Here is a 72,089-nt window from a genome sequence, read left to right as displayed (position 1 = left end):
GCATTTAAGGAATCGCAATTTTTGCGATTCCTTAACTGCTATGTATGTAGCAATTTCAATTTGCAAATTTTGGTTAAGAAATCGCAAATTACCACCAACTTGTTGTTGATGGTAATTTGCGAATTCTTTTAAAAAAGCACAATTTTTCATTTTTTAAGGTGGCATGTGACGCACACACATGCCCATAGGGCATGTATGTGCGCCATATGCACACACATGTACATTTCAGGGGTGCAGCAGGGGGTCTTTGAGACCCCCCTGCACCCTTGAAATAATTCTCAAATTGCGATTAGCAAATTGCGAATTCGCAATTTGAGAATTACTTCACAATCATTCCTATGGGCCTCCTGGCCCATAGGAATGAATAGGAAATTATTCCTTAATTGCGAATTCGCAAATTGCGAATTCGCAAATAAGGAAGATTAAGAAATCGCTAAAAAATAGCGATTTTTTTGATACATGCCATTTTGCTATTTCTAAATAGCGATTCCTTAAAAATCGCGATTTAGAAATCGCAAATGGCTATCTTGATACATCTACCCCAAAATTCCAATTCTGTCAATAAATAAAATTGTTTAATTAAGAGGTAAATATCCTATATTGCCAACATGATTTTTAATGCTCAACCACCTCACTTCCTATTATACTATAATGCTTCAACAGATAATTCTATACAGAATATAGTGATAAGATGAAGGAACGGTATTGGTTAAACTATAACTAAATGACCTATATTCTAGTTTGTAATTCCTAAGATGCAGTAGCAGGTGAAACCTACAATGTAATATTTACCAGATTTATAAAATTCCATTTAAAATCACCATATAAACGTTCAGTCACGTATACATCAGGGAAAGGCGGAGCCTGTAACAAAAAAAGAAGAAAGGCGAGAGGTAAGGACATCTCTTTGATTCATGAGTAGCCGTTCATTTATAGATTCCCTATTACCAACCCTGAGGAAATGGATATTCCTTTTGTAAGAAATAAGGTCAGGACGATGTGTAGACCAAATACGTTGTATATACGAATTCAGAAACACGATTTAATCACTGCTCACATTGAGATTATGATTGTTGTCACAATCTATAAAAAAATGGAATAGTAGACATTTAACTTTGTTTAGACAAAAATCGGCAATTAAGAGAAATGAATAACACTGCCATAGAATACCTAATTCGAAACGGAATTGCCCTGTTACTAACCTTAAGGAAATGGATGTTCCTTTTATAAGAGGTAGGGTCAAGGCGATGTGTAGACCAAATGTGTTGTATATACGAATTAAAGAATAAGATGTAAACACTGTTCACGTTGAGATTATAATTGTTCTCACAATCTGTAAAAAATATATAGAATAGTAAATATGTAACTTTATTTCGACAAAAGTCGGCAATTAATCAAGGTAAAATAACGCTGCCATTGAATACCTGATTCGAAACGTGATTGCCCTGTGCCTCCGCGCTGATGTTATAGATATGCAACGTTATGCTAGAGCGGAGATACAACAAGTGAAATGGAGAAAATCTCCCATTAGGCTCATGCGTAGAAAGAGAAGAAATACAAAACTTCTAGGCTATACGAGGTTTACATAGGCGGGAGGACAAAAACATGTGTCCAGTTAGGTAGAGATGTCGAACCTACTTAAAGATAAAAAAACGCATAGTAGTCGGTAGCTATCATACTTTAAAATAGCGAGGTTGTCAAAACAACCGAAGCATAATTTAAAAACGGTACATGGAAACAGGAAGAAATGCTTTCCACCTATATCGTTATATTAAACATGCCGGTATACAATTACCTTGAAAGATGTTCCATCAGCATTTAGGCGAAAGCTGGATAGACGACAAGGACCCCCGAATGATGACGAATAGAGAGGCAAAATGATATCAATTGCAGCTGAGGAAAATCCTCATTTAAATATTCACTCCCTGATCTATGCGTAGGCAGAGGCGGGGATAATGGCTGAATATGGCGAAAAAAGTCGCCTGATCGACAATCTTGGCCACTATGAAGCAATTAAAGCGCCCTTCGATATCGGCATATATTTATAAAAATGGGAACTAATCCCTAAACAAGGCGGCGTCAAACGGTACAATATCTGCACTTATTTCTCGGATGTTTATTACTAAAGTAAGAAAAAATGTGGTCACAATTATAATCACAAATACGGACCACTTATCTTAGGTTGCGCAAAATATCTCAGCAATCCTAATATATCAGTCATTATAAACAGTCACGTCACGTGACAAATCCCTGCCAGTCACATGATCATCAATGTCATTTTTACGTGGGCGAAGGCGGCGACAGAAACAAAATATGCAAAATAGGTTTGATAGACGAAAAAGGTCACCCAATCAAGAATTATGGCCACTATAAAGTGGTGAGAACGCCTATGTATATCGGCATGTATTCATAAACCAGGGACTGATCCCTAAGCAAAAAAGGGGACATCATACAGTGCAATATCTGCACGTATTTTTCCAACGTTTATTACTAAAATAATAAAATACGATCACAATCTTAATAAGAAATATGAACCATAAATAATAAGCTGCGAAAGATATCCTCACAATTCAAATTCAGGGTGCCTCACCTTTGGGGCAAAAGAAAGAGGAGAAATCGTAGAGAAAGAATATGACTATCTTAACTTTAATTCTGGAAAAACTGCCTGCATCTATGATCTACCCAAGATGCATAAAGATCTTGTGAATCCTCCATACAGGCCCATTGTTTCGACTATTGGTACTGCAACAGAACCCCTTTCCAAGTACGCAGACTTCCACCTTCGCCCATTTATCCCCAATATAACATCATATGTTAAGGATACTAGCACACTGATCAAAAAAGTAGAGAATATTGATTTCAACCCCAATAGAGACCTTTTGGTCACTTTGGATGTTGAATCCTTATACAGCAATATCCCTCTGATTGAAGCATTAGAAACAGTTGAATGGTTTATTGATCTCCACAATATCCCATGTCCCAAAGCATTTGATCTTGCTTGTCTAAAAATAGTATTAACTGAAAATGTATTTGAATTCGGTCAGCAATTGTATCGCCAAATCAAGGGTGCTAGTATGGGTGCTTCGGTAGCCCCATCGGTTGCAAATATTTATATGTCCTATTTTGAAAAGAAATTTATCTATAATGATATCGTCCCCTTTTTTGAGTCTGTCTCCCATTGGTCTAGATATATCGATGATATAATTTTTTGTCTGGACCGATGGGAGGGAGACCCTAACTGAATTCCTAGCCTGGATTAATGCTGCTGATCTAAATCTGAAATTTACAGCCCACATTAGTGCAGACAGGTAGAGTTTTTAGATATCATGATTTTCCATGATGGCGGCAAACTTAAAGTTGACCTTTTCGTTAAGACTACAGCAAGAAATACGTTACTTCATTTCGCGAGTTTCCATCCCCGTAACCAAAAACAAAGTATCCCCTTCTCCCAGTTTTTAAGAGTAAGGAGGAACTGTACGGACCTCAAAGATTATGACAAACAGTCCATCGACATTAGAAAAAAGTTTTTGGAAAGAGGATACCCCAACTGGTTAGTGAGGGACTCTTATAAAAGGGCACGATTCTTTGACAGGGACCATCTTTTAAGATCTAAACAGAAAAAACAAACCAAACAACTGGTATGTATCACTAGGCACTCCACGCTGGATGCCAAAGTCAAACAAGTGATTAATTCTTCATGGCACATTTTAAATAGTAATTGTGCCAGAGAACAAAAATTGGAGAAACCTCTATTTGCCCACAGAAGGAATAGAAACCTTAAAGATCAAATTGTGCATTCAAGATTTATGGGACATGCGAATCAAGGTGATTTGATACAGAAATCCATACATACCAAACAAGCGATCAAAGGAACATTCAAATGTTCGAGCTGTAAATCCTGTTCGAATATTTTAGAAGGCGAGACCTTTGACCATAATGGATATACTGTATCTGCCACAAGTATGTGGAACTGTAAAACCGCTAATGTCATTTATTTCATTCTGTGTCCGTGCTTGTACGGATATGTTGGCGAGATGTCGCGTTCTATTCAAGTGCGTCTGACAGAGCATCGCTCTGCTATTAAGACAAAAAAACTACTTTCACCTATGGTGAAACACTTCTTAGACTGTAACCATGGCCCTGATGAATTTAAATGGCGCATTTTAGAAAAGATCAATACGCCAGAAAAGAAGGGAGGTGAACTGATCCGTAAAAAACGTGACGTTTTTTGGATTTTTAGCTTGGACACGTTCAGAAATGGAATAAATAACAAAATCCCTTGGGAGAATGCCATTGTATTGTATGAGTCAAGATTTCTAGTCCATTTTCTGGTATTTATGATTCTGCTGTAAATATGTATTGTTCAACGTATTCTTACATGACTATTGGTTATCGCTAGGTGATGTTCAATATAGAGATTCCCATCTGCCTCTGCGAATCAGATTAATCTAAGTCAGTGTCCAATATTATAGAGACCATGTTCTCTGTCCTATATATACATGTTGGTATTAAGCTGGACTAGAGTCCTCATTCGGCTCCGTTGCCTGTATTACTAGGTGCTTCTATTATATAACCTCTCACAATTGTTGATCTATTAGGATTGTGAGGATATCTTTCGCAGCTTATTATTTATGGTTCATATTTCTTATTAAGATTGTGATCGTATTTTGTTATTTTAGTAATAAACTTTGGAAAAATACGTGCAGATATTGCACTGTATGATGCCCCCTTTTTTGCCTAGGGTTCAGTCCCTGGTTTATGAATACATGCCGATATAGATAGGCATTCTCACCGCTTTATAGTGGCCATAATTCTTGATTGGGTGACCTTTTTCGCCAGTCAAAGCTATTTTGCATATTTAGTTTCTATTGCCGCATTCGCCCACGTAAAAATGACATTGATGATCATGTGACTGGCAGGGATTTGTCACGTGACGTGACTGTTTATAATGATTGATTTATTAGGATTGCTGGGATATTTTGCGCAACCTATAATAAGTGGTCCGTACTTGTGATTATGATTGTGACCACATTTTTTCTTACTTTAGTAATAAACATCCGGGAAATACGTGCAGATATTGTACCGTTTGACGCCGCCTTGTTTAGGGATTAGTTTCCATTTTTATAAATATATGCCGATATCGAAGGGCGCTTTAATTGCTTCATAGTGGCCAAGATTGTCGATCAGGCGACTTTTTTCGCCAGTCAAAACTATTTTGAAAATTCAGCCATTATCCCCGCCTCTGCCTGCGCATAGATCACATTGTGGATCACATGATCGGCAGGTAACTGTCATATGACGCCGGGAGTGAATATTTGAATGAGGATTTTCCTCAGCTGCAATTGATATCATTTTGCCTCTCTATTCGTCATCATTCGGGGGTCCTTGTCGTCTATCCAGCTTTCGCCTAAATGCTGTTTGGAACATCTTTCAAGGTAATTGTATACCGGCATGTTTAGTATAACGTTATAGGCGGAAAGCATTTCTTCCTGTTTCCATGTACCGTTTTTAAATTATGTTTCGGTTGTTTTGACAACCTCGCTATTTTAAAGTATGATAGCTACCGACTATTATGCGTTTTTTTATCTTTAAGTAGGTTCGACATCTCTACCTAACTGGACACATGTTTTTGTCCTCCCGCCTATCTAAACCTCGTATAGCCTAGAAGTATTGTATTTCTTCACTTTCTACGCATGAGCCTAATGGGAGATTTTCTCCATTTCACTTGTTGTATCTCCGCTCTAGCATAACGTTGCATATCTATAACATCAGCGCGGAGGCACAGGGCAATCACGTTTCGAATCAGGTATTCAATGGCAACGTTATTTTACCTTGATTAATTGCCGACTTTTGTCGAAATAAAGTTACATATTTACTATTCTATATATTTTTTACAGATTGTGAGATCAATTATAATCTCAACGTCAGCAGTGTTTACATCTTATTCTTTAATTCGTATATACAACGCATTTGGTCTACACATCGCCTTGACCCTACCTCTCATAAAAGGAACATCCATTTCCTTAAGGTTAGTAACAGGGCAATTCCGTTTCGAATTAGGTATTCTATGGCAGTGTTATTCATTTCTCTTAATTGCTGATTTTTGTCTAAACAAAGTTACATGTCCACTATTCCATATTTTTTTATAGATTGTGACATCAATCATAATCTCAACGTGAGCAGTGTTTAAATCGTGTTTCTAAATTCGTATATACAACGTATTTGGTCTACACATCGTCCTGACCTTACTTCTTACAAAAGGAATATCCATTTCCTCAAGGTTGGTAATAGAGAATCTATAAATGAACGGCTACTCATGAATCAAAGAGATGTCCTTACCTCTCTCCTTTCTTCTTTTTTTGTTACAAGCTCTGCCTTTCCCTGATGTATACGTGACTGAACGTTTAGATGGTGATTTTAAATGGAATTTTATAAATCTGGTAAATATTACATTGTAGGTTTCACCTGCTACTGCATCTTAGGAATTACAAACTAGAATATAGGTCATTTAGTTATAGTTTAAACAATACCGTTCCTTCATCTTATCACTATATTCTGTATAGAATTACCTGTTGAAGCATTATAGTATAATAGGAAGTTAGGTGGTTGAGTATTAAAAATCATGTTGGCAATATAGGATATTTACCTCTTAATTAAACAATTTTATTTATTGACAGAATTGGAATTTTGACTTTTGAAATGGATCAAGAACTTTCAACATTTCACCCCTATTTTATCCTCGACCTATGCCCTAGGACGTATCAACTCCTTATATCATATAAAAGAAAGTAAGTGTTTTTATTTTCAAATAAAATTGATATGCAGTCCACAGAAAATATGCGCAATAGAGGTAATTAAAACCTTCTTTCGGGGACAATGTCATTATCCCATATAGGGAGTCTCCTCATTGTACTGCATGTTAAATGAGCACAGAAATTCACATTTTCAAGCTCATGGTTATCTATGAGCTAGACTTGTCGAATAAATAGGCTTTTTGGACTAATTATCTTTAATTAAGATGTATCACTTTACGTTGTAATATGTATTTTAATGTTATTGAAGTTAATTCATTATGAATCATTGTATGATTTGTGATTTTGTTATGTTTTTTAATGGAGAATGTATTGTTGTTTATGATTTAGGTTATCCCGTGGCTTGTCCTGAAGAAGGCGCTGGTCGCCGAAACGCGCATCGAGATTATTCATATTTATGCCACATATAATTATTATCTATATGGTGTTTTTTTTCTTATTTTGTTTATAAATTGTTCTTTTTATCTGTTTTTGTATATGTACTGTATGTCCCTAGTCGGATTCTTTTTTATTCTTTGATTTGATTAAATGATTGTTTTTAATTGGTTTCATGAATATATTGCTGTTGTGTTAATAAAACTGTAATGTGATATCTTTGAGAATGGTCTTTAGCCTTTACATCATTTCTTAAGACAAGCTATTGCGAGTGCCCATGTAGTTATTTACATGTGCGATTTTTCCCAGACCTAGGAATTGCACATTTATTTTTGCTCAGGGGGCCTTTGTTTTATTCACCATTAACTGGTTTTAACAGAAGTGATCCCATGTAGTGCAATAAAATTCATGGGTAAGCCGGTCTGTGATGTTAATCGGGCTTCAGTCAAAGGTTTTGTGCTGGATCTGCTGATCTGTGTGCACATGTTCTCATTGTGAGGCTGTGAAGATTCAATGATCCTTGTCCTGGTTTGTTCCTGATGTGCTACAACTTGGCAGCAGCTCCAGTTAGTCAGCGTGCCGCAGTGAAATTCATGAGTCAGCCGGTCTGTGACGTTAATCGGGCTTCAATCAAAGGTTTTGTGCTGGATCTGATGATCTGTGTACACACGTTCTCATGATGAGGTTGAGAAGATTCAATGATCCTTGTCCTGGTTTGTTCCCAATGTGCTTCATCTTGGCAGCAGCTCCAGGTAGTCGGCATGGCCCACCAGAACTTTTGTGTTGAATTTGAGTAGGCAACAGGGCTTTTTTTTTATTATGCCGGCTTAATGCACAAAATCTATGCCTGAATATCTTCAAAAGGTTCACAGCCACATAAAATTGACAAAATTGTCAAAAACCTTGATTTTCAGCCCGTCGGCTAGACGCCAAATCCACTGGTTAGCCTAATTGTTTCCTCAGCACCAGGATGCCCTTTCTGGGATTAGCATAGTTTAGCAATTATGTATACATTGAACTGTCTGTCAGTCAAAGAAAGCACTCTCTGCGCATTTCCATATACTCAGTAGGTCATGGAGGTGCTTCCCAATGCTGCACACCCAAAGTTGTGCAATGGGACTGGTCATATCGCTGCGATTATACCCATTGATGTGCAGCAGAAATAGAGTATAATGTCATGTTTTCATATTACAGTTTGTATCTGATTTTACATTATGACCTATATCTTCCAACATTGCAATCTGATGTTGGGTCTGTACTTTCGTTTGTTCCTGTTTTTCCAGTTTAATTTGTTACAAATGATTTTGTTTTGAGCGAGTACATATCTTATATAAGTATTTTTTTTATTACAAGTTAGATTTTGGGTGCTTATTTCTGAGTGAGTGGAACCCTCAGTCTAGCGTTGGTCCTCATGCTCGGGTTTTGTGAAAGTACATCAACCATGTGCTTGTACAGGTGATGTTTAGGTAGTCAGGGGACCTTTTAGATCTGGGGGTCTCTAGTTGGCAGAGGTAGGTACCAATGTCCAAATAGAGACCCTTGCTTCTAGTCACGGTAAGGGGGATGCGCTCTTTAGATAACCCTTGCTCACCACCTTGATAGTTTGGCACGAGCAGACAGGCTTATCAAAGGCAATGTCTAAAGTATTTGTACCAACACTCACAGTAACACAGTGAAACACCACAAATAGACTCCATACCAGTTAAAAAAAATAAAGTATCTTTAGCTAAACTTCAGAAGACCAAAACGATAAAAATACAACATACACAGTTTAAGAAAAGGATTTCAAAAGAGTTCTAGGATTTTTGTCAAAATAATGCACATTTGTGTCACTTTTAGCCCAAAGTACCTGTAGTTGCAACAAAAGTTCCATGCGGCAACTGAAGCATCGAAAAAAAAGCAATGCATTACTCCTGAGACCCTGGGGAGGCGATGGGACAGCCCAGCTGCACGCAGTGGACGTGTTGCAATGAATCTGGTCTGTATGGGGAGCGATGCGATACATTTTATGGATTCCGGCGCAAAGTTTCTCCGGTAGGATGAGTCTCGCACAGGCACGGTGCGACGATCTCCAGGACAGAGATGATCTTCGGTGCAGCAGCGATGCGCGGCGCAGCATTGATCCTCTTCTGCCGTGGCCCCTCAATGCGACAGTGCTGGACTCTGCAACGATGTTCGCAGCGACGGGATGCGGGCCGCAAGCAAGCGGTGCGACGGTTTCTCTCAGCGACGACAGGCTCTGTGACGATACTCGCAGCGACAGGAATCTTCCTGCACCGGGGCGATGCGCTCCGCAAGCGAACGATGCATCAGTTCTTGCAGCGGCAACAGCCACTGTGACGATCTTCGAAAGGGCCTTCGAAACGTGGTATTAATAAAACATTTATATGGGACGGTGCTGTGAGGTGTAGAGAACCACAAAACTCCACAAACTTCGAGCCTCAACTCAGTACACAATATACTTCGCTCCCCAGCACAAGTCAAATTTACAGACAGGTTTCCCTATTATGATTGAGAAGAATTCATCATCATGCAAAATACATTTTAAACAATTCCATTTGGTTCTTTTTTTCTCTCTTCTTCATTATATTTCCGAGTTCTTGTCATTTAGTTGTCAACAGCCACAGCCAACACATGTTTCGTTGCTTTTTGGGGGTTGTATTTCCGCGACTTCTTCAAGGCTAAATGCTTCAAATCTGTAACTTTTGAAATGTGGTGATATTTCCAACCTACATTGGGATTCCGGTTCATGCGGCGTGCCCACAATATTAAGTCCAATTCGCAATCTCCTTTCAATTGTAATTCAAGTTTCTTCAGTATGTATCTGTACGGGACACCACGCCGCTCTAGTTCGTTACCAAGGCGATCTTCACAGCAACTGGAATTCTCTTGCACTGTTGACGATGCGCTTCTTTTCTTCTTTTCCAGCTCACCAGACAGCAGGCAACAACCTCCAGAAGGCCCATAAATGGATCAAGCACTCTAGGTAGGTCAGAACTCACACAGCAGAGTTCAGGGGGAAGCTGGGGGTGAAGTCCTTTTGTTCCTGGGACTTCTTAACAGGAGGCCAGCTCTCCTCAGGCCCTTGGAGATCTCTTCAAGCAAGGGGACACAGCAACAGCAAAGCCCTTCCCCTCTCCTTGCCAGCAAACCAACTGCAGGTCAGCCTTACAGCAGGTCAGTCCTTCTTCTTCAGTCTTCCAGCTTTCTCCTTGGCAGAGGTTCCTTCCCTTCTTGATTCCAGGATGATCTAAAGTTGAAGGATTTGGGTATCCCTTTTTATACCCATATTTTCTTTGTTCTCTGTAGGCAGAGAGGCCTTTGCCTTGTACAAACCAGTATGCATGCAAGCACTATGGTGGCAGGCCTGAGACACCATTTTAGGGCTACTCATGTGGGTGGCACAATCAGTGCTGCAGGCCCACTAGTAGCATTTGAATCACCAGCCCTGGCACACTCAGTGCACTTTACTAGGGACCTACTGGTAAAATAAATGTGCCAATCATGGATAACCAATCATAATAGCAATTTATACAGAGAGCATATGCACTTTAGCACTGATCAGCAGTGGTAAAGTGTCCAGAGTCCTATATCCAACAACCACAGGTCAGGAAAAATAGGAGGAAGAAGCAAAACGTTTGGGGATAACCCTGCAAAAAGGGCCATTTCCAACAAGACCTATCTTCATAGTCCAATTAATGATGACTGTCTAATCAAGACTTGTCACCATGTTTGCTTGATGTGATGAATACTAGTGTTCCACAATGTGCTTGATCTTTCCCTCTGTATTTGCAGGTGTAAGGAATCTTGCAACATATGAGCTCCAAAAATCATATGAGTACATCTGAATTCTAAAAATGCTTCCTGATTGACATACATTTACTCCTTCTGGTTGTTTTCACTAAACCTTATTATTAAGAGATATAACACATGGGCACTCATGGAGCAAATGCTCCTAAGACAGGAAGGGTGCCTAGTGGCTGACCAAGAGGGAATACAAAGGAAAAGATCTATGGTCAGAGGACCCGGTCCCCTGGGTTTATCAATTCCACCCAGGGCTCCAAGGAAAGACCTACAAAAAGAGTGCATTATTCTGGCTAGGTTTTGACGTCACATTCTACCTTCAGAATTAAAGAGGGCTCATTGCAGTGGTGGAGGGAGTAGAAGGAATGACACATTTATTTCTAAGTAACAAAGGGCGATGGTGGGTCTACATCTAGTATGTGGCTAATGCTGTAGCCCAAGGTATGGATGTACCTAAATCCTGGAAAGGGGCCGAAATAGTGCCGGTGTTTAAGAAGGGGGACAAGTCGCTTGCAGCCAATTATAGACCAATAAGTCTAATTGACTGCATACAAAAAATCATGGGACGGCTGGTTTTGGGCAAAATCCAGACCTGGATGGATAATGACAATATTTTGAGGAACCTCCAGGCTGGCTTCCGCCCAAAAACAAGCACCATAGACCAGGTCTTCCGGTTTATAATGTTATACTGGCGTACCGTGGTCCTGGAAAAGGGTACTCTGTTTGCCGTCTTCGTTGATTTAAAAGCGGCCTTCGACCTGGTCCCACGAAATACATTATGGGAAGTTCTTGCGGGGCAGGGGATGTCACCTGAATTGTTGGGTCTAATCATCCGCTTACATGAGGGCACGTTCGCCCGGGTTCGGTGGGGTCGCCAGGGGGAAGTTACAGAATCCTTCCATGTAGAGCGGGGAGTGAGGCAGGGGTGCGTCATGGCACCGACCCTGTTCTTGCTCTTCGTGAATGGGGTTGCAGATTTTCTCTCCCTGGTCCCGACCGATGCCCCTGCATTGTGTGGCGAGCGGGTTCCGATCCTCATGTTTGCGGACGATACCCTCATTATTTAAAAAACACCCAGTGGGCTTCAACTAGCGCTGCGGCGCTATGAAGATTTTTGTCTTGACAGGGGCCTGGAAATAAACACGGCAAAAACCAAGTTAATGGTCCTTACGGGCCGTAAACCACATGGGACTTCCAGGCCCTATAGAGGGACGATAAATATGAATGGCTCCCCATTGGAGCATGTAGATGCCTTCACTTATCTGGGGGTCACTCTCCAGAAAGATCTGGGGTGGTCTAGACAAATAGACATTGTAGTCTTAAAACACCAACAGCAGGCAGGCATTCTTTTGAAAAAATTCTCTTCTTCATTGACAAGGCCCATTAGCCCTCTACTAGAAGTATATGGGATGAAGGTCCTAAGTTCGGCCCTTTACTGTGCCGAACTTTGGGGTTTTGAAGATCTAGGGAAATTGACGCTAGCAGAAAATGAATTCCTACGAAAAGCTACTAGCGTTCCCGTAAGTACCCCGCTAACACCCTTAATGTGGGACCTTGGAAAAAAAGCGGTGCAGGACGTCGCCCTTTTGCGGCCCCTACTTTATTGGCGCCGCCTATGGACCACAGAAGAACTAAGCCACTATGCTCAGGGCCTGAGGGAGATAATGAACAAGGACTCCTCTCGAAAAATACAATGGTTAAAGGCCATTCAGTCTCTACTTTTTAAATTGGGAATGAGGGAATTGTGGGAAGATCCGGAAAATGCTTTTTTCCCCTCCAAAACTCTTCTTAAAAAAAAGTACTGGGAGATGGTGATCACAGAAGAGAGGGCAGAGGGTCTCTCCCGGCACCTGACAGGTCGTTTCATGGATATTAAGACCCACCCGACCCTCGAGCCCTATTGGGATATAATTGGGAAACAGCTGGATCGTAAGCTCTATTTTCAGCTGAGAGTGGGTACCCTCCCAGTAAGGTCTTTTACAGCAAATTTGGGCAGGAAAAAATGGTAATGATAGATGCCCAAAGTGTGGGGAGGAACAAGAGTCTATAAGCCATTTCCTCTTCTTCTGCCCCTTGTACACTGCCCCTAGAATGATGTGGATTAAACCTATATGTAAATTGCTTGGGATACACAGGCATAAGGAGGCTCTTAGAATTTTATGTACTGACCCAACCCCTATAATTGCTGTTGCTATGGCTAAGTTCCTAAAATGGGCTGGGTAATTCGTGCAAAACAAATAGCGACAGACATGTGATGATTTAGCCCTAGCTGTGAGTTCCTGTGTAACTTACCCCTGAAAGAATTTTATATTGATCAGATTGATTTTAAATATGTAAGTTGATATTCGTCAATAGTCTATTGTAGTTTAATTCCTTTTTAATATTTATTGTATGAATTTTAATGGATTTATAATGGATTTTACTGTTTTTTCTATGTACACTTTTATGACTTAAATTGTCGAATAAAGTTCATGAATGAATGACTTTACATTCTACATTCTACCTTCAGAATTAAAGAGGGCTCATTGCAGTGGTGGAGGGAGTAGAAGGAATTACACTTCTTTATAAATAATGCCATTGTCTAGGGGAGTAGTGTGCTCCGCTGGCACACACCATTTTCTCTTTCCACTCACACTTATGTAATTAGCTTAGTACCAGTAGTCACGCTCTGTTCCTGCTGAAAGTAACCTGTTAGTCCTTACCTGTGAAGCTCAGTAGTGAAACATGGTGCTGGTTTTATTTTGCACGAGTGAAGAACGGCTAATAGCACTGTCTTTGTCTGTTCCAAAAAGAAAATCCCATGGTCAATGTGAAGGTGGCTTATAATGTGTTCATACCTGGTGTATTTTAAGCATGAAGATTCTCAGCCGACATGTGTTTCACTGTCTTTTCTTGTGCCATGAAGCTTGTTCAAGGCGTTTTTTAAAATAATAATAAGGTGTTTAACAATAGTAAATAGACAATATGAAAGAAAAACGTCAGCGCTGTTGCAATGCCTGATTCCAAGTACAGCCTTTTAGGAGATTTCTCTTGTTGCTATTCTATCTTTGTGACACAGTGGCGTTTCCATAGTATGTCCTCATGGAACACATTTACCATTAGTTACAGTACAGCTCCAGCTACAGACTCTAGACTCCACATATCCTGGTTTTAACTTAAAAGACACATTCCATAATCACTTGGACCTCAATCACAGGTAAATACGAGGTTACATTATTTGCTCAAAGGTATGCTACTGCTAAAGTTTCTGGCACACTTGTGTTAGGTAAACTCATAAAGCTATTTGGAGTTTTGTAGTAGACTTTCAATCTACAATTGTGGTGGATGATGGTTAACCACACTGGCAGGTAAAACACTGCTGCATTTTCCATTTCCTTCCAGTGTGGTGATTTTTCTCTGAGCCCTGCCTACAATTGGAAATATTACCTTGCAGTGGAAACGCTTGGTGAAAATGTTATCAGTGTCTGTGTGTGGTGGTGGAATGTGTGTTAACACTGCCGGAATTATTAATGAATCCCCAGCATGTGTTAGCCATTTAACAACTATAAAACGTACCTTCCTAACAGGCTCGAGGGGAATTCCCAGCATACTATGTACCCAATACGATTATTTTGTGGAAATCTGCCAGCCTTTCAATGACGATCGTTCAGTGGGCAAACTTTTCCATCAAGGACACTGAAGCGTAAGAGCCTTTGCAATACTTGGTGGAAGTTTCCTTGCACCATGGCAAAGACATAATTATTTTAGAAGACTGGCCATCCACGTTGAACGAAACGCTATTCAGAATGGGAAACAACCTTTACAACGCAACTTTTACAACGCACTACCATTACAACGAAACTTTTACAACGCAAAATCCATTACAACGCATACCATTACAACGCATGACACTACAACGCATGACACTACAACGCATACCATTACAACGCATGTCATTACAATGCAGTCATTACAATGCATACCATTACAACGCATACCATCACAACGCATAGTACCCTTACACTATCCAAAACTTACCCTACTGTTGCACCCCCTGGAGTTAGAATAGTAATTTTTACTCCTACACTATCCAACACTTACCCTACTGTTGCACCCCCGGAGTTAGAATAGTAATTTTCACCCCTACACCATCCAATACTTACCATACATGCAATATAATGGTATGCGTTGTAATGGTATGCGTTGTAAAGGTAGTATGCGTTGTAATGGAATGCGTTGTAAATTTAGATTTAAAAAATTCATTGTAATGGCATGCGTTGTAATGGATGTTGCATTGTAAAAAATGCGTTGTAAAGGTATGCGTTGTAAAAGTATGCGTTGTAACGTCATACATCCTTCAGAATGATGATTACCGGTAAGTAATCAGGGCATTACCAGTACATGCCTCATCCTCGACCCAGTCATAACCAATGAGGTATATCAAAGCAGAAACATAAAACAGAAGGACTTTCAAATACTGACTGAAGCAAAGAACCACGCCGGATAGAAGCACACCACAGTGAATTTTAATGCAATAACCAAAGAAATACTCAAACAGGAGCAGGAGTCCCACAGTCTACAAACCCCCACTCCCAAAATTCAAATAGTCAGTTTGAGCACAAAGATATGTTCAGGAGCCCAAGTCCCAGCCCAACAGATCTCCTTCAAGGGCACCCATGAGGCTAAAACCCATCTAGTCAACCTGTTTCGAACATTGGAAGTACACGGCAAGGGAGTACCCTGATATGCCAAAGACATAATTATTTTAGAAGACTGGCCATCCACGTTGAACGAAACGCTATTCAGAATGGGAAACAAACTTTACAACGCAACTTTTACAACGCACTACCATTACAACGAAACTTTTACAACGCAAAATCCATTACAACGCATACCATTACAACGCATGACACTACAACGCATGACACTACAACGCATACCATTACAACGCATGTCATTACAATGCAGTCATTACAATGCATACCATTACAACGCATACCATCACAACGCATAGTACCCTTACACTATCCAAAACTTACCCTACTGTTGCACCCCCTGGAGTTAGAATAGTAATTTTTACTCCTACACTATCCAACACTTACCCTACTATTGCACCCCCCGGAGTTAGAATAGTAATTTTCACCCCTACACCATCCAATACTTACCATACATGCAATATAATGGTATGCGTTGTAATGGTATGCGTTGTAAAGGTAGTATGCGTTGTAATGGAATGCGTTGTAAATTTAGATTTTAAAAATTCATTGTAATGGCATGCGTTGTAATGGATGTTGCATTGTAAAAAATGCGTTGTAAAGGTATGCGTTGTAAAAGTATGCGTTGTAACGTCATACATCCTTCAGAATGATGATTACCGGTAAGTAATCAGGGCATTACCAGTACATGCCTCATCCTCGACCCAGTAATAACCAATGAGGTATACCAAAGCAGAAACATAAAACAGAAGGACTTTCAAATACTGACTGAAGCAAAGAACCACGCCGGATAGAAGCACACCACAGTGAATTTTAATGCAATAACCAAAGAAATACTCAAACAGGAGCAGGAGTCCCACAGTCTACAAACCCCCACTCCCAAAATTCAAATAGTCAGTTTGAGCACAAAGATATGTTCAGGAGCCCAAGTCCCAGCCCAACAGATCTCCTTCAAGGGCACCCCCTTAAAGGTGTCCCATGAGGCTAAAACCCATCTAGTCAACCTGTTTCGAACATTGGAAGTACACGGCAAGGCAGTACCCTGATATGCCAAAGAGATAGTGTCCCTGCAAGATCAAAAGTCAAATAGAAAGTCAGAAGAAGTCAGAAGTCAGAAGAACGGAAAGCAGCAGACCTGTCCACATAAACAGATAAGCCACGCTTCACATCCAGGGTGTGCAACAAATGTTCCTCAGGAGAAGAAGAAGTAGGACAGAGAGAAGGTAACACCAGTTCCTGAGAGGTATGAAACTTAGAATTAACCTTGGGCAGGAACCCAGGATCCAACCTTAACACCACAGCATCCTCCTGGAACCGAAGAAATGAAGGGGAAGATCACGTGGCAGACAGCTCCCCCAACCGTCGTTGCCGACATGACAGCTACCCGGAAAGCCAATTTAAAAGACAAGAACTTCAAATCTGCAGAAGCCAAGGGCTCAAAAGGAGAGGACTAAAGAGCGCGAAGGACCAGAGAAAGATCCCACACCGGAACTGAAAAGCGGACAGCAGGAGAAGTAAGAGAGAAACTTCAAAATACACGGTTAATCAAAGGCCCTGCAGTGGAGGAAAAAGAACCAGAATCCCTGAAGGCCCTGATAGCAGCCCCCTGTCCCTTCAAAGTGGACAGGGCAAAGCCCTTATGAACACCTTCCAAAGGGAATTGAAGGATAGAAGAAACAGGAAGTCCTAAGATATCGCTACAGTATGATAGCCCTTAGAAGTAGGGTGGGTGGGGTTATTAGGCGTTTCCTGTTTTGTTCCATGTCTGTGATTGTATATTATCTCATTGATTTTGACTGGGTTGAGGATGAGGGAAGAAGAGGTAAATTCGTACCAGATGATTACCATTTGATACATTGGTTGCCCCTTAAGTCAAGGTAACTTTCGTTGGACCGCTTACAAAAATGCATTCACCAATGTTGTCCACTCTTACCATTTCTGTTTATACATGGTACGGTATTTTTATCAACCTATATGAGTCTGAGGAAAGAGTGAGCTGCTATGGATACTAGGGAACTTTGTTTTTAATTTATGGAATAAGCTGCAAATAGCACACCCCTGCCTTTGGAGGAAATTAACATTAAATATTATTGTTCTGTTCACGTTGGTTGCGATCAAATGGCAATAAATGTGTACTTATATCTGTGAAATTGGTTTACAGCCGCCTATATTCGTGGAATCCTGAGGGGTTATTTGTCTGATGTGATCAATTTTTAATGATTTGTAAATATTTTATTGACTCTCCAATCAGACGCGCTTTTGACCAGGTGTAACTAACCTTTTTCTTTTTTTTATCAGAACTTCAGAAAGGAGTTGGTTGCTATGCGTGACCAATGTTCATAGTGGTAAGGCCACTCTGAGACGCACTTTAATAGTGAGCCAGTTCATTTTAGTTGGTGTTACGACAATCTACGTGGCCCAGTGACCGATGTGTTTCTGACTACCTGTAATAGAGTGTCCTTAAAAGAACCAACACTCCAGAGTAAGTCATTTGCCAGGCATTACATTGCCTGGCAAATGGGCTGTCTCAAAACGTACTTTATTAACGAATTAACCTGATTCACAATTTTTGTCACTTTGATGAATGAATTTTAATAAGTATTAGTATTTTCAGAGCTGGCTGTTTGCTACATATCAGTACGATGTATTATAAATCCACGTTTTAATTACTGAAGTATGTTATTGAATCTTAGAAGTGGGTATATTTTGCTATGCTCTGTTGTATGGCATGTCTATGGCAGGCTGACGCAATACATAAATAAATAAAGTGTTTTGAAACTAGGAAATAGATTGTGCCACTAGGATCTAAAACTGCTCCGTTTATGTGCACTAATCATGTGGATCTAAAACGAAACAATATAATAAATTAATTCTGCATGTAAAAAAAAGGGTCTGTATAAAGGCATGTCCTATGAGATCCTTGGACACTCACATTTTATTTATCCAAGTCGGACAATTTAAAATCATTTTTAACTGTGTTTTGAAGAACCACAGACCTTACTTGAAAAAAAAACTTCCTATAAAAAAATGGCAGACATTGAAGACATTTATTTTGAATGGCTAATGGACCCTATCTGGCTGAAAGATTGTTATTCACAAACGTATTGGCTTCAGGGTCTCTTAGGCCTTGTGGACACTTCAGTCAGCTTACTGCAATTTAAATAAACCACTGTTGTCATGGAAACTATTTTAACCCCTTGCATGCTGGTGACGAACCCCAGCCGTCACGCTCCGCGGTGCTCGTGTGCGGATGACGGCTGGGGTTCGTCACGGCCCCGCCCTGTTCGTTTGTTTACCGCACAGCGGCGGAAACGGGTCAGCATCGAAGGGGTTAACAATCCTCACAAATTAATATTTGGAACAATCAATTTATAATTTACAGAACCAGATAAGTGTTTTTTTCAGGTACTACACAAGCGTGCTGGTTGGATAGAAATTAAAGTGATTTTCCACTACTTAGCAATAATTGGGGGGAATCTCACTGACCTCTGAATTGGGACATATGTCCATCTGCAGTCTAATCCAGCTGATTGAAGTCAGTGGGATAGAGATGTGCCACTCTTCCAGAAATGGGGTACGGCAGATACATTCTATTAATTCAATGCCTCTTAGTTAGAAACAGTTGATTTTAATTGTAGTTGACCATCTATCGCAGAAGGAGTACAATAGAACCAGAAAAATAAATCCAGAAAAATATGAGGGACAACAAAAGTGACTGAACTGGTCTCCTGTTCGGGACAAAGTGCAAACTTCTTCAATCATTGAAGCCCAACTATGAGTTTATGATCCGACTAGCAGACTTGGATTTTAGAGGAACAGATCGACAGGCTGACTAGGTAGAATATAGGGTGCATTTTCCTTGAGGATCCCATATCTCAAAAACGACTTTTATTGGACAGTTCTTCTGGTTGAATGGACACCAACAGAATATGAGCCACTGATTCAATCAAGGACAAACCGTGATATAGTATATCTGATAACGACATCTAGCTGCAGATTCCTTACCTTTGAATATCCCCAGGCATCAGTCTGGATCCCGAAGATTTTTACCTGCACACCGGAAAGTGATGTCATTCAGCTCTGTGTTGTTATTATTGGCATCTTCTGCGCTTGAAGTGATGTGTACAGTACCTATATAGGCACCACCTCGGCACACTGACATCAGTTCTTTTTTGACTGGCCTTTTTTCAACGTTTTGTCAACCTGTTTTGTAAGATTTCATCTCCTGTGTAAGGATGTCACCCAAGAACCCAGCTGGTTTCAAATCATGTGGGGCCTGTCATAGGCAATTGTCAGTGACAGACCTCTACTTGTTGTGCTTGTGGTTCCGCTTTTGCTGGGACACGACTCCAAGGGATGTGAGGACTGCCTTGCAATGCACCAAAGGTGCAGAGGGAGTGATCCCTCAAGCTCCTCATCATCCAATGTCAATCGAATCGCAACGCTCAAGGTCCCGTTTGCATGGGAGGTCCTGCGACCATTCGCAGAGCCTCTCCCGACGTTTGTTGCTGCAGTCAAAGCCATTTGGAAAGTCAGGCAAGTTCCACAAGAAGTCAAAGAAGTTCAAATGCTCTTTGACTTCCCTGTGTACATCTAAGTGTCTTGTGTCTCGTGTCTAAGCCCCACATTATTTAATGTGTATGTGGCCCCCCTGGCGAATATTGTAAGGGAACATGGGTTCACGGCAATATCCTACGCTGATGACACCCAGTTATTATTCCCATTCGAAAATATGACCTCAGCAGTAAAAAATTATTTCGCTGCTGGAATGAGAGCGATAGCCGGATGGATGACCTCCAATTGCCTACAATGCAATGTGGGTAAGACGGAGGTCATGCCCTTTGGGAATGCCCCACTCCTCTGGTCACCTGAGTGGTGGCCCCCGGAATTAGGTACAGCTCCATGCCCAAATGAAAGCGTAAAAAATCTGGGTGTCAAGCTTGATCAACCTTTGGTGTTTAAAGACCATGCCATACAGGTTACTGGAACCTGTATGAGGGTGATTGGCTTACTTAGAAGGGTTTTCCCTTATTTAGCAGATCATCACAGGAAAACACTTGTGCAGACCCTAGTAATTAGCAGGTTGGATTATTGCAATGGATTATTTATATCTGCTAATGAGGAACAGTTGGGGAGGCTACAAGTAGCCCAAAATACGGCTGCTAGGCTGATACTCAATGCTCCTGCCAGATCTCCTTCACGTCCCTTACTAAACAAGCTACACTGGCTTCCCATTCGCCAGAGAGTAAAATTCAAGATATGTTGTACCATTCATAAATGCTTGTTTGGAACTGGCCCTAGATATTTAACTGAAATCTTCAAACCTTATCAACCAGGTAGAACCCTACGTTCAGAAAACCAAGCTGTGCTCCAGATCCCCAGGATTAAAAGAGAAAGACAGGGAGGTCGAGCCCTTTCATATAAAGGCCCCGCTCTCTGGAATTCATTGCCACTCACTCTTAGATTAAACTCCATTCTTGCCGCATTTAGGAAATGTCTGAAGACGTATCTATTCTCTACTCAGTAATTCTAGCAATGCAACACAGATATTATTGTTCTAGCCCTGCTTTCGGAAACAAAGCGCGGAGATATCTCCCTGGAGATCGAATTCCTGCGCTATACAAGAGCCGAAAATAAATAAATAAAAATAAGTCATCCACGAGATGTGGGTGAGTCGGTACTCCAGTCCCCGTGAGTTGGTGGGGCCTAAACCGGGGTCCGCTCCGCACCTTCCAGATGTTCCCAGAGTCAGATCTACCTTCACCCAGTTGAAGGAATTTTATGAGACCGTGTGTCTCATCTTGGGGCAGTCGGGCCACTCTGGAGTGCCTTTCAGCCCCATGGGTGTAGGAAGGACCCTACTGGGACGACATCAATGGGTACGCCCTCATTACCAGTCATTCTCAAAGCACCCCTTGCTGGATCCAGAGTGGAGTCGCTGGTGAGACTGAGACCTTCCTCGGCGCAAGCTACAGTGCAGACAGCTCTGGCACTGCAGATGCCTCTAGGTGGTGTCATCCCTATCGTCATTCCCAACACGGAGCCTAATGCAGGTCGGCTGAAGCCGCATCCGGCACAGACGGAGGACATCCTTTCTGGAGCGGGGTCAGTTCCTTATTTGATGGATGGGCCTGGTGAGGGAGATGCTTGGGAGAGGTCTATGGACCCTTATGGAAAAGATCCAGATGAGAAGGACAACTGGTATGAGGAACTGGCTGAGGCCAGAGGGTTGGACACCACACCTTATACTGGCCTGATTTCCTCTACTACTGTACTTTGCTATAGTGGTGCACACTGCGGCTGAGACCCCAGATCTTAACCTGCCCTCAGTGGCAGTCAAAACTAACATCTTGACAGAGGTGCTTCAGCCTGGACTCACCTCTTCAGAGCGCCTAATCCTATTCAATGAAGCCCTTATGTATGTCCTACTTGGTGCCTTGCCCAAGCCCTGCACAGGGTTACTGTTAATAGAACGATTGCCACTATCATCGTCTTGCTCCTGGGGATCCCAGTTTCCTTACCCAGCACCTCAACGAGGAGAGCTTGGTGATTCAAGCTTCCACATCCCGCATTCACCCTGGTGGGATCCCTACCACTCACAAAAAATGTCCCTAATGCCATTCACATCAGTACTTCACTCAAAATACAAGCCCTATAATTTACATCATACTTAAGGCTCAGTACTGCTCTGGTTCAACTCAGAGGCAGAACTTGTGTCACGGTATGATTTTTAAATAACAGAGTATGATGCCTAGGGACCATATATGTAAAGAAAAAATATACAAAAAATTACAAGACGTGCCTCACGTACGTAACCACCATTAGCATTCCCTACCACTCCACTGGTTAGAGAATCCAGGAGGCTGGACACCTTTGGTAACAGAATCATGTCTTCCACCAATCTAGCACTATGGTCGGTGAATACCACATGAGTCTTGGGCTGTTATTCCCATACACCCTGGCATTTAGTTTCACAAGTGCTGCCTATGGTACCAGAGATGGCCTGGGCGGGCCATACTCTCAAGCTGTTGCCTATGGGTGAGACGCAGCAAAGTTCTCTATCGGATGTGGATATGACTGACCTACTAGGTAGAGTGACATCATCTATGGCCTTACGGCGCCATGCTTGGCTTAGTACATCTGGCCTTTCAGGGGATGTCCAGTCTTCCCTCATGGGCATGCCCTTTGATAGCACTCCCCTATTTGGTTTAACTGTTTTTTATTGAGATTTAAGTATTGAGCTTAACACTTACCATCACCTGATGGCCTATGTGGAAAGATAGTGTGTAAGAAGGCAATTATAAAAAAACAGAAAAGGAACCCCAGATAACTCCGCCCTACATCCTGCGTTTACCATGTTTGTGAAACAGGTCTATTGGAGTGTAGTAGGTTGACATACCTCGGGTCTGGAGAACTGAGGCATGCTAGGGATCATAAGAAAGCAGCTGAGACAGCCCACTTGGAATAAAATGTAACACCTTTAAATATTTGGGGCTTTGTAATTCCTGGAAGTCACTGATAAAAGGCATATGACGGGGTCCCAAGTGACTTAATATGCGTAGATAGAGAGTTGGGCTACCATCGTCAATTTTTTAATTTCCAGGTTTTCCCAGAGGTGGCCCATCCAGTCATGAAGTATGAGATTCATATCCATTCCTCAAAATGTAAGTATACTTGAAAGGGCAGTGACTAGTGCCACGGCTGTCTGTTTCCCCTACTCAATTTGGGGTAGTGCTGGAGGGGATATTCTTTGCCCAAAAGGATAACTGCTGGGTCTCACGGAATGTATGTTTAGAGTGGTCCTCGATTTCTTTAAGAACCATCTCCCAAAAGCTGTGGAGTATGGGGCAGTGCCACAGTAAATGCAGCAGTGTGCCATGGCTCTACATACCCTTCAGTGTTGGGCAGAAGTTGCTGGGTTCCCCTGTGCAATTTTGGAGTGAGTTTTATACCAATGAGAAAGGATTTTGCATTGGGTTTCGCACTGACACCCATAAGCAGGGAAGCTGCGTCCCCTATTGAACATTTTGTCCCAGTCCTTCAGTGCAATCTCATGCCCTAGTTCCTTCTCCCACCGTTTTTTGCCCTTGTATTCTATCCCCAGTGGGGGAATCTGTGAGGCCTGTAAGCAGTCTAGCAACTTCCTCAAGCATAGAGGGATGGAAGATCTAACGTTGGATTTGAGTGTAAGCAAACCTTTTAGATTCAGGAACTCCAAATTGCTTTTTAATCTCCTCAAAGGACAGAATTTGCTGATTCTTGAAGATGGAGCCTACCATAAGTCATTTATGTTCCCTCCAGGTGCTAAAGTGGGATGGTGACTGCGTTGGGGAGAAATCAGAATTAAAAGAGGTATGTGTAAATGGGAACAGGAACAAAGTGAAACCTGGATGGGATGCAAATTTATTCCACACCACCAGGGCAGTCCATCCTCATTACTGGTGAGGAGTAGAGGTCCCAGCTGTGATGGGATTTCTTTATCCAGGGAACTTGCCACAGTGGAAGGCCCACTATGCATTCATCGATATGGAAAAATTGCGTTTGTGTTTGAGGATCTTTTTTGCCCCATCCCACAAAGACTCAGAACTGTGCAGTTTGGTAGTATTATGTAAGGGAGCACCATTCTTCCCATGCCACCAGTTTGTAAAGTATATATTGCCAGGCAAATGTGTTTAGCAATGTTTGGAGGCGTTTTAGAAAAGGCGGACGGATGGGTAGCTGTACTGTTTGGGTTAAGTAAGGGATCTGTGGCAAGAGTCTCATCTTCGTCATCACTACGCACCCCAACCAAGAGAACTGCATGGAGTGCCAACAACGTTGTATGTTTGTTGTAATATTTTAAGTAGGTGTGTGTAGTTAAGAGTGGTAAATTGGGCAGGGATATGGTCTATGAGGATGCCCACGTATTTTATTTGATCTACCATCCAAGTCCAAACTGGTAATGCCACTTAGCTACTGTTTTTTTCTTCTAGTTTGGTGGTTGGAGATGTCCGTTATCACTTCCTTGGTTGTCACAGGCTCATCGAGATTGTGTTGCCATTCTTGCGGCAGAGAATATCATGAATGTGCATCTAGGTCACAGCTTTCCAAACTTTTCATGTTGGTGACACACTTTTTTGGAGATGCATCATTTTGGGACACAGTAAGGCAGTGTAGCGACCGATCATAGCTAGCGGGCCCGAACCTCCTAAGCGGGTTCGGGGGGGTTCTCACTCACTCTGTCTCTCTCCCTCTGTCTGTCTCCATCTGTCTCCCTCTGTCTACCTCTCTCTCTCTCCCTCTGTCTTCCTCTGTCTGTCTCCGTCTGTCTCCCTCTGTCTGTCTACCTCCCTCTGTCTCTCTCTGTCTGTCTCGCTCCCTGTCGCCCTCCTCCCTCTGTCTGTTTCCCTCTGTCTCCCGCTCTCTGTCTCCCTCTCTATGTCTCCCTCTGTTTCCGTCCCTCTGTCTCCCTCTCTCTCTGTCTCTCTGTCTCCCTCTGTCTCCCTCCCTTGGTCTCCCTCCCTCTCCTTCCCTCATTTCTCCCCCTGACTGTCTACCACTGCCTACCTCCCTCTGTCTCCGTCTGTCTCCCTCTGTCTGTCTACCTCCCTCTGTCTCTCTCTGTCTGTCTCGCTCCCTCTTTCTCCCTCCCTCTGTCTACCTTCCTCTGTCTGTCGCCTTCTGTCTCCTGCTCTCGGTCTCCCTCTGTTTCTGTCCCTCTGTCTCCCTCCCTCTGTCAAATTGGTACCAATTTGTAGTGTGGGATACAACAGAATCTCAAGAGGCGATTATGTTAATAGAAGAAGACAGTATTTATTATAATTACAAAGCAAATAAGTTAAAATAAAGTGCTCACAGGATGAGCGACTAAACCAGGAGAGAAGCCAGTAGTAACTGCACAAAACCGAACCAAAGCTTCATGACATAGATAGAATTCTAATAAAGAATAATCTGCTTAAAGAAACAGAACAACTTACTTACTACACTCTCCTCTGTCTCCCTCTCTCTCTGTCTCCCTCTTTCTCCCTCCCTCTCCCTCTGTCTCCCTCTGTCTGTCTCCCTCTGTCTGTCTCCCTCTGTCTGTCTCCCTCCCTCTGTCTCCCTCTCCCTCTGTCTCCCTCTCTCTCTGTCTCCCTCCCTCAGTCATCCTCTGTCTCCCCCTCTCTCTCTCCCTCTGTCTCCCTCTCTGTCTCTCTGCCTCTTTGTCTCAGTCTCTGCCTCTGTCTCTCCCTGTCTCTGCCTCTATCTGTCTGTCTGTCTCTCCCTGTCTGTCCCTGTCTCCCTCTCTGTCTATCTGTCTCTGCCTCTATCTGCCTGTTCCTGTATCTGTCTGTACCGGAATCTATCTGTCTCTATCTCTGTCTCCCTACCTCTCTCTGTCTCTCTCTCTCTATCTCCCTTCCTCTCTCTCTATGTCTCTCTCCCTCTCCCTATCTCTCTCCGTCTCTCTCTCTCTCTCTCTCCCTCTGTCTCCCTCCCTCTCTCTCAATCTCCTCTCTGTCTCCCACCCTCTCTCTCTGAATCACTCCCTCTCTCTCCCTCTGTCTCCCTCCCTCTTGTCTGTTTCCATCTGTCTCCCTCTTGTCTGTCTCCGTCTGTCTCCCTCTTGTCTGTCTTCCTCCCTCCCTCTGTCTTCCTCCATCTGTCTCCCTCCATCTGTCTCCATCCCTCTGTCGCCCTCCTCCCTCTGTCTGTCTTTCTCCCTCTGTCTGTTGCTCTCATCTGTCGCCCTCTGTCTCCGTCCCTCTGTCTCCCTCTATCTCTCCCTCTGTCTGTCTGTCTCCCTCGCTCTCTCTCTCTCTCTCTCTCCATCTGTCTCCCTCTGTCTGTCTCCCTCTCTCCCTCTATCTGTCTCCCTCTCTATCTCTCCCTCTGTCTCCCTCTCTATCTCTCCCTCTGTCTCCCTCTCTCTCTGTCTCCCTCTCTGTCTTCCTCCCTCCCTCTCTGTCTCCTTCTCTCTCTGTCTCCCTCTCTCTCTGTCTGTCGCCCTCTGTCTCTCTCTCTGTCTCCCTCTGTCTCCGTCCCTCTGTCTCCCTCCCTCTCTCCCCCTCTCTCCCTCTCTCTCTCACTCTCTGTCTCTCTCTCTCTGTCTCCCTCTGTCTCCCTCCCTCTGTCTTCCTCCCTCTATTTCTCACCCTCTGTCCCCTCACCCCGCGTGTGTTTCAGCCTGGGCAGAGACAGCTTTCTCGACACATACACAGCCGCACCCCAGTACTTTGCAGGTCTTTAAAAGACCATGTACTGCTTTGTTGTGAATCTTCAGGCCCGCATAGAGCAGAGTGTCAGGGAGTCCACGCCGCTGCAGCAGTGTTTGCTGACACTCTTTCAAAGGAATGCCTCTTAATTAGCAGCAGTTATGTGCTAAGTGCCATTAATACCAGTAGGTTCCCGTGACACACCCACCCTTTGCAGGCGACACAGTACTGTGTCGGGACACACAGTTTGGAAAGCTCTGATCTAGGTAATGGCTGTCTGCCTCTGATATAGGGGGTTCCTTGTTGTAGAGAGATTGGTAAAACTCTCTCAAGGCTTCCGCTATAGCTGGGTTGTTGCGGGCAGTCTCAGAAGAAGTGCGTATGATATCTTTGACTCTACTTATATTGGACTGGGAGTGCAGCTACACCACCAGGAGCCTACCCATTTTGTTGTTCTGGGAGTAATATGCATGTTTGATGTGGTTCAACGCATATTCACCTTTGTCTAGGTCCCGGGCTTTCAGTTGCTATTGGAGGTTGTAACCTTGCAGCAGTTCCTAGCAGATCCAGAGGGTGTGTGGGTGTCGTATGCTTGCCCTAGCACCTCCTCTAATTCACAGTGATTCTCAGTATGTATGGTTTTGCGCCTTGTGGCGATAGAGAAAAGTTCCCCCGCAGGTAGGCTTTAAGAGTATCCCATAGAGTGGCTACTGAGACAGCTGGGTAATCATTTCTTTGTAGGAAGATTGCTATATTGTCTATGATTTCCTGTCGCATAGCTGGGTCATGTAAGAGGAAGCCGTTCAGTCTCCAGGTGGAGTAGGTATGGCGTGCCTGTGGGATGGAGATGTTGAGGATGATGGGGGCATGGTCAGAGAGTGGTATGTGCCCTATATTTACCAAGTAATCACGCCAATCAAGCTGTCTCTCAAGAGGAAAGGATTGAGGCACACACGATTTTTGTGCAATGGAGTAAAAAGGTGTAATCCTGGTTCCCGGCCTGGACTGATCTCCACCCATCCCTCAAACCTATGTCTTTGAGTGAGGGGAAGAGCGAACCAAGTATGTTATGGCGGGATGGAGTCCTGTTGTTCATTTTGTCCATACTAAGTTAAGGTCTCCACCCACTAGCAAGTCCCCTTCTGTATATTTGAGTGCCTGGGAGATAGCATTCTTTATGAATGCCTCTTAGTGGCTGTTAGGTATGTATAAATTCAAAAAATGTATACTTTGTGAGCCCAGCCATAACACTTTACCTAGCGAGAGACCTGTCTTCTCTGGTTGGACCTCTAGGACTTCACCCTGGAATGGCTGGATACATAGGATAGAAACTCCGGCCTTCTTTGTGGTGGTGAAGGTGAACTATTGGTATGGGAAAAACATGGAGCGCTTGCAAACATTTTTTTTTCGCCAGGAGATGTGTTTCCTGGAGAAGGCATACCTTTAAATAGGATTCAAAATTATAATTCATTTGGGTGTAAACACCATGTCTGATCCAAATCTGAAGTTAGCACTTATTAAAAGTAATAAGGTAACACAGTGCTAAACTATAGGAGAGAGAGGCCTTCAACAATGAATAATGACTTTAGGATTTCCTCATTGTCAGGACATGTAAAAGTTAAATACGCATGTCCTACTTTTTAAATATCATGCACCTTGCCCTTAGGGTGGTTAGTGCCATTCTTAGGGAATCACCTATAAGTGTTAAAAAGAAAGGTTTAGGGCTGGCAAAGGGTAGTTTACAACTTCACTACGGGCTGCAGATGCAGTTCTGGGTCATATTTTACAGGGCTACTTTAATGGGGGACACAATGAGTGCTGCTGTCCACTAGTAGTTTTTAATTTACAGTCCTTAGTTATATTTTATTTATTTAAAGGGGTTTATATAGAACTGGCAGGACCTGGGGCATCACAGAGCTTTACGGACAAAAAACATACACACAGCCGTGTTGGAGAGCATAGATTACAAACTACAGACTCGTTAAAAGTCAAGTTACAGTAGTTCATGGAGAAGAAACAAGTGATATGAGGAAAAAAGTCTAGAGTTAACTATGTGTTCAGAGTCCGAAGGGTTGAAGTGTCAGTTGAGAAGACGATCTTTTAACTGTCTTTTGAAGCTCATGAAGGAGTGGTTCATCCTGATATGCACTGTGAGAGAGTTCCAGATTTTGGGTGCATTGCCCGAAAAGGAGCGCTTGTGAGCTTTTTGTTTGTGTTTTGTTGGTGTGATGAGAAGCAGAGGTTTGGTGCTTCTTAGATTTCTTGTCTGTTCTGCCTTTAAGAGTCTTGCTGTAAGGTAAGCCAGTTTCTCGGTGTTGAGGACTTTGTGGGTGAAGCAGGCCATTTTGAAGCATCTACAGGCTTCGATCGGGAGCCATTTAAGATTTTTCAAGGAAAGGGAGTTGTGATTGTGTCTTTTTACTCCGGTGACCATCGTTGCTGCTGCAATACCTGGGTTTGCTTCCAGTCATTTGTAATAAAAAAGTGTATAAAAGTGTGAGTGTAACGTATGAATTTTAACATTACATGCTACAACAAGAATATGAGCAGATGCTCCGGTCTTTTGAAATTGCAATTGTCGATTATTTTTATGGATTAAACACTTCAAAGTTTTAGGCCCACAGAAGAGCCCTGTGTTAATTTACAGTCTGTGGGAGAGAAGATATTTCAAATGTTGCCTGAAATTAGCAAGAAAAGGGATGGCACGCAGAGCAGTATCCAGTGAGTTCCCAATTTTATTCTCACCATCTGAAAAGGATTGATCCGTTGTATGCTCATTTTTCAAAAAACTGAGGGTTCAAGAAGAAGATAATTCACACTTTAAAAAAAGATTGTTGTCACGTAAAGAGAAGTGCAGGGCCTTCTAGATGATAAACGCCATTTTGTAAAGTGATCTTATTTAAATGGTGAACCATTGTAGCATTAGTATAATAAGAGTGATTATATTGTTTGCTTCCAGTGGCAAAATGAGCTGCTGCAGGCAGAACATTCCTAAACTGTTTGGAAAAGTGAGTTGCAATGGTGTGGCCCATAAATGAAGCAAAAACTACAGTGAGGGAAGGAGCGGTTTATTAGTAATGCCACAACCCCAGCAGCGGTACAAAAGGGGCTGGTGATGGACGGAGCATCTGAACCAATCAAAGCAACAGAAACCGGTCCTCGGAAGCTTGTTTCCGGTCCAGGGAAGGCATGGCTTGGCAGTTCGGGCTGGACTGTTCCCATGAGGCACAGGGTCAGACTGATTTGCATATAGCCATGTCTGAACTGGGGTGGCAGAGTGGGCTAAAGAACAGTGATGGATTAAACCCAGATCAGTTGACTGGGGGTGAGTGTTTGTATTGTCAACGCTCCGTCCATCACCACCTTTGGTTTTTCTTTGTTCGCCCTAAGTTGGCAGGGTATGCTCAGACGTGAGTCCCTTGCTCACTTTGCCACTGGAGTCAAGCAAGCCCGGCTGAAGACGGCTGTAATGCCAGAAACCGGTCCTGGGAAGCTTGATTCCGGTCCAGGGAAGGCATGGCTTGGCAGTTCGGGCTGGACTGTTGCCATGAGGCACAGGGTCATACTGATTTGCATATGGCCATGTCTGAACTGGGGTGGCAGAGTGGGCTAAAGAACGGTGATGGATCAAACCCAGATCTTTTGACTGGGTGTGAGTGTTTGATCGATTCAGATGCTCCGTCCATCACCACCCCCTTTTGTACCGCTTTGGCCGCCATAAGTGTGGCAGGGTATGCTCAGACGTGAGTCCCTTGCTCACTTTGCCACTGGATTCAAGCAAGCCGGGCTGAAGACGGCTGGAATGCCAGAAACCGGTCCGGAATGCCAGAAACCGGTCCTCGGAAGCTTGTTTCCGGTCCAGGGAAGGCATGGCTTGGCAGTTCGGGCTGGACTGTTCCCATGAGGCACAGGGTCAGACTGATTTGCATATGGCCATGTCTGAACTGGGGTGGCAGAGTGGGCTAAAGAACGGTGATGGATCAAACCCAGATCTTTTGACTGGGTGTGAGTATTTGATCGATTCTGATGCTCCGTCCATCACCACCCCCTTTTGTACCGCTTTGGCAGCCATAAGTGTGGCAGGGTATGCTCAGACCACGGCTGGAATGCCAGAAACCGGTCCTCGGAAGCTTGTTTCCGGTCCAGGGAAGGTATGGCTTGGCAGTTCGGGCTGGACTGTTCCCATGAGGCACAGGGTCAGACTGATTTGCATATAGCCATGTCTGAACTGGGGTGGCAGAGTGGGATAAAGAACGGTGATGGATCAAACCCAGATCTTTTGACTGGGTGTGAGTGTTTGATCGATTCAGATGCTCCGTCCATCACCACCCCCTTTTGTACCACAACCCCAGCAGCGTCAGGGCAAATGGTCAAACCTTACAACAACAAGGGGCGGAGTTATGGTTTTGAGATCACATTCGGGAATTAACTGTCTGATACAGTCAGGATGTGGTGTAGGATTTATTTTCAACATCAGAAGAGAATTGGAAGGGTGCACAAAGTGTGGGCACTGCCTAGACAGAAGTCTTGTGCCTCAGAAAAGCACGCTTTGTGAAATATCTGACTAAAGGCAAGACAGACTATATGTTCCCTGGACCCTCAGGATTCTTACAAAACTTGACAATGGCTGCAACCATCTTGAAGCATAGGACATAAATTCCTCATGGCCCATAGCATACTTGCGAGAGTATCGAGATAGATAGGGTTATATTCACAAGAACGAGTGATAACTACCACAAGAGTAGCATAACGCAACTTTCAACATCGCAGTCAATCGCAGGAAAATAACCCCGTGACAACGTGGAATTCACAACACGGCGGTAGCATGAGATAGTCTGCCGAAGCCGTGGACAATTTCTGCGATACAACCATCGCGATGGAGACAAGAACACAAACCACAGCACCAAAAAACCTGTAATGGGCCCAAGTGCAATGAGGAAATCAGCGATAAGCAGCACCAGGTCTGCAACACCCACCTGGCAGGCGGGCAAAATTACCATAAAAGTAGAAAAAACACAAAAACACAAACTGGCCAACACCCTGCCCATTGGAGGCTGCCGGAGCTGGCGCATAGGACGGGGCCGGGACCTCGGGGACAGGGAAGGGTAAGGACAAGAAGAAGAGGAAGGCGAAGTTCAGTCCCAGGCGAACAGGATCATAGTCACAGAGGTGATGCAACACCATCAACAGCTGTTAGTAACCTCCAACGTGTCATTGGGAATATGGCGGGACATAGTGGACAAGGTGAATGCCGTCAGGGAGCACAAGATGACAATGGACGAGGTAAAGAGGCGATGGAATGACATCAAACGGTGGACCAAGGAGAAACTCTCCGCCAACCAGAAGGCAGAAACACAGACTGGAGGTGGGGGCCCAGTGCCACAGATCGAGCTGGATGACATAGAGGAGCTGGTGCCAACAGTCATCAGTGTGGAGACTGTGGCTGGAGTCAGGGGATCGGACACTGCTCGACAGGACAAAACACAACCGCAACAGGGTGAGTGACCACCAGGTACTGGGGGGACGGGTGTCGAGGGTCACAATGGCACATATGCACAATCAAGCACAGCACAGTGCAAACCCACAATGACTCTGGGTCCTCGCCCAGATCTACAGACTGCCACAATGTACAATGCCATGCTGTCTGAATGTCAACATGTACCATGCGACTGCATACATGTGGACCCTTCATAATACACCATCTCTCCTTCACATGGTAGGGGCACCATCAACACCTCCTGCAGAGCAGTCCAGGCCACTCTTCACTGATGACGAGGAGGGCAACACCACGATCGACACCCAAGCCATCCAAAACATCATGGACCGCATCGGCGACTCACCTCCAGGATCAGGGCAGGCTAGCTGCATTGAGGAGACCCCACCCCCTACCCAAACCACTCAGCAGGAAGCACCCACAGCCCCGCCCCCCCCCCAGATCCCTGGAACAACACATGGCCTTCCAAAGCTATGTGCTGGAGGGCCACAAGGCCCTCCAGCACACAGCAAAGCAGGTGCCGTTGGGCTTCGCCAACATGGCAACCAAACTTGATGATATCCTTGGGTGTGTAGCCCCGCTCCATGGTTTACAACGAGCCCTGACTGACATCGCTGGAATCATGATGCAGAGAGAAGAACACCCGTCAGCTCAGAGTGGCTCCAGCGATACCAGCCATGAGCTGGCACACATGTGGAGGCTCCTGGAGGACAGGGTGTGGATGGAAGCGGAAAGGATGGCAGCCACAGCTGCACATCAGCGGAATGTAGCAGGGAAATACCATGCCCTGCAGATCCTCATCATGGCATTGCTGCCACAAGGCATGGTAATGTTGAATGCTGCTGCCCCCACACCATCCACATCTCCTCCCCCTGGTGTGGCCATGCCTCCCTGTGCGGCAGGCATAACCACTGTGGCACCTGAGGTGTCTGTGCCACACAGTGTGGCAGACATTCCTCCCCCGGCACCTGAGGTGTCTGTGCCACACAGTGTGGCAGAAAGACCACCTCCTGCACCTCAGGTGACAGTGCCACACAGTGTGGCAGACATTCCACCCCCGGCACCTGAGGTGACGGTGCCACACAGTGTGGCAGACATTCCCCCCCGGCACCTGAGGTGACAGTGCCACACAGAGCTGCAGTATGTACAGCAACCCCTCCCAGGTGGGGTAGGGCAAATATCTGGTGACGAGGACATGGATGGGCTTGTGATCAGAAGGGCTCAATAGCATACATTTCCGCCACCTGGCCTGTTCCTGGGTGGTCCCGCACGTGGCCTCACGACCTTCCACTGACCCCTGATTCACTCAGATGCACTCACCTTGGAAAACGAAATGGACTGCCACATCCTGTTTGATGACCAATGACACAGCGACCAGACTGGGGACTGCACCCCTCCTCTTCCGCAGTACTTGTCTACCAAGGATGGACTCTGGCACAGACAGTGTTGTGTATTCGGCATTGCCCTGTACCGCTCTAGCTGCAGAAAAGCACTGGATGTGCATTAAACATCCAGTGACGCAGTGCTGTGTCATGTCTTTCCTCAACCATGTATGCATGTGTGGATGAATGTAGGTGACAAAACAAAAAGAAAATTCCTTTCTGTGTTCTTCAATGTAATTATGTTCAGAACCTTGTCAGACAGTTTAGATAAACCCCTATATATATAACATTAACACAAAAAATTGCATATACTATCTTGATTTTATTAAAAGAGAGGTTTATAGCCTAAGTTCATCATTTTTTTAGACCAAACATTTTTTACATAGTATTCACAATGCTTCAAATAATCATGATACAGTCATAATATGAAAACCACATAATGTTTATACACAGGTTTTATACAAATATAAAACAAATTTAAAAACAATGGATAAAATGAAGTCCTTATGTCGAATCGTTTCGGTGTCTTGTTCTAAATTTATAAACACCTTCCTCGGGACAGATCAATGTTAAGAACAAACAAATCTGAAAATAAATGCATACAATTAATAATGGGTCATTTTGTGTGAGTTTTTCTACACTCTATCTAAGCTATATACATGTCCTGACAAGGTCAAGGAAATCTTACTTTTAAGTGTATTTATTTTCACTCTATTCAAAGTAGACCACTGATAAACGTTTGGTACTTCTTCCAGGGGTTCAGCCAGACGTCCTCCTGTATTAGTAAAACAATAAAGATAGGCTCTGAGTATAGGCCCTATACTAATCATTATTACTTTTTAACCCACTGATTGTTTCCCATCTAGTAGGTGGTTCACTTACTTATAGTTAAAGCGATGTTATCTCCTCATAATATCTTTCTAATACACGGCCATCATTGTCATACAGTTGCTCCTGTTAGAGACGATTTTTATTGTTTTTTTTTTAAATTCAACCCTCATCCTTGTGGTGCTGCTTCTGTTTCTTCACTTTTTTAGATTAACAGTGCACCTATCAATATAAAGAGGTTTTATCAGTACTTCTGTTGTCTTTATTTTTTTAAATCTGAAAAAGTTGAATTAAATGGCATTACACACTACATGAATGAGCATGTAAATTGCAGGACTGCAAATGTAGTTTATTTAATTGTTTGTCCTTGCTCCAATGGATACATAGGTGAAACAGGACGCGAAATGCGCCTGCGGCTGACTGAACATCGGTCAGCCCTTAAAAATCATAAAAAGAATGCACCCCTAGTAGAACATTGGACAAAGAATAATCACGGAGCAGAAGATTTCAAGTGGTTCATCCTAGAAAGGATCAAAGTATCACTAAGAGGTGGTGACATGGAAAAAAAACGCAAACAAAGAGAGCAATTTTACATGTCAAAATTTAAAACTTACCACCAAGGCTTGAATAATAGGGAAGAGTGGGAAAGAATAATTAACTGATGCTTAGAACCCTATATAGGGAAAGATTGTCTGCACATAAAGACATCTGTGAAAAGGTTGACCATTCTTTGTAGAGCCCCAGAGATTTGTTCTAATATAATAGTATGCAAGTTTTACTATCCCGTAGGATCGTCGGCATAGTATATATTGAATAAGGTTTCTTTGAATAAATGTAAAAACTGTATATAACAGTTCTGTCAAGAATGACCATCTTTAGCAGACTTCCATTGATGTATTGTACAAGTTATGATCAAATGTTTGTCATCTCCTTTGATTACGAATACATATATATACTGCGCATGATCACTTTAGCTGTTAATGTGTAAACCATGTATAGCGGTTCTATTATGAAAAATTTCTTTGTCACATTTTGAGGAATAAATATAAAAATCATATACAATGGTTTATTTCAGAATGATCACCCTTAGCTGACTCGTATTGATGCATTGTAACAAGTCATGGTCAAGTGTTTTTTCATCTCCTTTGATCACGAATATATATATATATATACTGCACATGATTGTTCTAGTTGAAAATGTGCAATCCATGTATATCGGTTCCATTAGGAGAACATTTATTTGTGTAAAAACCTGAATGTATTCCCGATCAAAATTAATTAAAATATGTTGTTTATTAAATACATCCCTTTTAATCGGACTGTAAAGATGTCGTTGGCAATAGTAATTGTGTAATCCGCAATGATTAACTGTTTATCCATACATACCCACACTACGTACATTTCGCATCATATAACTACTAAAATTGGGGCGTAGTGAATAAATAGAAACAATCTGAGATGCGCGCGCACTTGGCTGAACCACGTGATGCGGAAGCACCATGTTCTAAACTACAGTTGGTAAAATAAACAAACGGGACTGCCACTAATGAGATACCCACCGACGCCAATTATTCAATTGAAGGCTCAGGCGTGGGGTATATATAGGCGTAGCTAGGGTCCCGCAGTCATACCATCCGACAACTAAGGAGGAGGCTGAAGCGGACAATCGAGTAAAGCGCGAGGTAAGGGAAAACGCTACATGCCCGAATAATGGGGTGAGACTAGACGCTTGTGGGCGGTGATTTTAATATAGACCTTAGATTATTTAAATTTGAAGCTCTCAAATAGAAAATTGTCCTTCCTTATTGTAAAAATGAGAAATGAGATAAAAACTTTACTGTAGATGGCAAACAAACTTAATGGTTGATTTAAACTACATCGTAGAAATGCCTTGTAACTGATAAAAAACAAAGTGAGACATGGATAAAAAAGACCAGATTGTTGGTCTACAATCCATTATGATGTTTCAGCTTATCTGTAAACATAATACGAATAAAGACAACAGAAGTACTGATAAAACCTCTTTATATTGATAGGTGCACTGTTAATCTAAAAAGTGAAGAAGCAGAAGCAGCACCACAAGGATGAGGGTGGAATTAAAAAAAAACGCCCAATAAAAATCGTCTCTAACAGGAGCAACTGTTTGACAATGATGGCCCTGTATTAGAAAGATATTATGAGGAGATAACATCGCTTTAACTATAAGTAAGTGAACCACCTACTAGATGGGAAAGAATCAGTGGGTTACAAAGTAATACTGGTTAGTAAAGGGCCTATACTCAGAGCCTATCTATATTGTTTTACTAATACAGGAGGACGTCTGGCTGAACCCCTGGAAGAAGTACCAAAAGTTTATCAGTGGTCTACTTTGAATAGAGTGAAAATAAATACACTTAAAAGTAAGATTTTCTTGACCTTGTCAGTACATGTATACAGCTTAGATAGAGTGTAGAAAAACTCACACAAAATGACCCATTATTAATTGTATGCATTTATTTTCAGATTTGTTTGTTCTTAACATTGTTCTGTCCTGAGGAAGGTGTTTATAAATTCAGAACAAGACACCGAAACGCGTCGACATAAGGACTTCATTTTAACCATTGTTTTTAAATTTGTTTTATATTTGTATAAAAACTGTGTATAAACATTATGTGGTTTTCATATTATGACTGTATCATGATTATTTGAAGCATTGTGAATACTATGTAAAAAATGTTTGGTCTAAAAAAATTATGAACTTAGGCTATAAGCCTGTCTTTTAATAAAATCAAGATAGTATATGCAATTTTTTGTGTTAATGTTATATATAGGGGTTTATCTAAACTGTCTGACAAGGTCCTGAACATAATTACATTGAAGAACACAGAAAGGAATTTTCTTTTTGTTTTGTCACTTGTATTACCCAGTCCTATCTGGTTTTATGGGAAACTCTCTTTTTTTGAAAGATTGATTACAGTCCTGGTGACTGGAGAGTTAGTATAGGGCACTAATATGGATACATTACGTACCTTCAGTTTCTCTGAAGATCAATTCAAAAAGATCATAGGGGGTACCTCTATAACAATAAATTCGATGACCCTGTCCAAGAGTGATGATGAAAGGTGGAATAAACTCTGGAATTTAAAGAAAAAAATTATCCGTACAGAGTTACATGCAGAATTTTTAATACAGTATTGTAAAAAGGGTATCATACCTCAAGGGCTGCAGATTAGAAATGAGCCGTGTCTCTTTGTTAAAAATGAAAAATTCAAAGAGAATTGGACACTCATCGCGAACCGATGCAGTCGCGACTGGATGTTACTTATCATTGAAACAGCACAGGAAATCATTATGATTGAAAGGGAGGAAATAGAAACCCTTGAGAAACAACTAAACGAGAGTACCACCTTAGAGGATGCAAAACGTAAATTAGAAGAAATACAAGAGGACATCAGTGGATACCAAGAGTATATGATAAATAAAAAATCCAATAAATTGGGAAGGATATAGCCAATTTCCAAACAGAACGGGTCTATCCATATTTACAAAAGAATTATTATGAACAACCAGCCCCTTCTGATCATAATGTCAGAAACTACCAACAAAATAGAAACAGGTTTTTTAAAAAGAACATAACATTTTCTGACACCTCTTATAATAGCACAGATTCTGAGGGAGAGAGAAACTCTGAGAATACTAACAGGAATGAGTGTAGAGAAGAAATAGCAGGAGGGAGTCGCGACTACCCTGTTTTTTTAGGTCATCGAAGACAAACCCGGGGCTTCAGGACCCGGGGGAGGGGACGTCAAGGCAATCATCAGAAGGAAGGCATCATGAGGCGCCCTTACATGAGAACACGCAGTCACAAGGATTGGGATTAGGGCCAACTAATCTTAAGGCCCCAATTATAAACTTATCAGATAGAACCTTGACAAGTGAAGAGATCTCAATATTAGAAAGAGGATTAGGTTTTGCCCCTGGAGGAAACCAGGAAACAGATTCCACTACCGACTGAACCGGTCTTCTCCTGGTACTGCGGATTTTAATCAATGAAGCACGGCCCACCTCAATAGCGCCCGATTCTGGGCTGCTTCCCCAGGCTATCAATTTCTTAGCCCTTGCCCGTGCCGATCGGGGTAACCTTTTTCCTTCCCCCCCCCCCCCCGGCATTAGAGGCTTATAATGTTAAAGGCAAATATAAATGTCCTGATGATGGTCCCCATGACTAAGTAGTGGGACCGAAACGCCGTCGGCTCATTGTACACCATATACAAATGCTTGATTTATATGTTATATGTAATGGTGTTTAACTGATATTTCTGTACACTCAATACTTTACAGAAATCGCTGCTTTTGCCTTGAAAAGCCCTGCTCTTTTCCTCTGTTTACCTTTTGTACTGATCTGACTGTGTTTGGGTACAGGCTTGTGCCCCACACTGGTGATTTGTTGAAGGTATTCCTGTGTATGAAATATTTCAATTGAGTAAAAAATTGAAGACCTCTGTCCGGCTGGACATTTCGCCCCAAATATAGAACTGATTCAGTCTATATTCATTGCTTTGCATATAATTCTTTTGCATGGACCGTTGTTGTTTTACAAAAGGTTTTGCCCCTAGCACAAAAGGTTGTAGATTCACCATGGAAAAAGACATCAGAGACCTCTTTAGAAAAATTAGGATCAAGAGATTCTTTGAGGATAAGGAGAGTAGGCCTTCTAATAACAAGTTAGGTCTCAAACCCCCATCCACCTGGACTCCCAATGTAGGTCTAGTTGGACAGGAGATTGACACTTTTGAGAAAGTAATAACAAGTGGCTTGGAAAAACTATTTGATGAGAAAATTTGGACAGAAAGTAACTTATCCAAAAAAGAGAGGGAAGCGCTCATGAATTTATCTGGATATGAGGACATTACTATCAAACCCGGAGATAAAGGGGGGAGCATAGTTGTTTTAAATACATCAGACTATGACAGGAGTATGTTAGCATTATTGGATAACAGGTTACACTATAGAAAATCTTGCAGTGAAGAGTGGAATAAACTTAAAAAGAAAGTGAGGGACCTAATGACTCATGCAAAAGAGGACAGTATTATCTGTGAAGAAGAGTATAGATTTTTAATCAATGACCATTCAAAGGTACCGGCCCTTTATGGGCTACCAAAGGTACATAAGAACATGGAGGACCCCCCTATGCACCGTATAGTTTCTGGAATAGAATCACTAACAGAGCCTTTGAGCAAATATGTGGACCATTTTATACGCCCACTAGTGGAACAACTACCGTCTTATATTAAAGACACGACGGATATGATATCAAAAGTGGAGGGTGCTGATTTCAATGAAGATTGTCAATGGTTGGTGTGCTTAGATGTAGAATCTCTGTACACAAATATACCACAGCAAGATACTGTTACAATGATGATGGAGATTCTGAGCGATGAGGAAGGCGATCTCACTGCCCAGAACACCTTTATCATTGAATGCATTGAAATAATCTTAAAAAACTATTTGTTCCTCTTCAAGAAGGACGTGTATTGCCAGACTAAGGGCACCAGTATGGGAGCCACATGTGCTCCCAGTCTGGCCTGCCTTTATGTAGGTAAATTTGAAGAGCAGCATATTTATAATGAATTGAGCCCCTTCTATGAGAACATAAAGCGATGGTCTAGATTCATAGACGATGTGTTCTTCATTTAGGAGGGAGATGAGGAAGATCTAAACAGTTTCTTAATTTGGTTAAACTGTGGGGATCCGAACCTTAAATTTACAGCCAGCAGAAGTCAAGTGGCAGTTGACTTTCAGGACATTAAGATCATGGCTAAGGGTGGTAAACTGAGTGTGGACCTATATGTTAAACCATCTGACAGAAATACACTTCTGCACCATACCAGTTATCACCCAACATGCCAGAAGGATGGGGTCCCCTTTAGTCAGTTCCTGAGAATTAGACGGAACTGCAGTGACAGACGTAGTTTCGAGATCCATGCAGAAACGTTGAGACAAAAACTAACACAACGTGGTTACCCCAAGAGACTAATAAAAGAAGCATACAAGAGGGCGAAATATTTTAATAGGGATAGCCTCTTTGAACCTAAGAACAAAAGCAACCAAGTAGCGCAGGGCATTGTTATGGTGTCTAATCATAATGGAATGAGTTTTAAACTAAAAAATCTGATCAACAAACATTGGTCTATATTGAATAAATCAGGCACCATACCCCTGAAAAAACCTACCTACGCATACAGGCGGAACAAGACGATCAGAAACCATTTGGTACAAACATATAGAGAACCCAGACAAGGCCTCCAAAAGAGTATAACAAATGGAAGCCCGATTAAAGGGAACCTACCTTGTGGGAATTGTACCCACTGTAAAAGCATTTTAAAATCTGAAAAAGTTGAATTAAATGGCATTACACACTACATGAATGAGCATGTTAATTGCAGGACTGCAAATGTAGTTTATTTAATTGTTTGTCCTTGCTCCAAGGGATATAGAGGTGAAACAGGACGCGAAATGCGCCTGCGGCTGACTGAACATCGGTCAGCCCTTAAAAATCATAAAAAGAATGCACCCCTAGTAGAACATTGGACAAAGAATAATCACGGAGCAGAAGATTTCAAGTGGTTCATCCTAGAAAGGATCAAATTATCACTAAGAGGTGGTGACATGGAAAAAAAACGTAAACAAAGAGAGCAATTTTACATGTCAAAATTTAAAACTTACCACCAAGGCTTGAATAATAGGGAAGAGTGGGAAAGAATAATTAACTGATGCTTAGAACCTTATATAGGGAAAGATTGTCTGCACATAAAGACATCTGTGAAAAAGTTGACCATTCTTTGTAGAGCCCCAGAGATTTGTTCTAATATAACAGTATGCAAGTTTTACTATCCCGTAGGATCGTCGGCATAGTATATATTGAATACGGTTTCTTTGAATAAATGTAAAAACTGTATATAACAGTTCTGTCAAGAATGACCATCTTTAGCAGACTTCCATTGATGTATTGTACAAGTTATGATCAAATGTTTGTCATCTCCTTTGATTACGAATACATATATATACTGCGCATGATCACTTTAGCTGTTAATGTGTAAACCATGTATAGCGGTTCTATTATGAAAAATTTATTTGTCACATTTTGAGGAATAAATATAAAAAAAATCAATGGTTTATTTCAGAATGATCACCCTTAGCTGACTCTTATTGATGCATTTTAACAAGTCATGGTCAAGTGTTTTTTCATCTCCTTTGATCACGAATATATATATACTGCACATGATTGTTCTAGTTGAAAATGTGCAATCCATGTATATCGGTTCCATTAGGAGAAAATGTATTTGTGTAAAAACCTGAATATATTCCCGATCAAAATTAATTAAAATATGTTGTTTATTAAATACATCCCTTTTAATCGGACTGTAAAGATGTCGTTGGCAATAGTAATTGTGTAATCCGCAATGATTAACTGTTTATCTGTGCATACCCACACTACGAACATTTCGCATCATAAAACGCAGTTTTGTGTCAATATTGTAAACAAAACAGGCGGAGAACTACTAAAATGGGGGCGCAGTGAATAAATAGAAACAATCTGAGATGCGCGCGCACTTGGCTAAACCACGTGATGAGGAAGCACCATGTTCTAAACTACAGTTGTTAAAATAAACAAACAGGACTGCCACTAATGAGATACCCACCGACGCCAATTATTCAATTGAGGCCTCAGGCGTGGGGTATATATAGGCGTAGCTTGGGTCCCGCAGTCATACCATCCAACAACTAAGGAGGAGGCTGAAGCGGACGATCGAGTAAAGCGCGAGGTAAGGGAAAACGCTACATGCCCGAATAATGGAGTGAGACTAGACGCTTGTGGCCGGTGATTTTAATACAGAGCTTAGATTATTTAAATTTGAAGCTCTTGAATAGAAAATTGTCCTTCCTTATTGTAAAAACCACCTAAATGAGATAAAAACTTTACTGTGGATGGCAAACAAACTTAATGGTTGATTTAAACTATGTCGTAGAAATGCCTTGTAACTGATAAAAAACAAAGTGAGACATGGATAAAAAAGACCAGATTCTTGGTCTACAATCCATTATGTTGTTTCAGCTTATCTGTAAACATAATACGAATAAAGACAACAGAAGTACTGATAAAACCTCTTTATATTGATAGGTGCACTGTTAATCTAAAAAGTGAAGAAACAGAAGCAGCACCACAAGGATAAGGGTGGAATTTAAAAAAAACGCCCAATAAAAATCGTCTCTAACAGGAGCAACTGTATGACAATCATGGCCCTGTATTAGAAAGATATTATGAGGAGATAACATTGGTTTAACTATAAGTAAGTGAACCACCTACTAGATGGGAAAGAATCAGTGGGTTAAAAAGTAATAATGATTAGTATAGGGCCTATACTCAGAGCCTATCTATATCGTTTTACTAATACAGGAGGACGTCTGGCTGAACCCCTGGAAGAAGTACCAAAAGTTTATCAGTGGTCTACTTTGAATAGAGTGAAAATAAATACACTTAAAAGTAAGATTTTCTTGACCTTGTCAGTACATGTATATAGCTTAGATAGAGTGTAGAAAAACTCACACAAAATGACCCATTATTAATTGTATGCATTTATTTTCAGATTTGTTTGTTCTTAACATTGATCTGTCCTGAGGAAGGTGTTTATAAATTCAGAACAAGACACCGAAACGCGTCGACATAAGGACTTCATTTTAACCATTGTTTTTAAATTTGTTTTATATTTGTATAAAAACTGTGTATACACATTATGTGGTTTTCATATTATGACTGTATCATGATTATTTGAAGCATTGTGAATACTATGTAAAAAATGTTTGGTCTAAAAAAATTATGAACTTAGGCTATAAACCTGTCTTTTAATAAAATCAAGATAGTATATGCAATTTTTTGTGTTATTGTTATATATTTAGGGGTTTATCTAAACTGTCTGACAAGTTCTTGAACATAATTACATTGAAGAACACAGAAAGGAATTTTCTTTTTTTTTGTCACTTGTATTACCCAGTCATTTCTGGTTTTATGGGAAACTCTCTTTTTTTGAAAGATGGATGAATGTAGGGACAGTGATTTCCCTTGCATCAATGTTGCACATCCTATGGGATGGCAGTCAGAGGGGGTAACATGGCAATTTGTGTCAGAGGTCACATGGACACCCCAACAGGGACACAGGCAGCAGCCACTTACTAGTCTGGACATGGACTGAACCACGTCCAGTGCCCATGAGTCATTTTCTCAGCCTGGACCTGTTTTTGCGTATGCCAGGCCAGACCACTCCGCTCACCCTCCCAGGGGGGACCTCGTTGCTACCTGTCGCAGGTATACTCACTGGTGTTGTGCAGGTCACTGGTCTAGTTGTCAGCATGTCACAGCCACTCCCTGAGGTTAGGTTTGCACACACACCACACCCACCCGGCACAGGCGTCACAGGCCATATGACCCTGCGAATATAAGGGGCGTACAACGTAACATACCCCTCTGCCGGTGGTGACTGGATGGCAGACCCGAGGCCTTGTAGCCGGCACGGGCCTACCACCATGTGGTGCGAACTGGGTTTGCACAGGGTTTGTGGCAGATGGTGCATTACGGCCGGCACAAGCACCCCACCACCGGACTCTGACTGGGGTTGGACAGTGTTTGTGGCAGATGCGGCATTGTGGCCAGCACAGGCACCCAGCCTTGTGATGCTGACTGGGTTTGCACAGGGTTTGTGGTAGACACTGCATTGCAGCCGGCACAGGCACGAGGACTGGGGTTGGACAGGATTTGTGGCAGACGCTGCATTGTGGCCGGCAGAGGCACCCCGCCACGGGACGCTGACTGGGGTTGGACAGGGTTTGTGACAGATGCTGCATTGCGGCTGGCACAGGCACCCCGCCATGGGACGCTGACTGGGGTTGGACAGGGCTTGTGGCAGATGCTGCATTGTGGCCGGCACAGGCACCCCGCCACGTGACGCTGACTGGGGTTGGACAGGGTTTGTGACAGATGCTGCATTGCGGCCATCACAGGCACCCCGCCATGGGACGCTGACTGGGTTTGGACAGGGTTTGTGGCAGATGCTGAATTGTGGCCTGCACAGGCACCCCGCCATGGGGCGCTGACTGGGGTGGGACAGGGTTTGTGGCAGTCATTGCATTGTGGCCGGCACAGGCACCCCGCCACGGGATGGTGACTTAGGGTGCACTGAGCCATTGGCACCTTGAGCTGCTGAGTGGGTGTGCAGCCTGCGATGATGGCCTGTCCTGGCGGTCTAGACTGCCCATGATTTGTGTGCTTTGCTGGACCGCAGTGTAGGCCGTGCCAGTGTCCTGTGCGGGCCTACCGCAATGTGGCCCCTCTTCCGGAGTCACAGAGTTAGTGGCACCCATTGGGCTGAACGGCTGTGCAGGCTGCGATTTTGCAGGGTGCCCTGGTCCATACCATGCCATGGTGTAATATGGTCCCAGCATCAGCTGTGTTACCTGGTGGCCAGCGCAGCGTGGATGCATGGTGCGGAGGGTGCCATGTCTGCGGTTCTTGGACTTGTAGCTTGCAGCGGCATGTGGTGGGACCTGCAGTCTACAAGCCGGTGGCGGAAGGTGAGCAGTGAAGCCCGTGTGTGCATGGGCGGGCATGATCTGATGGGTGGTGGGAGGGGCTGGGATGCCTCTGGCTGGGTGTGCACGGGGGCCGGCGATATTGTCTTGTGCAAGTGTGTCTACTGTGCCAGTCATGTCTCTGGACTCTGTTTCAGTTGACGGCTCTGTCTCAGATGTGTTACCTGGTGTGCAGCTCTACGTACTGGCAAGTGGTTGGAGACACACCGTTGGCAGCAGGGGAGCAGTGTGGCCTGGGTGCACAGGGTCGTATCTCTCTCTCTCCTTCTCTTGTTCTCTCTCTCACTCTCTCTCTCTCTCTCTTCTTCTCTTTCTCTCTCTCTTCTCTCTTTCTCTCTTCTTCTCACTCTCTCTCTTCTCTCTTTCTCTCTCTCCTTCGCTCTCTCTCTGTCCTTTGATGTGCACAGGACACTCCTTCTCATCATATTTTTTGTCTTGCTGGCTGTGACCTACGGAATGTGTCGAGGGGAGCCGCCATGTGTCTTAATGTGTTTACTGTGTTGTTTCAATGATGTTTAATTGTTAGCTTCAATAGTGTATGTGTGATGGTCATTTCTGTCCCGACACATGCATGTCATGCCAGCCTGCGATGCACTCTCAGTGGATCGGTGGCAGGTTGGTCTCCAGGCAAAAACTCTTGAAAAAGTCTCAGCTTTTACGGTGAGGCGGAAAGAATACACTCTGACACCAGCCAAGGGTTCCAGGTCCTTAGGAACATCACTTGTGTGTCAGGACTCACTCCAACAGAAGCCACCGGCAGGGTCTGGACTCAGCAGAGGCAGGTACAGGTTAAAACTGGTCAGCTGGATTCTTTCAGTAAAGTGGGCTTCTTGCAGCATTTATGTTCCTGTAGTTTAACGTCTTTGTCCTTAGTACAAGTGGGAGCAGTCCCAACTCTTAGGGTTCTCCTCATAGGTATCAACTGCAGGTACAGTAGTGTTCTCAAAATGGTACACAGTAGTGGCACATTTATGTTTGGCGATAGCTTGTGGTTGGGGCTGGCTCCTGACCACTCCTTAACCAATATGCAAAATGTTCCAAGAGGCAACCCTACCCACTTTTGCAGGACTTCCTGTGTGCCCTACTGCAAACAATCCCAGAATGTCCCTCTTACCCCAAAAACTGCTTGGAAGAATGTGCCCTCGAGGTGCGGCCAGGGAAATGAGCAACCCCTCCTCTGTGGTCATGCAAAACCAGGTCTGGGGGCAGCCCCTCTCCCACTGGGACTGGAGGTTTACTGGCTAGGAAGACAAAAGGAAGCCAGGCCCCTGTGTGAGCTGCATCTGCCCATGACAGGGTAGGCATCCTTTGAATTTATACAAGGAGCTTAGCACAGCCCCCAGGCCATCGTTTCAAGGAAAGGTCAACTTCTCCCTAGACCCAAGGCCTTTTCCTCGTTTCTGGGAGCAAATTCCCACCTCATGAAGGAGCTATTCAGCTCCTGGGTGATAGATGGAAGCTCAGGCAAAGTGACTTTTAGAGGTTTTTGGCAGATTATAGGTGACTTTTGAAAAGTACCTTTTATAAAAATGTGTTCTAAATCTGACTTTACCAACACAAAAAACCCTTCTTGCTGCATACCTACCTAGTATGAGTCAAACATGAGCACCCTTCCAAAATATTTCGTTTTGGTGGTAGAAATCAGTTAAACAATATGGCTTCTATGGGGTTTGTAAATTCATAAAAACTAAGCAACTCCCTTTGGTGCTGTGTTATTGCGGGAAAGACATAAGCTACCACTGTCAGCCTATTGGATTGCTTATCCCAACCAGCTTTCATCATAGGCTTGACTCCTTTATTTATGTTAATGTTTGATTCACACTAGGGGTCCAGGAAGAAGGGTTTTTTGTCTTGGTATTGATTTTTGAGTAGAGGGCTCCCAGTCTTTTTCTCTCTAAGCGACTTTGTTGTTGGGATAAATCTGACTTTATCAATTAATTAGATTAGTAAGAAGTATTTAAAAAGTGCAAAAATTTACTTTTATCTCGTTCCTAGATGCAGATGACTTTATTAACTTTATTAATACATCTGAATGCTTTCATATGGAACAGCTAACCCTGCTACAGTGAAAATAGCTATTAGGGCATTGTCACTGTAAGACATGTTTAACATTAACCTTTTACATGATCTACTTCAAATATGATGCACCTCTTCCCTAAGGTCAATTAAGGCCTACTTAGGGGTCACATTATTATCTAAAAGGAGTGTTTAGGTCTGCCAAATGGGATATTTTGACAGGTCAAATTTGCAGTAAAAATCAGGTGGCTTAGGGCGTCAAGATGGTGGTCACACTTTGATAGTGCTCCAGACCCCCTGAATCATCCACCACTACAGCTGCCTGCATTGAGCACCCCTGGACTGCCTCCATTGTCATCAGGGGTCCGTGGGAATGGTGGCCTTTAATTTGAGCTGATTGGAGCTGCAGTGAGCTTGGTGTGATCCCTGACAGAGGCTTGATGCCGGGAGTGGGTGCAGACTGTGACCAAGAGATTGGCCTCCTTAGATCTTTTGAGCCATCACAGGCCCTGGTGGTTGGAGCCCCATAGGAATGAGCAGAGGACGCTGAGAAAAGATCTCATCGTAACAACATCAAGTTGGTGGGCTTTACAGAGGACTTGAGATGCCAAATCCAGCTGAATTCCTGGAAGCATGGTTTAGGTCTTGAATACTGACGGCAAATTGTCACCTTGGTTTGTGGTGAAACGGGCGCACTGAGCGCTGACACCCAGGCCTCCTTCCAGAGCCATGCATAGACACATGATTGCACGTCTTCTTAATTTTCGAGTCAGGGACTCTATCCGTCAGATGAAAATCTACTCAAAGACCTATGCCATGACAACTCTCGGATTACATAAAGCCATGCAGGCCAAGTGGAAATCCTATATGGAAGTGAAACAATCCATGTACTCTGTGAGTTTTAAATGTAGCTTTCATTGGACGTCACTATCGGGTCCCGATGACAGCTGTGTTTCTAATGCTTTGAGCTCCTCTTTTAACTTTCGCAGCATATTAGGTATATCTTTCAGTACTCCCGAGCTCTTCAATATGCACAATCCCCTTAATGTAACCTTGAATGCCTCCCAAACAGTCTCTACACTGTCCACCGAGTCCTTATTCCTTTGGAAAAAGTCTGGAATTTCCTCCACCAGCTCAGCATGAAAGACCGGATATAGTAGGGCAGAGGGTTGCATTTTCCACGAGCTGCGGGCGGGGGGGGGGGGGTGTCTGTATCCTGATGAGGTAATAGAGAGCCGTACCGGGCGTGATCGGATAATGTTCTTGCCAAATGTGTGACCTTGGAAATGGCAGGCCCCAAGCCGCGTGATAAAAGTCAATTATCTAACCGTGCCCAGGATGCAGTTTGCACAGTGAAGTGTGTGCCTTCTCGTTAATGAGGGTGCATGTGGCACCAGGCGTCAATTAGTTGGTGGGCCTCTATGATGTCCTGGATGACTGAGCGTGCTCTGGTATAGTGATGAGTGGCAGGGTGTGATCTGTCCATTGTAGGGTTACAGGTTACATTAAAATCACCCCCCCCAGATTATGTGACTCAAACCTATTTCTGCTATCTTACCCCATACCGAGGTGTAGAATTCGGGATTATTAACATTGGGGTCATAGTAACACGCTAGCGTGACCGAGTCAGATCCCAGCCTACCCCAAACAGGCAATATCTTCCCTGAGTATGACGAAAAGATTCTGTAGCATATAATCAAAAAGGAAGGATCACTTGTCCCGCATAACTAGGGTATGCAGGTATCGTTCTAACTAATCCCAATCAAAAAAACCTCATGCATGTGTATAGTTCGTAATTGTAGCGGTATATCTTGGTTCTCCGCTATTCTTTACACGTTATATGCATAATCATGGGGTTTAGTTGCTATGCATCCTCCACCTGGAGGCTTTACCCTTGGTTAAAACAGTAGTGATCAGTGATTTCGAGTTATTCAAGCTAGTGGAAACAGCCAGTGAGGGGCCTACACCATTTATGGCCTGGGGATCTTCACACCGCACCGTGTCTCATCAGCTCCAGGAAGGTGAGTGAGGCATGCCCGCCGTCCCTCGCAGCGCCACAGTCATTCCCCACACTTGACCAATACAGTAGGCAGATTGAGGTAAGGAGTATGAAGCTCTGTCGGTGTCCCTGTCGACTGATGCTATATGAGCCCGCAGCATGCAGTGGTGGCTGTTGGATATGGCAAGGAGCAGCGAGGCCATGCCCCCTAATCAATAGTTAGTCGGTGCAGACTATGTTAGCTATACAATGGATTAGCGCCGTCCCGCGTCAGGAGTGGTGCAGGAGACCGGGTTCCAGCAGCGCCATGCGGCATGCTGTTAAAGATATACTACAAGAAAACCTAGGGGTCTTATCTATGAGGAAAAAGGGGAACCTCTTATTTAGGGGTAACGATATCAGTCGAGTCTATCGAATACCAAGCATACTTGCTACTGAGTTAAGCATTCAAACAATGTACACAGAACCATCAGTGATTGTGGGTGAAACCGCTAAAGTGATATTGGATTCCCATCAAAGTCTTGTTGTGATCAATACTATCATCTGGTCATTCCTCGTGGATGGTGTGTCTCTAGATCATTGAGACATTTCTAAGCATGGGCGGATGTAGCGAATCTGGCGAACGCGAACTTGCGTATTTACGGATTCGCAATCCGCAAAATCCGCGAACTCTCGCGAATTTGCGGATTTTTGTGGTTTTTTGTGTTCGCAAGGGTTTCTGCCAGTTCGCGAGGTTTGTTTACCAGTTCGCAATTGCGAATTTACTTTTCGGCTCGCAACGGCCACGACTATGTTGTTTCTACGTCTGGTTCATCATCACAGGTTCACAGCACCCTCTGTTTCACCACTGCCACCCTCTGGTACACCCATGCCACCCTCTGGTACATCCTCACTGCCACCCTCTGGTTGGTTTATCACTGTAGATTATGGGGGTGAAAAAAAGCAAGCACACCTGCCCTGCTTCAACTGCCATGAATTAATTTGGGGTTGATTAATGTGTCACTGATTTTTAAACTTCCAGTCTGGCTGGCACCTGCTTCCTTCCTTATCTGTAATTTGCTTTCTGTTGCAGTGCAATTTTTTTCACAGGACCTTTATGGCCTACTTGTAGCTATTGTATGAGCCCGCTGTGAGGGTCAGAGCAGGGTCATAGAATAGTTGCAAATAGGCAACTGAACTCTGGAGGGGCCCCTCAGGAAGCACTAGAGTGAATGGTTACTAATGTTAAGATTGAACTTTTGCACCTGCTGATTGCTTTCAGTTTTGCAAAAATCTTTTTTCTGCAATTTTGCGCAATTTGCGGGGCGCGAATCCGTGCAAGATCATTTTCGGAAGCCGCGAATTCGTGCGAATACACGATTTGTTTTTTGCTGCGTGTTTGCTCGCGTGATTTTTTGCATGTTCGCAAGCCGCTTGTAGCGCAACGTTTGCGAAGTTACCCTAGCGGTCGTACATGGGGGCGGCCATCTTGTTTGCGTGACGTAATTCCGTTTCCGGGCGCTATGTGTAATCTCGCAAAGTGTGCGGCTCGTTCGTACATGTTCGCGTGTGATCGCGAGGAAAATCTCGTGCGAACTTACCCACGCGGTCGTGAACGGGCGCGGCCATCTTGTTTCTCATTCATTGCTATGGTTCTGGGCATGCTCTCTGTATCCTTTCTTAATCTCTGCCATCCTTTGCTTGTTTGAAGTTTATTTTGATCTATTTTACTCATTATCTATCCCTCTATTTTTCTTGCTCTATATTTTTGTGTTTTCTGCTACTTTTTGTTAATTTTAAACTACTTTTTTAAACGCTTTTCTTTTCTTCTTCCCTGTTCTATTTCTTCTTTCTTATTTTGCTTCCTTTCTGCCCAGACCATGGCAAAGGGAAGGGTCCCGCACCCGTGCCCGGCTCCCGTGCGGGCGTTTGAGGGGGGAGACAGTTGTAGCTCGGGAGATTTTTAGTGTGGCGGAGGTGGCCGCACTAGTCTTTCACGTCTAGCGCCGCCTCCCCAAGACCATCATGGGAGGCGGCAGGATCGCTACCGGCTACGGGATCCAGGAGCGCCGGAAGCGGTGGGAGAAGGTGTGCCGGGCCATGTTTGAACACTCTGGGGTCCGGCGCACCTATAACCAGGCCACCCACCGCTGGACGGATCTCATGGACCGGGAACGCGACTTGCTGGACGTGCTCGGCGTAGAGATCCCCGGGCTTGGTGAGTAGTAGTAGCTATTTCTATCTATTTCATCACTACTCTGTTTTATCCCGCTCTGTGTGTTATTATATTGCAAATTTGTGTTTTTTACCAAGAGCAATAATGCTGCCGATTACATTGTAGGTAAATTATATTTCAAAATCTTCTATGCATTTCAGGTGCACTGCTCTCCTTCTCAGTAGCCTTGCTACTATGCTTATTTCTTTTGTATTTTGTGTTCATTTCATTGGCCTGATAAATTATGTATGAGTGTAGTGTAAAGAACTGCGTAATGCTAGACACTAAGGGTCATATTTTCAATTACCGGCGCATCCCTGCAAAGTAGCAGGGATGCGGCAGTAATTGTGCGCCATGCCACCACCACCACCCATGGTCCCCAAACGTCACAGAAGCCTTACGCATCTGTGCCGTAAAGGCGGCGCATTGCTGGAGTTGCGTGCCAACAATGGCGCAGCTCCAGCAATGCTCTGGGGTGCCCTATCTCCCCAATGCTGCATCAAGCCGTACGTCGGCTTCAAGCAGGCGCAGGGTTTCAGTCACGCATCATTGTCCTAAAAGTGACTGATTGACATCTTGTAGATTTCCCTCAGCCACTTTTAGGATTCGTTCCTGCGCAGGAACGCCCTCCATTGCGCCGGAACGTCCCCTGATGGCCTCCTGACGGACTGCTGCCTGCCAGGCCTAGGCAAACCTTTTTAGTAGTCTGTTTAGTGAGTTACATAGGAACTTTCAAAGTCAACGGTCCGCAAATCAGGCAATACGAATAACGTACTAGTATACCATATGAGATTGGTCAATATATCCCGTGGAATAGTTGTCTATCTATTTGCTATTTCGCCAAAATATTTTGTTATTGTTCTTTTGAAATGTTTGATTTGGTTGACAAATATCATCCATGTTTTCTGGTCTTTCTTTCTTTCATGTTGTACATCAGCTTCCCCCAGGGGCAAGAGGACACAGGAGGAGGAGGAGGGTGCTGTTCAGGAAGATGCAGGCCAGTATCGGGCAGGCGAGGGCTCCTTTGCTGGCCCCAGTAAGTTTTAATTTTAATATAGAGTACTTATTTTTCCTAGCGTTCCTCATTCAATTTTTTCTAAATCGTCTTTGATCTTCTTGTAGACTGGATCTAAAATCTTATCCTGCCTCGACTATGACTCCCTGTGGTATTACTAGATTATTCTTATTAGTCTGTCTGTGTAGCTAACTAAGATTGCCCATTTGGCAATTCCATTGGACTCCCATTCTAGTCAGCAATAGCTCTATGCACTGAGTGCAGTCCTCTGGGATTGTCCATAATGTCTTTTCAAGTCTTCTAAATGTTTATGCTTTGACAATTGCCAACAATAAAAAGGTGAATGACCACCAAGAAAGAATAACATACTACTTTACTTTTGGTTTGGATAGGAGGACAATCCATTCTACTACTGTTGCAGGGACAAATCTGCACAAACCGAACTATGAACACTAAATAGTGCATTGTTTATCAATTAAAATAGGCGCAGGTAGACTTTCTTTCCACATACCTCAGTGATATCAGACTTTGAAGAACCCCCAATCTCCCTACTGACTAGATAGTGTGGCAGAGTCATTTAGCTCCCAAAGTCACCGATGATTGATCCCCAATGATGATTAGATTATCCAACGCAGGACAAGAGTACGGAGTCAGAGTCAAGAAGTGACAGAGGCACTCATGCTTGCAAAAATTCCAAAACCTTTAGCTCATCCACTGTAGTCTGGAGGACCAAAAACCACAGAGTCTATTTAAGTTTAAAAGCTTTATTAAAAGTAAACACATTTATGAAAATCAACTTTGTCATAAAAGTAAACGTTTAACTGAAAATGGAAAAGTGCTTAGTGCTAACGATTAATTGGACACATTTCTTGTGGTCGAGCTGAGCTCTCACCTGGTTTGAACTTGAGCTTGACCCTGATCGTGTTCTTAGAAGTCAAGCTTCTGTTAGGAGAAAAAGTGGTGTGTGTTAAAAATAAAAAGCAACTAAAGCAAGCATTCATCAGTTGTGCCAAAAAGTGCAGCAAGACAACAGCCTTCCCTGGAAAAAGGGACATTTTTACTTTAGAGTAGACAGTTACAAATTATTACATTGTCTTTCGTTTTTTTAACATTTCTTTATTCCTCCTAGACCAAATATTATATACTAGTGAGTGGTGTATTCTAACATTCTTAAATGTACTTTGTAGGTGTAACATCTGGTGGCGGGGCCAGCGCGGAGGTGGTGGTGTTGGATGAGGACTCTGGGGAGGATGCGGTGCAAGTGCCGGACGTTCCTGTGAGGGTTCACACGGTGGTGGCGGGAAGAGGTAAGCTATATATTCCTTACTTATTGAGATTGAAGACTGCATAGTGTGCTTTCTGCACGGGTGTATTATAAATCAACCAGGTAGTAGCCTCCTCTAAATGTACTTCGACTTAGCTGTGAAGTTTTTGGTGAGAAGAATCCCAATAAGATCTTAGATGAACTGGATGGAAGTGATGAACGAAAAGCGAAAGAAGGGTGTAAGTAAGTGTGGAAGGACGAGAAATTTTATGATGGCTGGCAAAGAAGAATGATATGTGTTTGCTTGGTCCCCGAGGTGGCTGGGAAGGAAAGAATATGGTATGGTGCATGGCTGGGTCAATGATGAAGCAAGGATGGGTGGAAGGAGAACAGCCTGGGTGGGTGAAACAGAAACTGTATGTGTGCATATACTTTGAACGGATGGATGCCTGGAGCATGGTATTATATGACTCTTAGACAGCATATGTGTATCTAGAGAGAGTAGATGGTCACTGGATGAACTAAATGTTACCTTACAGAGCATGTAACAACGCACCCGCACGTCCGTTCCAGTGTAGGGAAGGCAAGGAAAAGAAGTTGTAAATTTTTCCAAAAACTACCATGAATAGTAGCAGTAGTTTGTATTGCAACTGCAAGCACAGCATATATCCGGTTATTACGGTGGACACTCCGTACCTCTCTTAATAACTTTAGTTTAGTAGTAGTACGTCATTCATGTGTGGGTGTATCACTGTTCACTCAATAATAAGCAAAGCACCTAAAGTCATCCCATATGTCATCAAATACATCCCATGTGAAGTGAGAGATAATCAAATTATTTAGCTTCTTCATTTTCCTTTTCTAGTACTCATTTGCACTGTAGGGTGAAAGCTAAATTAATTAAGCAGTAGCCCTTGTAACAGAGTATTCTCAGTGCCACCCGTAATAGAAAAGTAAGAGCTTCACCACCTGCATGTACTGGACCGGTACAGTAACGCAAGTCTGTCTCACTCATCATGGTGTGCGTCTGTTTTTCTCGGGTGCAAGTTCACTGCGCTGGCATTATGCCGGCTTGCATAAGATAACGTATCAATTTTCCTAAACAAGAGAGAAGAAGAAGAATAAGACTGGTGTACTGTCATAGTCGACTGTAATGGAAGTCCATAGTGGTCGTAGAATTTGTTCCTTAAACTCCCACTAATGTTAGAGCAAGGATGAAGAAGTGGGAGGTTAGATAGATACTGTCCTCAATAGTTATGTACTGTGCTTTCAATTTGCGACTTGTACTGTGACACAACTTTCTGCTCAATCACTTTGTGTTATTAATGTTAAGGAGCATTGGTTACAGACTATGTCTTTCTTTCTTCATATAGTTGCTCCTTCCAAATCAAATCGACCATCACGGAGGGAGCAGGCTCGAATGGCCCGGCAACGGAGGTTGGATGCCACTGTCGCCGAATATCGGCGGCTGGTGGCCCTGGAGGAGGAGGACACGCAGTCAACCGGTGGAACCACAACATCCTCCACTGGGACAGCTGCATCCTCCTCAGTGCCCCCACGGGCTGCCAGCCAGCGCAGTGCTCCAGCGGTACGGAGCCGGGCTACCAAAGCCAACCGCCACGCCAAGCAGCAACGACACCAGTTGCCCCCCACAGGAGTTGCAAGGCACGCCAGCGCCGCTTAGGACTCAGAGTGTCCTACCTGGAGCAGGAGGTCCTTAGCTACAAGAACTTGGTGGAGGGCCTCCGCTTCTACCATGCCACCCTCCGCAAGGAGTATGATGCCCTGGCCGCTAAATTCAACAGCACCCTCCCGTAGTGTAGTGTCCCTTGCCCTTTTTTTAGAGACTTTTGGGGGGTGGGATTTGGGAGTTGGGTTCTTTTTGGGACTTTTGAAAGACAATCGTTGGGGTTAGGGAGGGTCTTGAGGGAGATTATTTTGTTAGGGCTACATAAATATACTTTTTTAAACTTTATCTGACCATACCTGTTTTTTACTGCTTTTGAGTCTGGTGGGTGGGGGTTTAACAGTAAGTTTGTTTTCCTGAAGAGTCCTAGGACTTTAGTAGTACTACCGTCAATCTCTCGTCTAGTCCTAATACTCCATTATACTACCTCCCACCAAACGCTTATCTTACCTGGAATTTGTGTTTGAAAGTAGGGCTAGGCCCAGGGCTGGCTCCACGGGAAATGGGGATTAAGGTTGGCAATCCTGGGCGGATGAAATTTCCTCATTGCGGTGGTACTAGTGGTGTGACACAGTGGCAGTTGCATGCCTATGGAAAAAAAGAAAATGAAATCTGGTTTGTCCTTAGTACTGTAGCATTACAACGGTTACGGTACGATAGAGAATATAGCAGGTGACAGTACACTAGAACAGTGCCACAATGTAGCCTAACAAGTGGTAAAGTATTGCAAGTATAACTAGTACTTGCGTTGAATTTATTTGAATTTGGCTCCTACTACTACAAGAAATAGTACTGAAGCTGAGTAAGTCTAGAATATATCCTCGGATCCCTTCACCAGCCTGTTGCTATGACCTTATCCTCCCCAGCAAATGTGTGGAATTATTGATGTCATTTAGTCACACATCAAGCAAAACCACACAGCCCGGGGGAAGAGGGTTAGGGTTTGGAAAATGGATGGGAATGGGGGTTTCTTTTTGGGTAGGTTTTGTTGAGAGAAGAAAAAAAAGCACAGCATGGACAAACAATAATTGAAGATAAAGAAATCTTTGGGTACAAAGCTAACCACAAATCTTTTAAGTGACATAAAGGAAGTGCATGCCCTACTGCATGCATTGTTACTGAAAAGTAAGTAGTACTAGAATGCGACAGTACAGGGCTGCAGCGTTTTCACTAGCCTATCTCTGCACTCAGAGAAACACTTCTTACATTACATTAGGTTTAAAAATTAGCCTAAGTAAAACCTATAGAATGGCTGTAGAGATCAATTTAGAAGCAGAGAGAGATCCAAGAAATGCAGTCACACTCATAGAAGAAAACAATGGATACTGTATCTGTATGTTGTTGTTGGAGTTGTCCTGTTGAATTTGGTAAGTAAGTTGCATGCAGCAAACAATTCCTCTTATTAGCGTCACTCCTCCATTCCAGCTGACGCTTCGTCCATCAATGTTGGTGACCACTGACAGAAGACACCCTGTCCACTGCCTGCCTGGCGAATGTTGAATTGCGGCTCGTTAATGTGAAGCCTGACTCCATCTTTTTCCCCCATTGCACAGACTGAAACCCGGCCTGTAATTATTGAACGGAAAACAGTAAGTGCTATTACAATCCCATTGATAAATAAATATAAGGTATGTACGCTGTGTTGTCCAATTAGTCACACTTTGATTTTTGTAATAGACAGTACAATATTTTGGAAAGTGCGTAGTCTGTCTGAGTCACCTTTTGAAGGATAAATAAGTATGGCCAAATTAATTTAGCGGATCTTTCCCCTCAAGCTAGGTGTACTGTAAACTGTGTTTTAGAACAAAATTAGACCTTTCCAGGAATGCCCCAAGACCCACCAACCCACCCGCAAAAAAGCACGACAACACCCCCAAACAGCCAAAAAGCAAAATCTCATACTTACAATATCTTTCGGCCTTCGGTCCAAACACGCTGTGCAGCTAGGTCATCATAATCATAACTCCTGTTTTCCACCACGGATTTCCTGAAAAGCAAATGCAATCAAGATTAGACTGTCGCAGCAGTGCTCCGACAGAGACCTCGAAACCCACCCACAAACACCAGGAAGCTCCCCAAACAGGCCCCCGAAAACGCTACATTGAGCAAGATGTCAGAAATAGCAAAAAAAAATTCTGCATGGATTGTGTCCAACCCACTTCTATCCGGTATTAGACCTTCCCAGGAATGCCCCAAGACCCGCCAACCCACCCGCAAAAAAGCACGACAACGACAACACCCCCAAACAGCCAAAAAGCAAAATCTCATACTTACAATATCGCTCGGCCTTCGGTCCAAACACGCTGTGCAGCTAGGTCATCATCATAACTCCTGTTTTCCACCACGGATTTCCTGAAAAGCAAATGCAATCAAGATTAGACTGTCGCAGCAGTGCTCCAACAGAGACCCCGAAACCCACCCACAAACACCAGGAAGCCCCCCAAACAGGCCCCCGAAAACGCTACATTGAGCAAGATGTCAGAAATAGCAAAAAAAATTCGGCATGGATTTTGTCCAAACCACTTCTATCCGGTATTAGACCTTCCCAGGAATGCCCCAAGACCCGCCAACCCACCCGCACAAAAGCACGACAACGACAACACCCCCAAACAGCCAAAAAGCTAAATCTCATACTTACAATATCGCTCGGCCTTCGGTCCAAACGCGCTGTGCAGCTAGGTCATCATCATAACTCCTGGTTTCCACCACGGATTTCCTGAAAAGCAAATGCTATCAAGATTAGACTGTCGCAGCAGTGCTCCCAGACCCCAAAACTCACACACAAACACCCGGAACCCCGCCAAAGAGCACCTCAAAGGCAAGCAAGTCAGCAAAAACGGCTAGAAATTTCCGCCTCATATTTGGTCCAAACCACTTTTATCCGTTATTAGAGCTTCACAGCAATGGCCCCAGAGCCCTCAACTCACCCGCAAAGAAGTAGAACACCCCCACAAGTGCTGAGTCTTTCTTCATTGGGCGTAATCCAGCCCTCTGCTTTGAGGGAAATAGGAGTCTGGAGGAGGAGGATAGAGGAGCATGTTCTTCTGAACTTGTGAACCTGAGGAATGTAGACTGCGGCACCTTCAAATCAATAAGCAAACAAGTGAAGACAGTTCTGCTGATGGGCTTGTTTTTGTGATTAGGTGATTAAAGTTTGAATTAAATTAACTGTGCAAAACAAAGAAAGACAGACACACAGGAATAAAAGTGAATAAGGACGAAAAAGAAAGTTATTGATTCATTGTCTCATTTTCAGGGCTCGGTGTCAGGGAATAAGAATAAGAGTTCGTCATCATACTCTGCGAATTCAGGCAGGATGCGGTCAGTGTCACCGAACAGAGAACAAATTCCCTCATTTACGTTGCTGTCCTCCTCGTCTTCATGCGGCGTGGTTTCTCGTACTTTGTAATCTGGTGGTATGAGGTGCTGATTCATCTTTATCATTGTTAACCTCTCCACATTTTTGGGCGAGAGGCGGCTCCGTTTGGGAGTTACAATGCCACCAGCAGCACTGAAAACACGTTCAGAAGACACACTTGCGAGTGGGCAAGACAAGTAGTTTATAGCCAGGTTGGAGAGCTGTGGCCACAATTGTTTTTTCCCATGCCAATACTCCAACGGCTCATCATTAAGAAAGAGCTCTGTTGAGTCATTCAGATAGTCCTGCACCATCGACTCAAGGTCCTCAACGGTTCCTCCACTTTGCTTACTTTTTGCTGTGCCTGTGACCTTTTTTCGAGAACCATACCCAAGCCAAGATAGCCAATCCTCTTCAGCAGCCAATGTTACTCTTGTGTGTGGTGCAGATGATCCGGTTGCCGGTGTCTTTAACGGCTGAGAGGTCACTTGTGCCACAGCCACAGGTGCAGAAGTGGATTCTTTTGACTGGGGATGGCCTGCTGATGCTGATGCTGATGTACTGCCTTCTCCTTCAATATCCTGCCGTTCTTTTTCAAACCTCTTGGCTGACCTGGCTAGCCAAAGTTTGTACTTTTTAACATCTTCATCAGCAAAAGGAAAGAATGCTTGGCCTGCCAGCGCCTTTTTATAGCGTGGATCCAGAATAGTAGCACAAATGTAATGCTGTTCTGAGTTGATCATTTTAAGACGTTCATCACCACGTAGGCGCTCTAATAATTTCTCCGACAAAACAAAAGGGTCTTTGTTTTTTTCATCTTTTTCTAACTCAGAAGACACCGCCTTCAGTTGGTGCTCCAGCATGCACAACAATGGGATAGCTTTTCCCAAATTACAGTCCTCCTTGCTGACTGCACGCGTGAAGACCTCGAAAGGACGAAGCATTTCTGTCATGCTTTTAACTATGTCCCATTGCGCCGCATCCATCCTCAGGTCCTTCTGAGCTGTACCCTGTTTTAAGAAATAGTGATCGAGTACCGTATACTGCTCATACAGACGCTCAAGCATGTAGAAGGTTGAGTTCCAACGTGTTGACACCTCCTGGATGAGTGCTTTCACTGGCATTCGACGTTGATGTAGCAGGCTCCTCAGATGCTTCCGGGCCTTAAAAGAATGGCTGAAATGGTTGCACATTTTTCGACAGGTGGCCATTACCTCGCACGCTGGACTGTCTTTATCACTCAAGAATTTTTGAACTACCAGGTTGATACAGTGCGCCAAACACGGCACTCTGAAATAGTCACCCAGCGCCATGGCCTTAACTACATTGGCGCCATTATCCGTGGAAACATAACCAATCTGGCGTTTTTTTGGGGACAGCCACTGAAAGACCTTTTTGTTAAACTCGTCCAAAATGTTTCGTGCTGTGTGACGTTTCTCCAAGCCAAACATGGTTAGTGTTGCATGTTTCCGAGCAGCTTTAAAAACTTGGCCCGGGTCAACACCTGCGTTTAGCTTTGCTCTAACCCCTGAAAAAGAGACCCAGTGTGCAGTGATGCACATGTAATCAGCGCCTGCGCCACTGGTCCACATGTCTGTTGTCAGATGTATAGTGTGAACAGCACCCTTCTGCAAAGCTGCCCCAATCACCTCCAGCACATGTTCATGCAGTGCTGGAACCGCAACTCGGGCAAAATAGAACCGGCAGGAACCTTCCATTTAGGGCAGAGCGCTGCCACTAATTCTAGAAAACCTACCGCTTCTACAAAAGAAAAAGGGAGAAGGTCCAGAGCTAGCATTTTAGCCAGCTTAGTGTTATACAGACGCGTCAGTGGGTTGTTGCGTTCATATGGCGCGTCTGAACAAAACATGGTTCTAATGTTGCCCTGGACCAAGCATTTACGGGATGATAATGACTTCGTTGACCCAATTATGCTCGCTGGTGAACTTTTTCGCATTGGTGTCTGACTCGCTCCAACACTCTTCGTGTGCCTCACATGGGGTGTGCTGCTGACAGGGGTACTGGGTGTAAGTGAAGTGTTTGACACGTCTTCTTCCTCCTCGTCATCATCAGATGAAACATCAACGTTTTCTTGACTTCCAATTCGGGCTTCCTTGATCTCCTTCAGGTGCGCAAACCATTGGACAGCGTGCTGTCTCCTAAGATGACCTCTCTGGCCTCCGGTACCATAGTTGGTACCAAACTTACCACGACTAACTGCAAGCTTACAAATGCTACAAATGGCGAACTTTTCCCTTTTTGGGCAAACAGTAAAGAAGTCCCAAACTGGGGACTTGAATTGTCTGTGGGGGCCGGAGGAGGCGGCGATACTGGTGGTGGTGGTCATGCTGCTAATGCCAGATGAAGTGGAGGATGTGGATTGCCAAACTTTAGTACGTTGTGCACTTTCACCGCCACTAATTAAGGTCGAGGTGGATGGAGGTCCCTTCTTGCGAGAAAGAAATATGGAAGCGGTACGAGTTGGTGTACTACTTAACTCAAATGATTGTGGTGTTTCCACTGCCTCCTCGTCGACAACATCATCATCATCACGCTCAGCAGCTCTTCGGGCTAGGGTCAAAATGTCTGTTTGCTGCATGCCCGCTGGGGCTGCAGTGACCTTTATGATGACTGGGTCGTCGTTGTCAGAGTCTTCATCAGCAGCAGTATCCGCCACTTCTTGTTGAGCCTCATCACACTCCATAACTCTGAGACTTTGGACGAGCTTCCTTTTACGCTTACCTACCTTTGTCAGATCATGGTGTGCCTCACTCTCAGACGGCAGTGGTGATGGTTCCCAATTTTGATCCGTATCATCAGAAGGAGGTGTGCTTGAAGAAGATGTAGACACCACCCTTGATCTCTTCCTTGCTAGGGGTGTGGAAGACAATGAATGATCATCAGGAGGAGTGGCTTCCTCAAATGATACCTCGCCTTGATTGTCGATTTCCTGATGTGCCCCTACTTCGGGAGGAACAACTATTGTGGGCACTTGTGACCCTCCATGCACCTCTGCTTGCGCATCTCCTTGCGCTGCCTCTCCTTCCACATGTACTTGGGCTTGTACTTGCACATGTGTTTTTTGTTGCGGCTGTGGTTGTTCAACACTCGTCAGATGAGTTACAACAACCTGTGTTGATTGAGGGACATTGCTGCTACTTTCTTGCGATGAGCCAACATCACTGGTCGATGGTGATTGAACAACTAGACTAAGTGCCTCTGCAGCAGTGAAGGGCTTGGACTTAAGTTGGCGTGGTGGTGGTGGTGGCACTGAGCCCAATGGAGCGGGGGTGCTGCTCCCAGCTTGGTCCCCAGCAGATCCCGCTGCTGCTGCAGACATACTTTATTTTATACTCCCACAAAAAGGGGCGGCCGGCACACCAGTCTCCTTGGTAACTTGCTTCTTCTGCTCCTTACTGGCAACTTTCTTGCTAGAGGAGCTACGGGTAACTTTTTTTGGGGCCATCTTCTTCAGAGCAGGTCAGAACAGCAGGCAGCAGTTGTACGAGTTGCAGAGTTGTCTGTGTCCAGACGTGACGTCGCGTGACGTTATGCTGCACACACACACCGCTGCAGGACTTCTTCCTGGCACTGGTGGTTCTCTTGAGTCTTGTGCACCTAAAAGCAATGGAAGACAGAGGAACATCACTTCAATTATACACCCCAAAAAATCGAAAAACACATAAAAATCAGCACAATCCCATGCCATCCATGATGTTTACATTCAAGACACCCCACAGAAAGACTAGGCCCATGCAACACTCACTACCCCTGGGCATAAAGGTTGAAAGCTAAGCAAAATGGTTGCAGACCTAAGAACACCGCCTGCCTCCCAGCACATGGCCAGGGCCTGCCTGTTGCAGCACTCAAAATGGCCCCCACCCACATGGCCAGTCCCCATGAACACCCCAAAAAATGGAAAATCACACAAAAATCAGCCCCATCCCAGCCCATCCATGGCCTCAATGATGTTTAAATTCAAGAAGACACCCCACAGAAAGACTAGGCCCATGCAACACTCACCACCCCTGAGCAAAGGGCCCCACCAGCAGCCCCAAAAAATGACAAAAAACCACAAAATTTAGCACAATCCCAGCCCATCCATGGCCTCAATGGTGTTTAAATTCAAGAAGACACCCCACCGAAAGACTAGGCCCATGCACCACTCACTACCCCTGGGCATAATGGATGAAAAGTAGGCAAAATAAGTGCAGGCCTCAGACACTGCCTCTCTTCAAAATGGCCCCTTGCACCCCAAGCACATGTTGCCTGTACCAGCACTCAAGATGGCCACCACCACCACCCACATGGCCAGTCCACATCAACAGTACACCCCAAAAAACCCGAAAAACACCCAAAAATCACCACAATCCAATGCCATTCAGGATGTTTACATTAAAGAGAGTGAGACCCCACAGGCACACTCAGTCCATGCACCACTACCCCTGGGCAAAAGCCACACCAGCAGCCCCAAAAAAACGACAAAAACCACAAAAATCAGCACAATCCCAGCCCATCCATGGCCTCAATGATGTTTAAATTCAAGAAGACACCCCACAGAAAGACTAGGCCCATGCAACACTCACCACCCCTGAGCAAAGGGCCCCACCAGCAGTCCCAAAAAAACGACAAAAAAACACAAAATTCAGCACAATCCCAGTCCATCCATGGCCTCAATGGTGTTTAAATTCAAGAAGACACCCCACCGAAAGACTAGGCCCATGCACCACTCACTACCCCTGGGCATAATGGATGAAAAGTAGGCAAAATAAGTGCAGGCCTCAGACACTGCCTCTCTTCAAAATGGCCCCTTGCACCCCAAGCACATGTTGCCTGTACCAGCACTCAAGATGGCCACCACCACCACCCACATGGCCAGTCCACATCAACAGTACACCCCAAAAAAAACGAAAAACACCCCAAAATCACCACAATCCAATGCCATCCAGGATGTTTACATTAAAGAGAGTGAGACCCCACAGGCACACTCAGTCCATGCACCACTACCCCTGGGCAAAAGGCCACACCAGCAGCCCCAAAAAAACGACAAAGAAACACAAAAATCAGCACAATCCCAGCCCATCCATGGCCTCAATGGTGTTTAAAATCAAGAAGACACCCCACCGAAAGACTAGGCCCATGCACCACTCACTACCCCTGGGCATAATGGATGAAAAGTAGGCAAAATAAGTGCAGGCCTCAGACACTGCCTCTCTTCAAAATGGCCCCTTGCACCCCAAGCACATGTTGCCTGTACCAGCACTCAAGATGGCCACCACCACCACCCACATGGCCAGTCCACATCAACAGTACACCCCAAAAAACCCGAAAAACACCCAAAAATCACCACAATCCAATGCCATCCAGGATGTTTACATTAAAGAGAGTGAGACCCCATAGGCACACTCAGTCCATGCACCACCACTACCCCTGGGCAAAAGGCCACACCAGCAGCCCCAAAAAATGACAAAAACCACAAAAGTCAGCACAATCCCAGCCCATCCATGGCCTCAATGGTGTTTAAATCCAAGAAGACACCCCACAGAAATACTAGGCCCATGCACCACTCACTACCCCTGGGCATAGTGGATGAAAGCTAGGCAAAATAAGTGCAGGCCTCAGACACTGCCTCTCTTCAAAATGGCCCCTTGCACCCCAAGCACATGTTGCCTGTACCAGCACTCAAGATGGCCACCACCACCACCCACATGGCCAGTCCAAATCAACAGTAGCACCCCAAAAAAACCGAAAAACACACAAAAATCACCACAATCCAATGCCATCCAGGATGTTTACATTAAAGAGAGTGAGACCACCACACAGGCAGACTCAGTCCATGCACCACCCACTACCCCTGGGCAAAAGGCCCCACCAGCAGCCCCCAAAAAAACGACAAAAAACACAAAATTCAGCACAATCCCAGCCCATCCATGGCCTCAATGGTGTTTAAATCCAAGAAGACACCCCACAGAAAGACTAGGCCCATGCACCACTCACTACCCCTGGGCATAATGGATGAAAGCTAGGCAAAATAAGTACAGGCCTCAGACACTGCCTCTCTTCAAAATGGCCCCTTGCACCCCAAGCACATGTTGCCTGTACCAGCACTCAAGATGGCCACCACCACCAGCCACATGGCCAGTCCAAATCAACAGTAGCACAATCAGACTCAGTCCATGCACCACTCACTACCCCTGGGCAAAAGGCCCCAACAGCAGCCCCAAAAAATCGACAAAAAAAACAAAATTAAGCACAATCCCAGCCCATCCATGGCCTCAATGATGTTTAAATTCAACAAAACAGTTGTATAATGCATGCACCCATAACCAACCCTGGTCCTACTGGATACTGTGGCTACCCACAATATATTTTATTTAATGTTCTGAAAAAGTTCCACAATTGTAGTTGCAGCAACTGTAATGCCCCAACAAACTTACTTGTGAAAGTTGATTTCTAATCCAAAAGTGATCCAAAGAAAGTCAAAAAGGCCTCAAATCCAAATATCCAGCAGCACCCACAAAAAGTAAACCTTCCAGGTCAAGGTCAAAATGAAAGTGACCAGCACATGAAGAAAGCACTGGGAGGAGCCTGCTGGACAGGAACAGGAAGTTGGAGACTGTGGGGCACTTCCTTCCTCTCCCCCCCGCCCCCCCAAAAAAATGGACTCCTTGCAACAAAAAAGTGCAGGCAAATGTCAACCTGAGGAGTGATTCTGATAAAAATCATCATTTTTTGAAGGTTTATGCTGTTTGCTGGTGGAATTCTTGTGCAGAATTGCAAAATCTCTATTTCGTGAGTGAGAGATTGTTCCTGCCCGCCGCACCTACGTGTTCGCAATTGCGAACTCTCGCGATGCGTGCTGTGCAAGGTAAGGTGGCAAGCCGCGATGACGTATTCGCGGGCGCCAACTCCCGCAGGATCCCGCAGCAAGATCCAATACGGCCCAGCACTCGCAAAATATCGAGAAAAACAACTCGCAAACGCTGAATGACGGAAAGTGAACGCCGTGCGCCACGCTGCGCGCCGCAATATTGTATCACCAAGCAAAAAAATCCGCCGGGAGCGAATCGACGGATTTTCGGCAAATTCGCTAGAGTTCGCGGATTGCGAATTTGCCGAAAATTCGAAAATTCCGAGAGCGGAACGGATTTTACGCCCATGCTTAGACATTTCTACCATACCCACGGTCAAAGTTGGGTTTTTGCCCACAATCACTCCGAGAGCATGTAGACACTGATATGTGATGGGAATAAGTGCAGTGCAATTAACCAAAGGAAAGGTGTATTGAAGTGGTGAATTTAAAATAGGATAGAGGACAAAAAAGGAGAAACTTTAATGGAAATTGACCTCTTCCTAATTAAAAACCAGGAACAGTGCATATAAGGACAGTTTTAAACAAATAACTGCATGGGGGGCAACATGTTTCAGCCTTCAGGGCCTCTGTTCTTTAATTCTTAATGCTACTGCATGTGTAACAAAAACATTTAGTTTTCCTACAAGGAATGGTGATAAACTTATACAAAAAAGGATATGTGTGACCGGAACTGATTATTCTTTCTCCGTGTCAATCCCAAGAAGTCTCACACCTGAAATATCAAAACACCATATGGGAATGACTGTATAAAAAGAGGAATGCTATATACCAATATTGGATAGAAAATTGATTATCACTCACCCGGATAGACCGGAGATCGGACCTCACCTCACCTCTCCTGGACCAGGCTCAGGAATTAGGAGGCCCCGCTCTAAAGGTGTGAAGAGAAGAGTGGCTTAGCATAAACACGGGGACTGTCAGTGCTGCCCCTCCTAGTTTGCTATATAACCACCACATACCGCCCTCACATCCTGAAGTTACCCAATTACCCTCTCATCAGTAGATTGAGGCTCACCCAAGAAGGTGAATACCCAAAGCTGCTATTTTAACAAAAATTAAAATGAAAAAGTTTGAAAGAACTAAAGAAAACAAATTCCTAGTTCTTAATTTAATTTCCAGAAATGCTGAATCCTTGAGGTGAAAAGATAGAGATCCTCAGAGCATTTCTTTAACAAGATTCTGTCAAAGAATCTAAGACCAACCACATCTGCTTATAAAAATGAGTAAAGAAAGCAGGGAAAACCGACTGCCCCCTCCAGGTCAAGCAAACAGTGGACGAAGCAGAGCGAACAGGTACCAGAACTCTAGGGGTCAAGTCAATGCCCCGATCCAACCATGGTGGCCTCCTACAACTTGGGGTTACCCCGGTACTTTTCTTACATCCTTTTCAGCCACCGATTGGACCCTATCCAGGTTTTCAGAATCACAACAATCAGTCTTTTTTAGGTTTTGGCCCACGGAGGTCACGAGGCAGAAGAAGGGGCCTTCAGGCTCAGGCCCAGGCCCAAGTCCATTGGGAGGACACAACAGGGCCCCATGCAGGGACTCGCAGCCATACGAGAAAGAATCCACAACAATCTACGAACGACCAGAATCCAGTCTAGTTGTGAACTTGAGCAAAAAGACTCTATCAGCAATAGAAGAAATTGTCCTTAACAAAGGTTTAGGATATGTCACGACTGATAATTACAGTTACAGATGGAGTTAGCCCAATTTTTTCGGAAACTTAGACTGTATTACTTCTTTAAAGATAAGAACAGTCCCAATGATGACCAGGAGAACAAAAACACTGGTCTACGTATCAAATCCAACTTTTTACCTCCTGCACATATGGTACCCCCTCAGGTGGCGACCTTTGAGAAGGCAGTAAGAGACGAGGTTGATAGAGTCTGGGACTCTCAGCAGAGCAATTACAGCGATCTCACAAGACAAGAAAGACAGTCATTATCAACTCTGTCTAAGGACCCCTCCATAACTATAAAGCCTGATGACAAGGGCGGGTCTATAGTTATACAAGACACTGAGATCTATAGGATGGAGTGTTTACGGCAGCTCAGTGTTGCTACTTCTTATGCTCCTTTGGCGACTGATCCCACTAATAGATTAATGCAGGAAATCAAAATCTTGGTGGAAGAAGCCTTGGCTGAGAGCTGGATCACAGAATCAGAAGCAAAGTTTTTACAGGCTCAATATCCTATCATGCCTTACTTCTATACCTTGCCAAAGGTACATAAATCCCAGAGACCACCGCCTGGGAGACCAATAATATCAGGTCAAGGTTCGGTTTTGGAGCCGTTGTCTGCCTTTGTAGACCATTTCTTGAGACCAATAGTACAGACAATGCCTACATATCTCAAAGATACCAAAGATGTCTTAAGAGTGATTCCTGAAATAGTATTTGATCCAGAGACAGACTACTTGGTCTCCTTTGACGTCGAGTCACTATATACTTCTATCCCCCAGGATGAGACTTTAGACACCATCAGATCCATCCTGGGGGACACCGATCTCGACTCAATCACTCCTGTTCCTTTCATCATGGCGCTAGCCAGGCTAGCAATGAAAGAGAATTTCTTCAAGTATGAGGACACCATCTACCTCCAGACATCAGGGACAAGCATGGGCAGCATTTTTGCTCCGAGCTTGGCAAATCTGTATGTTCACACTTTTGAACAAGAATGCGTACTAACAACTGGCAATCCATTTCTTCCATCAATAATTTGGTGGAAGCGCTATATAGACGACATTCTGGTCATATGGAGAGGTAACAAAGAATCCATCCTACTCTTTCATGAATGGCTGAACCAGCAGAATGATTTCCTGCGATTCACTGTAGAGTTGAGCAAGGAAAGGATTTCCTTTCTCGATCTTTCTATCTATGTTACCCCTACTGGTCTACAGAGTGAATTGTTCCAAAAACCAATGGCAAGAAACTCACTTCTGTTATACGAAAGTCAGCATCCCAAGTCACTCCGGGACAATCTGCCCTATGGGCAATTTCTCAGGGTTAGGCGGACTTTCTCGAAGCATGCCACTAATCTTGCCAACCAGCTCATAGCTAGACACTACCCGAAGACTTTGGTGAAGCGCTCATTTAAACGAGCTACTAATAACCATCGGGAAGCACTGCTGGAGCCCCCGATTGAGAATCTAACCTCTTAATCGCCTCACCTTTGTCACCACCTTCAACACCAAATCAAACTGCATTCAACGTATTGTAAAACGACATTGGCGGATTTTTAATAGCAGTAATGACAAAATAGAATTCCCCTTGTTTGCTTTTAAGCGTTCCAAAAGCTTGCGGGATCAACTTATACACACGCGACCAAAAGAAATACCACGAAGGAACATTGGCACCCTTTGGGACTTACCAGCGGTGGTCGGGCATCACCCCTGTGGCAATTGCTCTGTCTGCCCTCAGACAGCCAATACTTTACACATTGATATTGGCACAGACCGTCCGTGGGAACAAAAGCAGTTCTCTAACTGCAATAGCACACACGTCATCTACCAGCTCACATGCCCCTGTAATGAAAGGTATATTGGCATGACCACACGAAAGGTCCGTACACGGATGCTGGAACATAAGAGCTCATTCAGATGTAAAACAAGCGTTTCCAAACTCACCAAGCACTACATTGAACACAATCACAATGAGTCTGATTTCAAATGGACTATTTTGGACAAACCCTTCATACCCTCGTATGTAGGGGATGTATCCAAATTCCTGTTCATAAAGGAGCAGAAATGGATATTCAAACTGTCTAGTGATAGTTGGGGTCTCAATGATGAAATACCTTGGACCAGCTTGTAATATACCCTTTGAGATGTTGATACATTTCAGTTAGACTGTACAGTTACTAAGAGGTTGACTCTTCGATAGATATAAAATCTCCCTTAATAAGAGTGTATGGTGACTAGGAAGATGATCTCTCTTCCTTTGTATCTATATTGGGATTCAGTGTTGGTTCAGGGTCCTCATGAGACAAACATGGATGAGACTTTCTTGAATATCTCCTATATTATGAGCGCACGCAATTAGAGTTATTGGAACGTGTGCGAGTGTGATTCCTAGCTGTATCACATTTTTTTATGCTTCTAATGTTTTACTATCTGATTACGAGACTATACATTATCAGGTTCGCTGTGCCTTTGGGGTCTTATGGCTCTTACCAAGAACTACAGAATGACTATTTCTTACATCATCTGGTAGTTTTCTTAAAATCCCGCGATATTTGTAGACACGTAGTTCCCGAACAGCTGTAAACTACAATAACAGTTTCGCTTTGAATATCTGGCACTAACTAATGGATTATTTTGAGGTTATCGATAGACGGGCAAAGGCTTTTGCATTTTTAGAGCTATCTGGGTGTGTTTGGAGTTGGGACATCGCAATAGCTTGGTTCCGAAGCAGGAACTACAGAAGGACGGGCTTTGACGTCATCAAGTAGTTCTTGTAGACACGGGACGCCTGACCCTTAAACGAGTGGCTTTTTCAGTCCCCTCTTATCCGTCTTCCTTGGATGATAGCGAGTCATTTTTGCTCTGAAAAGAGTGTGTTGCTTGAAAGATGAGTATTTATCTTTCACCTTGTTGAAAGAGATGATATGTGGTCTGGTGTTTTTTGGGGATAAAACTACTAGACTGAGACTGATGATGTCATTGTGTAGTCCATGAAGTATCGCGAGATCACGCTTGTAGCGAGACTTCGATGTTTCTCCCCAAGCAGTCCATTGGTTTTTACTAAGTACTCTATTTTGCATATTTTCTTGAGAGGTGGTCATTGGAGATTCTTAAAGTCTAGGAGTTGCCATTGGACCATCGATATACAAAGATTTGATTGGACTATGCATGTGTAGAGTCACTATTTAAAACTCTAGGAATTGCCCTGTCGTTGCCTCCCCCTGACTCAGAATCCGCCTGAGGCAATGACGGACAGGTAGGCAGGGTTTTCCCTGCTTTCTTTACTCATTTTTATAAGCAGATGTGGTTGGTCTTAGATTCTTTTACAGAATCTTATTAAAGAAATGCTCTGAGGATCTCTATCTTTTCACCTCAAGGATTCAGCATTTCTGGAAATTAAATTAAGAACTAGGAATTTGTTTTTTTTAGTTCTTTCAAACTTTTTCATTTTAATTTTTGTTAAAATAGCAGCTTTGGGTATTCACCTTCTTGGGTGAGCCTCAATCTACCGATGAGAGGGTACTTGGGTAACTTCAGGATGTGAGGGCGGTATGTGGTGGTTATATAGCAAACTAGGAGGGGCAGCACTGACAGTCCCGGTGTTTATGCTAAGCCACTCTTCTCTTCACACCTTTAGAGCGGGGCCTCCTAATTCCTGAGCCTGGTCCAGGAGAGGTGAGGTCCGATCTCCGGTCTATCCGGGTGAGTGATAATCAATTTTTTATCCAATATTGGTATATAGCATTCCTCTTTTTATACAGTCATTCCCCTATGGTGTTTTGATATTTCAGGTGTGAGACTTCTTGGGATTGACAAGGAGAAAAGAATAATCAGTTCCGGTCACACATATCCTTTTTTGTATAAGTTTATCACCATTCCTTGTAGGAAAACTAAATGTTTTTGTTACACATGCAGTAGCATTAAGAATTAAAGAACAGAGGCCCTGAAAAAGCCTAGGGTCTTTCCCTGAAGGCTGAAACATGTTGGCCCCCATGCAGTTATTTGTTTAAAACTGTCCTTATATGCACTGTTCCTGTTTTTTAATTAGGAAGAGGTCAATTTCCATTAAAGTTTCTCCTTTTTTGTCCTCTATCCTATTTTAAATTCACCACTTCAATACACCTTTCCTTTGGTTAATTGCACTGCACTTATTCCCATCAAATATCAGTGTCTACATGGTCTCGGAGTGATTGTGGGTAAAAACCCAACTTCGACCGTGGGTATGGTAGAAATGTCTCAATGATCTAGAGACACACCATCCACGAGGGATGACCAGATGATAGTATTGATCACAACAAGACTTTGATGGGAATCCAATATCACTTTATCGGTTTCACCCACAATCACTGATGGTTCTGTGTACATTGTTTGAATGCTTAACTCAGTAGCAAGTATGCTTGGTATTCGATAGACTCGACTGTCAGTCAGTCAAATTTCTTTATTCGATTAATTAAAATCATAAAAGAACGAGCAATACATAGAAACATTTCATCATGACACACAATGATACATTTCAAAAAATCTATTTAGAATTTATAACAATTTTTTAAAAACAAATATAAAAAACCCTAAAAACACATTATACATGAATAAAATTGTACCAATAAAATCAATAAGATATAGAGGGTAATTGTTAATCAGGAACAAAGTGTCTAGTGCAAAAGCGATGTTTATTTATGCGTGCGCCAGCAACCAAGAAACTAGCAACATGAAATGCCACTTTTAGGTTGGGTAAAAGTTGCAGGAATAGCATAGCTGGCCTTACCTGTGTAAAACCCATCTCGCGCAAAATTGGCAACAAAAATTTTTTCCT

Source organism: Lissotriton helveticus, chromosome 6 (genome assembly GCF_964261635.1).
Source record: "Lissotriton helveticus chromosome 6, aLisHel1.1, whole genome shotgun sequence".
Lineage (NCBI taxonomy): Eukaryota > Metazoa > Chordata > Amphibia > Caudata > Salamandridae > Lissotriton > Lissotriton helveticus.
Note: the sequence above shows the minus strand (reverse complement) of the source record.